Source organism: Ziziphus jujuba, chromosome 11, assembly GCF_031755915.1.
Source record: "Ziziphus jujuba cultivar Dongzao chromosome 11, ASM3175591v1".
Classification (NCBI taxonomy): Eukaryota; Viridiplantae; Streptophyta; class Magnoliopsida; order Rosales; family Rhamnaceae; genus Ziziphus; species Ziziphus jujuba.
In genome coordinates, this window is record NC_083389.1 from 807,100 (window position 1) to 879,188 (window position 72,089).

General features: G+C 34.6%; 4 pseudogenes; all 4 read left to right on the forward strand.

The window, feature by feature from the left end:
* The first annotated feature begins 4,170 nt into the window (after nt 1-4,170).
* On the forward strand, nt 4,171-10,017 carry LOC132799991 (protein Ycf2-like; annotated as a pseudogene).
* A 13,503-nt stretch (nt 10,018-23,520) lies between these two features.
* On the forward strand, nt 23,521-32,736 carry LOC132799883 (ribulose bisphosphate carboxylase large chain-like; annotated as a pseudogene).
* Nucleotides 32,737-33,534: 798 nt separating this feature from the next.
* On the forward strand, nt 33,535-35,100 carry LOC132799852 (acetyl-coenzyme A carboxylase carboxyl transferase subunit beta, chloroplastic-like; annotated as a pseudogene).
* A 5,189-nt stretch (nt 35,101-40,289) lies between these two features.
* LOC132799884 (protein Ycf2-like) overlaps nt 40,290-72,089 on the forward strand; it is a 37,330-nt pseudogene continuing 5,530 nt past the window's right edge.

Genomic DNA, 72,089 nt, shown 5'->3' on the forward strand with positions numbered 1-72,089 from the left:
ACTTGAAAATTGTAGGGAAGCCTTTTTGAATATTAAAATATGTTCTACCCAAAAACCAGATAAAACAAAGTCCATTTACCCATTCAAAAGTAATCAAACCCAAGGCAGTTTTGCCCAGTTTTCTGGGCAACAACACTGCACAAGGGTCAGATTGTTTTGGGCTTAACTAAGCCTTCCCAGCTTCAAATTGGGCCATTCTTTTTTTTGCTGCTTCCTATGCATATCTAGTTTATCATATCCAAAATTCAGGTCCAAATACCAAACCTACTTTAAACGGCATCCAAGGAAGTGGACTTATGTTGCTGGAAATACAATTCCAGCAACTAGACAAAAAAGGCCTTAAGCTAGATAATGAGCTTAAGGCATTACAAAAAGGATATTGTTCTTAAACATTACAAGATAAAATAAAATACATAAACATAAATGATTTTTGGTCTTTGATGTTGCAAAACAAAGAGTGCAAGTGTAACCGAACTACCTTGCACATTGTGGCAAGATCATCACATTTCAACAGAGAGTACTTGCTGTCTACAAAGATGAAGAGCAGATACAAAGAGAAAATATCTTCCACACTCGCTGCAAAATACAAGGTAAAATTTGTAGCATGATTATAGATAGTGGGAGTTGTACTAATGTGATAAGTAATCTTGTAGTTGATAAATTAGGCTTGAAAACAATTAAACATCCAGAACCTTGTAGATTACAATGGCTTAATGATAGTGGTGAGATGAAAGTAAACAAACAAGCCAAAGTAAAATTTAGTGTAGGAAGATATGAGGATGTAGTCTTATGTGATATTGTACCCATGATTGCTGGACATGTACTATTAGGTAGGCCATGCAAATTTGACAAAGATGCTACTCATTTTGGTCGAGAAAATAGTATTGTTTTCAGGTTTAAAGGGAAGAAGGTCAAGCTGGAACCGTTATCTCCTAAAGAGGTTTACAAAGACCAATTACAAATGCAACAAAGGAGAGAAGCCGAAAAGCTCAAGGAAAAAGCAAGTATGGCACCAACGGCTTCACCATTCTTTCAAGAAGGTAAGATTGAGGTTGTTGACCAAGGTAAGGTTTCTAAGGTTCATATTGAGTGGAAAGATCAAGGGAAAACTGAAAGAGAGGGAAAAGGAAGTGGCAAACCCTCGAGCTTGGAGAAGGAAGAGGAATTCGAAGGTTTGCGCCAATCCAAGGGAAAAAAAGAAAAAGAAAGAAAGGAAAGGTTAAGTAGCAATTTTTTATTTGAGTTTAGGGGATATAAATAAGGTTATTAAGTGTAAGAAACCTTTGCTGGTCATGTAAGAAACCAAGTTCAATGATTTCTCTTTTGAAGGAATTTGGAGATGTCTTCCCAAATGAGATTCCAAGTGGACTACCACCCATTCGAGGGATAGAACATCAAATTGACTTTGTTCCAGGGGCTGCCATACCAAATAGACCAGCTTATAGGAGCACTCCCGAAGAAACAAAGGAGCTGCAAAAACAGGTAAGTGATTTGCTTGATAAAGGATACATTCGTGAGAGTTTAAGTCCATGTGCTGTTCCTGTTTTGTTGGTACCTAAAAAGGATGGTTCTTGGAGAATGTGTGTTGATTGTAGGGCTATAAACAACATTACCATCAAATATAGAGATCCCATTCCTAGATTAGATGATATGCTTGATGAGTTGGATGGTGCTTGCATGTTTACAAAAATTGATCTTAGGAGTAGTTATCACCAAATTAGGATGAAAGAAGGTGATGAATGGAAAACCGCATTCAAAACTAAATATGGGCTGTATGAATGGTTAGTTATGCCTTTTGGATTATCCAATGCACCTAGTACTTTCATGAGGCTTATGAATCATGTAATGCGTCCATTTATTGGTAAATTTGTGGTTGTTTATTTTGATGACATTCTAATATATAGCCGAAATTCGGATGACCATGCGGATCAAATTAGGCAAGTTTTGCAAGTTCTTAGAAAGGAAAGATTGTTTGCTAACATTAAAAAATGTGAATTTTTCAAAGAAGAGCTTGTGTTTCTAGGTTTTGTAGTAAGTGCTGCAGGAATCAAAGTTGACCAAGCTAAGGTGAAAGCAATTCAATAGTGGCCGGTTCCTACTTCTATCACCCAAGTGAGGAGCTTTCATGGCTTGGCAAGCTTTTACCGAAGATTTGTCAAGGATTTTAGTACCATAGCAGCACCATTTAATGAAGTTGTCAAGAAGAATGTTGGTTTCAAATGGGGGGAAGTACAAGAAAAATCTTTTAATTTATTAAAAGAAAAATTGTGTAATGCACCTTTGTTAGTTTTGCCAAATTTTTCTAAGACTTTTGAAATTGAGTGTGATGCTTCGGGTGTAGGTATTGGAGCTGTTTTAATGCAAGAAGGAAGGCCCATAGCCTACTTTAGTGAAGAATTGAATGGAGCTGCCCTAAACTACCCGACTTATGACAAGGAGATGTATGCTTTGGTAAGGGCTTTGGAGACGTGGCAGCATTATTTCATGCCAAAGGAGTTTGTGATTCATACGGATCATGAGTCTTTGAAGCAAATTAAAGGTCAAGGAAAGCTCAAGCGAAGGCATGCTAAGTGGATTGAATTTATTGAAACATTTCCATATGTGATCCGCTACAAAAAAGGTAAGGAAAATGTGGTTGCCGATGCATTATCCCGAAGGTATGTGTTCTTTTCCACCTTAGATGCTAGATTGCTTGGATTTGAACAATTGAAAGAACTTTATGAGCATGATAGTGACTTTGGAGAAATTTTTAAAACCTGTTTGAAACATGGATTTAATAAATTTTACATATTTGAGGGATATTTGTTTAAGGAAAACAAACTTTGTGTGCCTAATTGTAGTATTAGGGAATTATTGGTTCGGGAAGGACATGGGGGTGGTTTAATGGGTCATTTTGGTGTTTTAAAAACTTTATCTTTGCTGCAAGAACATTTTTATTGGCCTAACATGATGAGAGATGTTGAGAGAATTTGTGAAAGATGTTTGAAGTGCCGAAAAACAAAATCAACAAACCGCATGGATTGTATAAGCCTTTGCCGATCCCTACCTATCCTTGGGTAGATTTGTCTATGGATTTTATTATTGGGTTGCCTAGGTCAAGGATAGGTAAGGATTCAATATTTATTGTAGTAGATAGGTTTTCTAAGATGGCACATTTTATTGCATGTAACGAAACTGATGATGCATCCAATATTGCTAATTTATTTTTCAAGGAAATTGTGAGATTGCATGGAATGCCAAGAACTATTGTGTCGGATAGGGATGCTAAGTTCTTAAGCTATTTTTGGAAAACATTGTGGGCTAAATTAGCTACTAAGCTTTTATTTTCAACTACTTGTCATCCACAAACTGATGGACAAACCAAAGTAGTAAATAGAACCTTGTCTGCATTGTTGAGAGCATTAATTAGTAGAAATTTAAGGACTTTGGAAGAATGTTTGCCACATGTTGAATTTGCATATAATAGGTCTTTACATTCAGCAACTAAATTTACTCCATTTGAAATTTTTTATGGTTTTAATCCTTTGACTCCATTAGATTTAACACCTTTGCCTTTAAGTGAGCGTGCTAATCTAGATGGAAAATAAAAACCTGATTTTGTAAAGCAGATTCATGAGAAGACACGAGCAACCATTGAGAGGAGGACTGAGCAATATGCAAGGGTGGCTAATCAAGGCCGAAAATCAATGGTGTTTGAACCTGGAGATTGGGTGTGGCTGCATTTAAGGAAAGAAAGATTCCCCGAACAAAGGAAATCAAAACTCCTGCCGAGGGGTGATGGACCTTTTCAAGTTTTGGAGAGAATAAACGACAATGCCTACAAACTTGATCTACCGGGTGAGTATAGTGTTAGTGCCACCTTTAATGTTGCTGATTTATCTCCTTTTGTTGCAGGTGATGACTTCGATTTGAGGACAAATCCTTTTCAAGAGGAGGGGAATGATGCGAATCCACCTGAGACTGTTCGCCCGACAACCCACTTGGGTGCTGACCCAATACAAATGAAGGTGGGACCGATCACTAGGGCCCAAGCCAAGAAGTTCAAGGACAATCTTACTGTCTTCATACAAGGAATAAGTCATAGTCAAGAGGGGTTAGCCACATCTAAAGAACCAAGGTCTGTTTTACTCATACAAGCAATGGAAGCTAAAACAAGGCCGGGTGCGAAACATAATCAACTTGAATTTTGGATAGCTATTCGAAATCTTAGTGAAATACTGGATTTGTTATTTCATGTTTGCTTTCATGAAAAAATACCAATTGAAGCGGAGGATTTCTTCAAACAACAAAGAGGTGGGTCAACTATTCAATCAAATGATATTAAGCATGCTTCCCCTTCTCAAGAAACAAGTGGGCTATTTCTTTGCAACATTGTGCTCAATTTCATATGTGGCAATTCCACCAAGATCTCTTCTTTAGTTAAGGGAAGATCCTGCAAGAATTGGATTTGGTTAGACAAAGTGTGGTTGGTAAACAAGGATTGGTTTTTAGCAAGGTACGGAATGTATCGTCAAATAGTCAATATGATTCCATAAGATCCAGTTTTGTTTAAGTAATAGATTCTAGCCAATTGAAATGATCTTTTGATCGATCCAGAGATCATTTTGATTCCATTAGTAAGGAGGATTTAGAATATCACACATTGATCAATCAAAGAGAGATTCAACAACTAAAAGAAAGATCGATTATTTGGGATACTTTCTTTCTTCAAATGGAACAAATAGAGATAGAATTAGACCGATTCCCTAAATGGCTTTCTAGATATTCCTCAATGTCCCGGCTATTCACGGAATGTGACAAGCAGATGGGTAATCATCTACTTCCGAAAGAAATCGAAGAATTTATTGGGAATCCTACAAGATCCATTCATTCTTTTTTCTTTGACAGATGGTCAGAACTTCATCAGGGTTCGAATCCTACTGAGAGCTCCACTAGAGATCATAAATTGTTGAAGAAATAACAAGATGTTTTTTTTGTCCTTTACAGACAATCGGAAAATAAAGAAATAGTTATTACATTCAAGATAATTACGTATTCACAAAATTCCATCTCAATTCATCCTATTTCATCAGATCCGGGATGTGAATGGCTCCGAAGGATGAACTAGATTGTTCCAATACGATTTCATTCTTAAACAAATATCCATTTTTTGATTTATTTCATCTATTCCATGACCGAAATAGGGGGGGATACACATTACACCATGATTTTGAATCAAAAGTTCAAGAAATGGCAAATCTATTCACTCTACCAATAACCAAACCGGATCTGGTGTATTATAAAGGATATGCCTTTTCCATTGATTCCTACAGATTGGATCAAAAATCATTCTTGAATGAGGTATTCAACTTTAGGCATGAATCAAAAAAGAAATCTTTATTGGTTTTACCTCCTTTTTTTATGAAGAAAATGAATCTTTTTATCGAAAGATAAAAAAAAATGAGTCTGGACTTCCTACGGGAATGATTTGGAAGATACAAAGCCAAAAATAGTGGTATTTGCTAGCAACAAAATATTGTAGGCAGTCAATCAATATAGATTGATCAGAAATCTGATTCAAATCCAATATAGCACCTACGGGTGCATAAGAAATATATTGAATCGATTCTTTCTAATGAATAGATCCAATCACAACTTCGAATATGGAATTCAAAGGGATAAAATATGAAGTGACACTTTGAATCATAGAACTATAATGAAATATACGATTAACCAATATTTAACAAATTTGAAAAAGAGTCAAAAGAAATGGTTCTTTATTTCTTGAATGGAGAGATCCATGAATCGGGATCCTAATGCATATAGATACAAATGGTCTAATGGGAGCACGAATTTATAGGAACATTCGAAACATTTCATTTATGAGCAGAAGAGCCATTTTCATTTTCAAGTAGTGTTCGATTGATTACATATTAATCAACATTCGATTGATTGGTCAGAGGTTATCGACAAAAAATATTTGTCTAAGTCACTTCCTTTATATTTGTCCAAGTTGCTTCTTTTTTTGTTCAAGTTTCTTATCTTTTTGTCTAACTTACTTCCTTTTTTTCTTTATGAGTTTTGGGAATATCCCCATTCATAGGTCCGAGATCCACATCTATGAATTGAAAGGTCCAAATGATCAACTCTACAATTAGTTGCTAGAGTCAAGAGGCCTTCAAATCGTTCATTTGAAAAAATGGAAACCCTTCTTATTGGATGATCATGATACTTCCCAAAAAGTTAAATTCTTGATCAATGGAGGAACAATATCACCATTTTTGTTCAATAAGAAACCAAAGTGGATGATTGACTCATTCCATACTAGAAATAATTGCAGGAAATCTTTTGATAACATGGATTCCTATTTCTCAATGATATCCCACGATCAAGCCAATTGTCTGAATCCCGTGAAACCATTTCATAGAAATTCATTGATATCTTCTTTTTATAAAGCAAATCGACTTCAATTCTTGAATTATCCACATCACTTCTACTTCTATTGTAACAAAGGATTCCTTTTTTATGTGGAAAAGGCCCGTATCAATAATTATGATTTTACATATTGACAATTCCTCAATATATTGTTCATTCACAACAAAGTATTTTCTTTATGCGGCGGTAAAAAGAAATATGGTTTTCTTTTAGAGAGATACTAGTTCACCAATCAAGTTATAGGTGTCTAACATATTCATACCTAACGATTTTCCATAAAATGCTGATGAAAAGTATAACTTGTACAAATCTTTCCATTTTCCAATTTGATCCAATCCATTCATTTGTAAAGCTATTTACTTGATCGTAGATATTGCTGAAACACTTCGAACAGAGGGACAAATAGTCAATTTTGAAAGAACTTATTGTCAACCTCTTTCATATATGAATCTATGTAATTCAGAAGGGAAGAAATTGCATCAGTATCTTAATTTCAATTAAACATGGGTTTGATTCACACTCCATGTTCTGGGAAATATTTATCATCCGAAAAGAGGAAAAAATGGGGTCTTTGTCTAAAGAAATGCTTTAAGAAAGGGCAGATGTATAGAACCTTTCAACGAGATAGTGTTTTTTCAACTCTCTCAAACTGGAATATATTCCAAACATATATGCCATGGTTCCATACTTCGACAGGATACAAATATCTAAATTTGATATTTTTAGATAGTTTTTCAGACCTATTGCCGATACTAAGTAGCAGCCCAAAATTTGTATCCATTTTACATGATATTATGCGTGAATCAGATATATCATGGTGAATTCTTCAGAAAAACTATGTCTTCCATAGTGGAATCTGATAAGTGAGATTTCGAGTAAGTGTTTACATATCAACACATCTGAGATCGCCAAACGTTCGAGAGTTCCTCTATTCAATCCTTTTCCTTCTTCTTGTTGCTGGATATCTCATTGGGACACACCTTCTATTTGTTTCTCGAGTCTATAGTGAGTTACAGACGAAGTCCAAAAGGGTCAAATCTTTAATGATTCCATCATACATGATTGAGTTGCAAAAACTTCTGTATATATATCCTACATCTGAACTGAATTCATTCTGGTTAAATAATCCCTTTCTAATTGCTCTGAAACAATTAAGAGATTCTTTGGAAGAAATACGCGATTCTACTTCTGGTGGCAACATGCTATGAGGTGGTGGTCCCGCCTATAGGGTCAAATTAATACGTTCTAAGAAGAAATATTTGAATATCAATCTCATCGATATTGTTAATTTCATAATTATCATACAAAATCCTATCAATCGAATCACTTTTTCAAGAAATACAAGACATCTAAGTCACACAAGTAAAGAGATCTATTCATTGATAAGAAAAAGAAAAAAATGTGAACGGTGATTGGATTGATGATAAAATAGAAGCTTAGGTCTCGAACAATGATTCGATTGATGATAAAGAAAGAGAATTCTTGGTTCAGTTCTCCACCTTAATGACAGAAAAAAGGATTGATCAAATTCTATTGAGTTTAACTCATGGTGATCACTTATCAAAGAATGACTCTGGTTATCAAATGATTGAACAACCGGAAGCAATTTACTTACGATGCGTAGTTGACATCCATAAAAAGTATCTAATGAGTTATGAGTTTAATACATCCTATTTAGCAGAAAGACGGATATTCCTTGCTCATTATTAGACAATCACTTATTCACAAACCTCATGTCGGGCTAATAGTTTTCATTTCCCATCTCATGGAAAACCTTATCCCTCTCTTTGAGTCTTTTAATGATAGGTTCTATAGGAACTGGATGATCCTATTTGGTCAAATACCTAGTATTTCTGAACAAGTTCCTGGATAAAAAAAGATTTTCTTATTAATGATAGTGACAATATTGACCGTGACCTTGATACGGAGCTGGAGCTTCTAACTATAATGAATGTGTTAACTATGGATATGATGTCAAAAATAGACCGATTTTATATCACCCTTCAATTCAAATTATCAAAAGCAATGTCTCCTGGGATAATATGGGTTCCAAACGTTCATGATCCCGATGTGAATGAGCTTAATTACTTATCCCTCTATCTAGTAGTGAACTATCTCTCAAAGGATTGTGAAAGATGTTCCACTAGAAATATTCTTGTTATTGCTTCAACTCATATTCCTTAAAATGTGGATCCCGCTCTAATAGCTTTGAATAAATTAAATACATGCATTAAGATACAAAGGCTTCTTATTCCACAACAACGAAAGCACTTTTTCACTCTTTCATATACTAGGGGATTTCACTTGGAAAAGAAAATGTTCCATACTAATGGATTCGGGTCCATAACCATGGTACGAGATCTTGTAGCACTTACCAATGAAGGCCTATCGATTAGTATTATGAAGAAGAAATCAATTATAAGTACTAATATAATTAGATATGCTCTTCATAGACAAACTTGGGATTTGCGATCCCAGGTAAGATCGATTCATGATCATGGGAACCTTTTATATCAGATAGGAAGGGCTGTTGCACAAAATGTACTTCTAAGTAGTTGCTCGATAGATCTTATATCTATCTATATAAAGAAATCATGTAACAAAGGGGATTCTTATTCGTACAAATGGTACTTCAAACTTGGAACAAGCATGGTGAAATTAACGATACTTCTTTATCTTTTGAGTTGTTCTACCGGATCGGTCACTAAAGACCTTTGGTCTCTACCCAAGCACGATGAAAAAATTAAGATCACTTATTATGGACTCGTTGAGAATGATTCTTGTATCCAGTTCGATAATGATCGAGTGACATTGCTCCTTCGGCCCAAACTAAGCAATCCCTTAGATATGATGGAAAATGGATCTTGTTCTATCATTGAGCACAGATTTATCTATGAACAATATGAGTTGAAATGTGAAGAAGGAGAAGGAGAAAGAGTCCTCGACCCACAATGGATAAAGGAGGATTTATTCAATCAAATAGTTTGGCCTCCTAGAATATGGCACCCTTGGGGCTATCTATTTGATTGTATCGAAAGGCCCAATGAATTGGGATTTCCATATTGGGCCAGGTCATTTCAGGGCAAGTTGATCATTTATGATGAAAAGGATGGACTTTAAGAGAGTGATTCAGAGTTCTTGTAGAGTGGAACCATGCGGTACCAGACACAAGATCAACATTCCAAAGAACAAGGCTTTTTTCGAATAAGCCAATTCATTTAGGACCCTACAGATCCACTTTTTTTCCTATTCAAAAATCTGCCTGTTGTCTCTATGTTTTCACATCGAGAATTCTTTACAAATGAAGAGATGTCAAAGTGGCTTCTTACTTCCCAAACAGATCTTCCTACATCTATATATAAATGTTGGTTTATCAAGAATACGCAAGAAAAGTACTTTGAATTGTTGATTGATCGCCATAGATAACTTTGAACCAATAGTTCATTATCTAAAGGATTTTTCCATTCTAATACTCCATCCGAGAGTTATCAGTATTTATCAAAGCTGTTCCTATCTAACGGAAAGCTGTTGGATCAAATGACAAAGACATTGCTGCGAAAAATATGACTTTTTCCATATGAAATGAAAATTGGATTCATGTAACAAAAGAAAGTTTTCCCATTCCTTAGCCGGAAAGATATGTGGCCATGAAAGAGGGATTAAATGGAACAGAATTGACCGGGTGGTAGAGTCATGGAAACACTTGTTTCTTCCATATTTTGGTTCCCAGCTCCATGGAACAATATACTACTGCTGAAACATGGAAGAATTGAAATCTTAGATCAAAACATTAGGGATGGATGGTATGAACTGTCTAGACAAGAATTCTTGAACAGCGAACAACCAGAGCTATTACTCATTAGATCAAAAAATTTTCATTAATGAAAGATCTAAATCCATTGAAAAATAAAAAATACGCATGTTGGATGAAAGATCTTCTGTCTCATGGTAGCCTGCTCCGGTTCCCTTATGAAACTTTCATTATTGGGTTAGCCATACACTTCACATGGCATCATTAAATGATACAAGTCTTGGATAAGAATCTACAATGCACTAGAATGTCCTTGTTGATGATCCTTTACTACGACAGCATCTAGGTTCCTCAAACAATGTGATATCTCACATCGGGTAAATCTTTAACCTTTCCACTTCTTATTAAGACTACAGAATGTTCTTGTAAATTATGGCCGTTACCAGGGATATAAGCAGTGATTTCAAATCCAGAGGTTAAGTATACTCTAGCAACTTATGTAAGGTAGAGTTTGGTTTTTTGGGGGTGATAGTGGAAATGTTGACAGATAAGTCACCTTTACTGCCACTCGATAGAACCGGACATGAGATTTTCATCTCATACGGCTCCTCATTCAATTATTTTGAAGTCATTGGATCCTTTTCCTTGTTTGAGAATCTCTTCCCTTCTTCCATGCCATTCTGAAGAGTAACTAGGACCAATTCAGTCACGTTTTCATTCATTTGGAATCCGGGCTCTTCTACTTTACTTATTTTTTTTTATTACTTTTCCCTGTCTTTTCTTTTTTTATTTCTTTTTTTATTTTATTCCTTTGCATCATTGCTTAAGTGCCATAGGTTTGATCCTGTAGAATCTGACTCATTTTCTCATTAAGCGAAAGGCATGAAATAAATTAAATTGATTTTCCGATCAAAAGTACTATGTTATGTGAAATCTTCGATTTTCTTCTCTTTCTCTGTCCTTATCTGGTAGGTACAGTGTTTGAGTCAACAAAGAACCTTTTCTTCTGTATAAATGTATTTGTATAAATTGATATTATTACATTCCAATTCCTTCCCGATACCTCCCAAGGAAAATCCCGAATCGGATCCCAAATTAATGGGTTAGTATGAGTTTATCCGTGTGGTTATGCACTCTTCGAATAGGATTCCATCTTCTGAAAGATCCTGGATTTTATGCTTTGATGGGTCTCCAAGATCCTTTTGATGACCTATGTTGTGTTGAAGGGATATCCCAATTAAGAAAAGTTTTGAATTACTAAGTACTTAGGTTACTTTTGTTTTGTTTGATCACACCCTACAAATCCCAACTATTCATTAGTTGATCATAATCATGTCTTAATTTGGATTGAAATTTTAGTAATTAATGTCTATATAATTATTTCGAAAGATAGTTTCAGATTTGCACTACTCTTTCTTTCAGATAAAGAATGAAATTTGTCCAATATCTGTACCCACATTATTTCACATCCCTAAGGATTTCATTCAATTAGGAATTGATTATAAATCATAAAAAATAAAAAATTCAGGTCGAGTCTCAATAAGGTCATGAAAAAGATTTCAATTTTTTATCTCTGTTTATTTTTTTTGTTTTTACATATAATTGATTTGCCTAGACCAATACATGATTTTCTTTTAGTCTTTATGGGATTAGGTCTTATATTACGAGGTATAGGAGTAGTATTATTTACCAACCCAATTTATTCTGCTTTTACATTGGGACTTGTTCTTGTTTGTATATCCTTATTCTATATTCTATTATACTCCTATTTTGTAGTTGCAGCACAACTCCTTATTTACGGGGGAGCCATAAATGTTTTAATCATATTTGCTGTGATGTTCATGAATGGTTCAGAATATTACAAAGATTTTAATCTTTGGACTGTTGGGGATGGGGTTACTTTGCTGGTTTATACAAGTATTTTGGTTTTACTAATGAGTACTATTATAGATACGTCATGGTACGGGATTATTTGGACTACAAGATCAAACCAAATTACAGAGCAAGATTTGATAAGTAATAATCAACAAATTGGAATTCATTTATCAACATATTTTTTTTCTTCCCTTTGAAACTTCAGTGTATGTTGTCACATCTATTTCTCTTCAATTCTAATTAAAGATTGTTTATGTTGAAAATAGAAATTCTTTTATTAGATCTATTACCAATCTATTTATTTGTTCTTCACCTTTTAGATTCTAGTAAGTTGAATCCGTTGAATTGTTGTTCATATTATATTGAAATAAATCAAAATTTAATTGATAAGGAGTTGGTCAATGATGCTCGAACATGTACTTATTTTGAGTGCCTACTTATTTTCAATTGGTACTATGGATTGATCACAAGCTGCAATATGGTTAGAGCCCTTATGTGTCTTAAACTTATACTGAATGCAGTTAATATAAATTATGTAACATTTTTTTATTTTTTTGATAGTCGCCAATTAAAAGGTAATATTTTTTCAATTTTTGTTAACTATTGCAGCTATTGAAGCAGCTATTGGACTGGCTATTGTTTCGTCAATTTATCGTAATAGAAAATCAACTCGTATTATTCAATCTAATTTGTTGAATAAGTAATATTAATCATAGAAATTAGAAGATTCACAAATTCGAATAAGCATGTGTTATACACAATGTAGGATCATGTTTGCAAAAAAGTAAGAAATCAAAGTATCTTGGCTCCTTTACATGAGTCGGTCTAGAAGTAGATTGATTAAAAAAATTCTAGTAAATCATTGATTCATCTGGTGTCTAAATATATAATTTATTTATAAATTTACTAGATCAAAAATTTAGAATATTCAAAAAATTTATAGATCCAATGTTACATTCAGTAAAGATTTATGATACATGTATAGGATGTACTCAATGTGTCCGAGCCCCCATAGATGTATTAGAAATGATACCTTAGGACGGGTGTAAAGCTAAGCAAATCAATTCTACTCCAAGAACAAAGGACTGTGTCGGTTGTAAACGATGTGAATCCGCCTGTCCAATAGATTTCTTAAGTGTTTGAGTTTATTTATGGCATGAAACAACTCGAAGTATGGGGCTAGCTTATTGATATATTTCAGAAAACCTTACTTGAATATATTTAATTTTTTTTTTACCAACAAAAAATCGAGCTCTAAATAATATATTTTATTTTATACTTTTGAGCATGGGTTTTTCTGGTCCAAGTGTATCTTGTTTTTACCATGAATGATCTTCCTTGGTTAACAATAGTTGTAGTTTTGCCAATATCCACGGGTTCTGTAATTTTCTTTCTCCCTTATAGAGGGAATAAGGTAATTAGGTGGTATACTATTTGTATATGAATAATAGAACTCCTTCTAATAACCTATACATTTTGGTATCATTTCCAATTGGACGATCCATTAATCCAACTTACAGACAATTATAAATGGATCCATTTTTTATTTATTTTTATTGGAGATTGGGAATAGATGGAATTTCTATAAGACCTACTTTACTGACAGGATTTATCACTACTTTAGCTACTTTAGTAGCCTGGCCGGTTACTAGAGATTCCTGATTATTCCATTTCTTGATGTTAGTAATGTATAGAGGTCAAATAGGACCATTTTCTTCTCAAGACCTTTTACTTTTTTTCATCCTATGGGAGTTAGAATTAATTCCAGTTTATCTACTTCTATCCATATGAGGCAAAAAGAAACATTTGTATTCAACTATAAAATTTATTTTGTACACTACAGGAGCTTCTGTTTTTTGATTAATAGGAGCTCGGGTATTGGTTTATATGGTTCTAATGAACCAACATTAAATTTTGAAACATCAGCTGATCAATTGTATCCTGTAACACTGGAAATCATTTTTTTTTATTGCTTTTATTGTCAAATCACCAATTATACACTTACATACATGGTTACCAAACACCCATGGAAAGGCACATTACAATACTTTTATGCTTCTAGCTGGAATATTATTAAAAATGGGAGCGTATGGAGTGGTTCGAATAAATATGCAATTATTACCTCACGCTCATTCTATCTTTTCTCCTTGGTTGATCATAGTAGGCATAATTCAAATAATCTACGTAGCTCCAACATCTCTAGGGCAACTTAATTTAAAAAAAAGAATAGCTTATTCCTCCATATCTCATATGGGTTTCATAATTATAGCAATTGGTTCTATAAACGATACAGGACTCAATGGAGCCATTTTACAAATAATCTCTCATGGATTTATTGGTGTTGCACTTTTTTTCTTGGAAGGAACGAGTTATGATAGAATACATCTTGTTTATCCCGAGGAAATGGGTAGGATCGCAATTCGAAAAATATTTATGACTTTCAGTATCTTATCGATGGCTTCTTTTGCATTACCGAGTATGAGCGTTTTTGTTGCAGAATTGATAGTATTTTTTGGAATACTCACTAGCCAAAAATATCTTTTAATTACAAAAATAGTAATTACTTTTGTAATGGCAAATGGAATGATATTAGCTTATATTTACTCATTATCCATGTTATGTAAGATGTTCTATGGATACAAGATTTTTAATGCTCGAAACTCTTATTTTTTCGATTATGAGCCACGGGAGCTATTTGTTTTGCTCTTTATACTGCTACCTGTAATAGATTTTGGGATTTATCCGGATTTCATTTTCTCACTATCAATTGATGAAGATGAAGCTATTCTATTTAATTTTTTTATTGATAGTTTTCCTTAGTAAACAAACCAAAACATCAAACAAAAATCCTATGATTGTGAAAACCGTTCCTTGTAAAATAAGAAAAAAATTTATTTTTTCTTCTCGTAAGTTTAACTAACTAAAATAAAAAAAAATATGAATTGTAATTCTATTTTAACCAGATATGCAAGCCATTAAGAAACCTTTGAATCATTTACATTACATGATTCAAAGGTTTCTCAATGGCTTACACGAAGTTTTCTTATATATATGCTTACATTGTCCTAGGTTTGTATTCGTCAAGCCCTTTCTTCAATTCAATTCGATATTGATGTAAATGAACCATAACTATGCAACCATATTCCTAATAATTAACTCCAAAATAGCATATCCAAATCATAGGAAATCCCATCGATGCCATAATTGTGGAATTTACACTTTTAAAATTTGTTCAAGTATGTAAGTAAATCGCAAATATGGTCCAAGTAATAAATGCCCAAGTCTCTTTAGGATCCTAATTCCAATATGATCCTCATGCTTCATTAGCCCACACCGCTCCCGAAAGGATACCTATGGTTAAAAAGATAAACTCGAGGCCAATAATACGATAGCTCCAAAGATCTGTAATAATTCCGAGAAGAAAGAAATGAAGTGGTTTGTAAAACATCGTTTCTTTCGTTGACGTATTGAATCTCACCAAAAGAAAGTGGATCATTTACGAAATTGTTGATTTTACTAAAAATCCTTATTAGTTTTCAAAATGTAATGACTAAAAGAGCTACTAATAATAACTATCCGCATAAAAGAGCTACATAGCCTAATACCATCTTACAGCTGTACATCATTAACGAATGGGATTGAAGAGCCAAGACTAATATTGTGGATTGATGCATTTCAGTTAAAAGACCCGAAGTAGCAAAGCCTTGGTTAAAAATAGCACTTGGGGCGGTTATTGCATTCAAAGTAACATAATTTTTTTGTTTTTTAAAATAGGGAACCTGATGAATAATGAAAAAACTCCATGAAAGAAAGATTAATGATTCATATAAGTTACTTAATGGTAAATGTCCCAAATAAATCCACCGGGTAACTAATAATCCTGTTATATAGAAACAAGTACCCATCATGCCCTTTTTTGATGAATCATATAGGCCTACAATTTCATCGACTAATAAGGTTAATAAATGAATTGCAATCACAATTGAAACGATCGAAAAGGATATATGAGTTAATATATGCTCTCAAGTTGAAATATCATAAATTTTAAAAATTAAAAATGGGGTACCTCAATTATAGGAATGGAAATCAAGAATTGATTTCATTATAGGACTTACTCTTTTAGAAGATGCCATGCTGCCACTTGAACTCGAACCAAGATGCTCTAGCACTGCTTCCTAAGAGCAGCGTGTCTACTGATTTCATCATAGCGGCTTGCTCGAAATCATAATAACCTATTTTTATTCAATTGTCGAGATTAAAGGAAACAATTCAATGCACTATATTTTAGGAAACATTAAAATTGATGATTAAAAAAAACTTTTTGAAAATTTCAAAATTAAGGATTTAAATGTATCATTTTCAACAAGAATCGTTATTTTTCTTAGTATATCATTATATTTAGTATTAGGGTGTAAGTTTTATTTAACTTAACACTGGGGTTTTCCTGGAGCACAAGAGCTAGGGTAAACTCGTCAGCTGGATACCTATAATACAGAGTTTAAGGGGGGAATATATATCACTTTCCAAGGGGACCGAGAAAAAAGGAAGGAGATATGGAGCCAATGAGTGGCAAATGGTTCAGTGGTGCTATAAAAAACGGCCTTCAATGTGCTATAGTACTCTAAATATATTAGAATATGAATATATATTATAAAAATAATATAAATAGAAAAGACAAATCTTTGTTATTATTGAATTATCAAATCGGTGGGGAAAATAGGAATCCCCACCTTGAAAATTATAAAACATACTTAAAGGAAAGGTGAAATCTTGTGCTTGCTTTTACTATTTTTTCAAACAAAAAAAAAAAAATACCGTTTTTAGATTTTCAAATTTCAGTTAACACAAAATTCTTATTCGACTATAAGAGCAAAACAACTTCAATTAATTTAATATTTCTATTGATCGGATCAAACCATTAAAGAATATAAATTATTCCTTTTATTACTTTAATTGTTTTAACTTTGATAAATTATCAATTTTTTTTTACTTTTATAACTTATAAAATATAAAATAAAAATCAAACTCAAAAAAAAAAAAAAAAACTAAAACTAGATTACTTTTCTAGTCAAATCAATTCAGATTTTTCCCAATTTTGGATTATTTAGTTGTTGCATAAAAAAAACTTTTTTAATTCCTCGTAGAAAGAGATTTTGCTAATGAAAAAACTTTCAATGCTACTGAATATCCCTTCCTTTTCCAAATATTTTTCCGAATGTGTTTTTTTGATATAGAGGTGCACTTTTTTGGAATTGCCATTAAAAAATTCTAATAGGTTATTCATTACCAGGGTTAGATGTCAAAGACATCTATTGTTCAAAACCAGTTGCTCTTTACCATTAATTATAATTGTCGATCTATTTATTTTCTAGATTGTACTTCCTTTATAAAAATATGGATCTAGAAAAATCATATAAAATATTACTAGCAACATAAACAATATGGTGGTTTTTAAAAACTAAATACAAAATTTTTTTATTTGTTTTTTTTTTTCTATTCCATACAATTTGATACAACATATAGAAGAAAGACTTGAATTTATTTTATTGGTACTTTTATATCTTCGTTGAAATTGATATCTTCTATATCTATAGAATCTACTATGAAATAGAACTAGAATTGATTGGAGTTGATATGAGAAAAAAAACAAATACATAGAAAAAAACCTGTGCCTTTCTATCTCTATCTAGTTATTTATTAATTTTTTTTTTTTGTCATCCAAAACTTTAGTAATTTGTTTCTATTAATTATTCATTTTATTCAATTGGTTAAGCTTGATAAATGAGTAAATCTAATTAAATTTTAAAAATTAGAATGAAACTAGTAGTTAATCTGCGAAAAGATAAAGGATAGATGGTTTTATAAAAGCTATTTTAGGAATTCCTTTTTTAAATTTTATATAAAGTCACGTGTTGGAGTCATAGTTTCTTTATCATAACCTTTTCGACAAATGTCTTTTATTGGAATAAAAGACAATCAATCGGTTCAAATTCATTACTGATTCTGAATAATCCAACTAAAACCAAAACAAATAACTTTCATTTTATAAGTTAAATTAGGGTTATTTATGCTTCATATCACAATAAAAAACTGTTTTTGGTGAAATATTTTATCCTTGCTCTATATATATAAATAATTTATTGTAATACGTAATAGTAAAAAATAAATAAATTTCAATCTTTTGTATCTTCATAAAATTTTCCTTAATAATTTAATAAAAAAATGTATTTCTTTTTCACTAGTAACGTGGTCATATCATTTGACGAACTCTAACCTCTTGATTTGAAATATTTGAGGTAGTTGAGAAAGATTCAGAATAATTAAAGCTAGAAAATTCTATTTCAGTTTTGTATATCTTAACTTTTTTATTAATTGACCCTTTTCAAAAGAAATAAAAGCCCATGAGCATAAACAATTAATTAAGATAAAAATATTGTTTTTTATGGAATACACATGTCAATATTCATGGATCATAACTTTCATTTGCCCTCCCTAGTCGTTTGGGGTTAAGAAGATGTGAAAGTGCCTCTCTCTATATAAGAACAGTTCCGAGGTGTGAAGTGGGAGAGAAGGGATTTCATAATTGGGGTTTTGAATAAGATGACCATTTCACTTTTCAATTTTGTTTTTTCATATTGAAAAAATAAAGTAATAAGAATGAGAGGTGTTAAGCTTTTTATCATCCTGGTGTTGAGCTGTTTTTCCGCAGAACCTCCCCTATAGTATCGTCACAGCAGTAGAGTTTAACCACCAAGTTCAGGATGGATTGGTGTGGTTCCTCTACACCTAAGACACCAGAATATCGAACCATGAACAAAGAAAGGCATGAGAGAAAAGCATATTGGCTAGTGATTGTGAGGCCCCAATTCTTGACTGGAGGGGACACCAAAGGCCTCTACCTTTCCATCCCTTGGATAGATAAAGAGCGAGCGTAGAGCTTTTGGTTTTTTCATGTTGTCAAAGAGTTGAACAGTGGTTTTTTTATGTTGTCAAAGAGTTGAACAATGAAAATAGATGGCGGGTACCTGATCGAATTGATCACGCCATGTAGGAACAAGGTTCAAGTCTACCGATCTATTAGGATAAACGGCTAGTCTCGCTGTGACCTTCTCTTGAATTCTCAAAACTTCTATCGCTCCAGCCCCGTAGGGGTAGAAAACCGATCGCTGTCTTGGCTGTGCTACCAGAAGCTCTAGGGAAGTCAGAATAGGAGAGCACTCATCTTGGGGTGGGCTTACTACTTAGATGCTTCCAGCAGTTATCCACTCCACACTTGGCTACCTAGCATTTACCGTGGGCATGATAACAGGTACACTAGAGGTACGTCCTTCCAGGTCCTCTCGTACTAGGGAAAGGTGATGCGAATCCGCCCAAAACCATACAACCGACAACCCGCTGAGGTGCCGATCCGTTATAGATGAAGGTGGGACCGATCACTAGAGCCCTAGCCAAGAAGTTCAAGGACAATCTTGTTGTCTTTATACAAGGAATAAGTCATAGTCAAGAGGGTTTGGCCATATATAAAGAACGAAGGCCTGTTTTACTCATACAAGTAATAGAAGCCAAAACGGGCCGGGTGGCGATTTTGGTACATTTTGGAGTCCAAGAAGCATGAAATGGTTCGAATGCTTTATGGGTTCAATACATATGCCTAAGCGGTCATGGAATCATGTTAAAGCAGCCTCAAATGCAATCAAAAAGGGCTTGTACAGACAGCATCAACAATTTGGCCGAATTTGCTATATTGCTTGCTGACTTTACTGTATTTTACTGTATTAGCCTTTTCTTATTTTTCCAAGCCTAGGTAACGTGTGGGACTTCATATTCAGCTTATTTGGCATCCTACAAAGCATCTAGAAGTTGATTTGGAGCTTAAAGATGTCAAAGATTGATCAAAGTCAACTTGATCAAAAGGCTAGCATTTTTAGTTTCCTAATTTGTTTTTACCTTTTATTTTAGGAAACTACCATTACTTTTTGGCTTTTATTTATTTATTTTCTAGACACAAAACTTTAGGAAGGTTTTTATTTTATTCTTTCCATTGTAAATTAATTAATTCCTAATTTAATATAAAGGAATTAATTAATCACACTTAGATTAGGAAAGAAAGTATAGTTTCGGCCAACTAGGTTTCTTTATGTGTGGTGGCTGGTTTTCTTTATTTTTAGGGTTTTATTTCATGGATTTGTAGCCTATTTAAGGGCTTATTTTTCAATATGAAGGGAACTTTGATTTGATTAAGAAAATACTTGTGAGATTAATTATCTCTTTGTTCTTTGAGAACACCTAAAACACCATTAGAGAATTGGTTGTTTTAGCAAGGTAAAATTAGATCCTAAACCTTCTAGAACTCATGATGTTATGTGTTTTAAGTACCAGGGAGGAGGACACATTGATAGCCAATGCCCGAATAGAAGAATCATGGTGTTAAAGAGCAATGGCGAGCTAGAATCGGAAGGTGAAGAAAGTGAGGATGAAGCCAAGCAAGAAGAGGAGGACTTGGAGGATGAACCTGAAACCTTGCAAACATCCAATGCTGAATTAAACTTGCTTTCTAGGAGAGTACTTGCTGCATTCAAAGATGAGGATGAAATTCAAAGAGAGAACATCTTCCACACCCGATGTGAAGTTCAAGGTAAGATTTGTAGTATGATTATTGATAGTAGAAGTTGTACTAATGTAATAAGTAACCTTGTAGTTGATAAATTGGGCTTAAAAACAATAAAACATCCTAAACCATAGAGATTATAATGGCTTAATGATAGTGGTGAGATGAAAGTAAACAAACAAGCCAAAGTAAAATTTAGTATAGGTAGATATGAGGATGTAGTGTTATGTGATATTGTACCCATGATTGCTGGACATATACTATTAGGTAGGCCATAGCAATTTGATAAAGATGCTACTCATTTTGGTCGAGAAAATAGTATTGTTTTCAAGTTTAAAGGGAAGAAGTTCAAGCTGGAACCATTATCTCCTAAAGAGGTTTACAAAGACCAATTACAAATGCAACAAAGGAGAAAAGCCGAAAGCTCAAGGAAAAAGCAAGTATGGCACCAACGGCTTCACCATTTTTTCAAGAAGGTAAGAATGAGGTTGCTGATCAAGGTAAGGTTTCTAAGACTCATATTGAGTGGAAAGATCAAGGAAAAACCAAAAGAGAGGGGAAAGAAAGTGGAAAAACCGAGAGATTGGAGAAGGAAGGGAAATCCAAAGGTTTGTGCCAATCCAAGGGGGAAAAAGAAAAAGAAAGAAAAGAAAGGTCAAGTAGCAACTTTTATTTGAGTTTTGGGGATATTAATAAGGTTATTTAGTGAAAGAAACCTTTGCTGGTCATGAATTATAATGAAAATTATTTTAATGAGCAAACTAACTTTGAAGAACTTGAATTACCAAGTTCAATGATTTCTCTTTTGAAGGAATTTGGAGATGTCTTCCCAAATGAAATTCCAAGTGGAATACCATTCAATCAAGAGGGAAACGGTGAGCTTGCTGTCCAAGGTAAGTCTTCTAATACTCAGGTTGTGTGGAAAAATTTTATTAAAACCAAGAGTGAGAAATTTGGTGCAAAAGCCCAGAGTGAGGAAGGTGAGATGGCCATGAGTGGGAAAGGAAAAGGAAGACAAGAATGGAAAAATATGAATTTTTATCATAGATTTGGTGATGTTAATAAAGTAATTATGAATAAGAAATCATTGCTGACCATGAATTTTAAAGATACTTATTTAAAGATGTCTTTATTGCATAGAACTTTATCTGCATTGTTGAGAGCTTTACTTAGTGGCAATTTGAAAATTTGGGAAATATTGTTTGCTAACTTTAAAAAGTGTAATTTTTACCATAATGAGCATGTATTTCTAGATTTTGTTGTAATAGTGTTTGACCCAGGAAAGTTGGTTTGGTTGCACTTACGAAAGGAAAGGTTTCCTAAACAAAGAAAGTCAAAGCTCATGCCGCCTATGGATGGACTTTTTCAAGTTTTGGAGCGGATAAACGACAATGCCTACAAACTTGATCTATTGGGTGAGTATAATGTTAGTGCTACCTTAAATGTTGCTGATTTGAGGACAAATCCTTTCCAAGAGGAGGGGATTGATGCGAATTCGCCTGAACCCATACAACTGACAACCTGCTAGGGTGCCAATCCATTATGGATGAAGGTGGGACTGATCACTAGAGCCCTAGCCAAGAAGTTCAAGGACAATCTTGCTGTATTTATACAAGGAATGAGTCATAGTCAAGAGGGGTTGGCCATATCTAAAGAACCAAGGCCTGTTTTACTCATACAAGCAATAGAAGCCAAAACGAGCCGGGTGGCAGTTTTGGTACATTTTGGAGTCCGGGAAGCATGAAATGGTTCCAATGCTTTATGGGTTCAATACATATGCCTAAGAGGTCATGGAATGAAGTTAAATGAGCCTCAAATGCAATCAAAAAGGGCTTGTACGGACAGCGTCAACAATTTGCCCCAATTTGCTATATTGCTTGCTGGCTTTACTGTATTTTACTGTATTAGCCTTTTCTTATTTTTCCAAGCATGGGTAACGTGTGGGACTTCATATTCAGCTTATTTGGCATCCTAAAAAGCATCTAGAAGCTGATTTGAAGCTCAAAGAGGTCAAAGATTGATCAAAGTCAACTTGATCAAAAGGTTAGCATTTTTGGTTTCCTAATTTGTTTTTACTTTTTGTTTTAGGAAACTACCTTTACTTTTTGGCTTTTATTTATTTATGTTCTGAAAAAATAACTTTAGGAAGGTTTTTATTTTATTCTTTCCATTGTAAATTAATTAATTCCTAATTTAATATAAAGGAATTAATTAATCAAACTTAGATTAGGAAAGGAAGTATAGTTTCGGCCAACTAGGTTTCTTTATGTGTGGTGGCCAGTTTTCTTTATTTTTAGGGTTTTATTTCGTGGCTTTGTAGCCTATTTAAAGGCTTATTTTTCAATATTAAGGGAACTTTCATTTGATTAAGAAAATACTTGTGAGATTAATTATCTCTTTGTTCTTTGAGAACACCTAAAACACCATTAGAGAATTGGTTGTTTTAGCTTGACTTATCAATAGGTTTTCCATCCCTTATTGTGGCGTCTACATTATACCAAGGTTTCTAACCATAGGTTGGTTAGGGGTTGAGGTCAATTATATTAGAACTTGAACTTAATTAAGATTTGGGCTGATATAATACCGATTTAGGAGCAGGTCGTCCTAGGTTCGTATCAAAAGGTCCTCTCAATGATGTTGTGAACCCAGGTCATGTACCGCTTTAATGGGTGAACAGCCCAACCCTTTGAACATACTACAGCCCCAAGTGGCGAAGAGCCGACATTGGGGTGCCAAACCTTCCCATCGATGTGAGCTATTGTTGAATATCAGCCTGTTATCCCTAGAATAAATTTTATCCGTTGAGCGACGGCCTTTCCACTCGACACCGTCGGATCACTAAGGCCATTCGTATTGCGAGAATCCTTAATTCATGAGTTGTATGGAGGGACTTACGTCACCACAAATAGAGACTAAAGAAGTGTTGGATTCAAAGTTGGTGTTAAAGATTATAAATTGACTTATTACACTTCTAACTATGAAACCAAAGATACTGATATCTTGGCAGTGTTTTGAGTAACTCCCCAACCTGAGGAAGCAGGGGCCGTGGTAGCTGCTGAATCTTCTACTGGTACATGGATAAATGTATGGACTGATAGGCTTATTAGTCTTGATCATTACAAAGGTCGATGCTATGACCTTGAGCCCGTTGCTGGAGAAGAAAATCAATATATTGCTTATGTAGCTTACCTCTTAGACCTTTTCGAAGAAGGTTCTGTCACTAACATGTTTACTTCCATTGTGGGTAATATTTTTAGGTTTAAGGCCCTGCACACTCTCGGTGTGGAGGATTTGTGAATCCCTCCTTCTTATACTAAAACTTTCCAAGGACCACCTCATGGCATCCAGGTTGAAAGAGATAAATTAAATAAGTATGGTCGCCCCCTATTGGGATGTACTATCAAACCTAAATTGGGGTTATTTACTAAGAATTACGATCGAGCAGTTTATGAATGTCTTTGTGGTGGACTTGATTTTACCAAAGACGGTGAGCAAGTAAATACCCAACCATTTATGCATTGGGGAGACCGTTTCTTATTTTGTACCGAAGCCATTTATAAAGCACAGGCTGAAACAGGTGAAATCAAAGGGCATTACTTGAATGCTATTGCAAGTACATGCAACGAAATGAAATAGGTAAAGTGTTACATCTGTCTAGTGGAGATCATATTCATGCTGGTATTGTAGTAGGTAAACTTGAAGGGGAAAGATACATCACTTCAGGCTTTGTTGATTTACTACACGATGATTTTATTGAAAAAGATTGAAGCCGCGGTATTTATTTCATGCAAGATTAGGTGATGCGAACCCGCCCGAGCTCACACCACCGATAACTTGCTAGGGTACTGATCCGATACGGATGAAGACTGGACCGATCACTAGGGCTCAAGCTAAGAGGTTTAAGGATAACCTTGCTGCCTTTATCCAGAAAGTAATTCATTCTCAAAAGGGCTTGTCCATACCTAAAGATAAAAGACCTGTTTTAAGCATCCAAGTGGTGGAGGCTGATACATCGGATACCCATACACCAGACATTTTATATCGGACCCTTGCCTTGGACATCGGACCCTTGCCTCGGACATCTGATCTCGGACTTCGGACATCAGATGTAACTTAGCTTGGACAGACACCAGTTAGCTCAGCCAGACACAACTTAGCTCGGACAGACATCAATTAGGTCGGCTAGACACAAGTTAGCTCGGACAGACATCAGTTAGCTCGGATAGGCCATAAGTTAGCTCGGACATCAGGCAAACATAAGTTAGCTCGGTTGAAGACATAATTCAGCCTAGATGTCAAAGTCAACTCGTTACCTAATTTGCGATTGACTTTCTTTCTTTTTGGGTTTTTTATTTATCTAGTTCTTGGACAAATAACTTTAGGAAGGTTTTTATTTTATTCTTTCCATTGTAAATTAATTAATTCCTAATTTAATATAAAGGAATTAATTAATCAAACTTAGATTAGGAAAGGAAGTATAGTTTCGGTTAACTAGGTTTCTTTATGTGTTTGGCCGGTTTTTCCTTGGGTTTTTGGGGTTTATTTTGTTTCTTTCAAAGCCTATTTAAAGGCTTATTTTTTCAATAAGAAAAAAAACTTTGATTTGATTAAGAAAATACTTGTGAGATTAATTATCTCTTTGTTCTTTGAGAACACCTAAAACACCATTAGAGAATTGGTTGTTTTAGCTTGACTTATCAATAGGTTTTCCATCCCCTATTGTGGCGTCTACATAATACCAAGATTTCTAACCATAGGTTGGTTAGGGGCTGAGGTCCATTCCATTAGAACTTGAACTTAATTGAGATCCGAGCTAATATAATACGGGTTTAAAAGCAGGTCGTCCTAGGTTTGTATCATTTGGTATCAGAGCCAAATTTTGTTCAGGTTTGATCTATCTTTATTTACTTTATTTGTTTTTGTGTTATTCTAAAATTTTAGCATTAGGTTAAGGTTGCTTCTATCATCATATACGTTCTGCATCTTAAAAAAAAAAAAAAATCATTCCTAGTTGTATTAGGATTTCCTAGTTTTATCGTATTTTTGTTTCCTAGTTTGTTGGTTGTTTTTCATCATTGTTCTTGTTAATTTTGGTTTCTATTGATTTTTCTTTGCTGTTTTAATCTTAAATATTTGCATTCATCTATTAAAAAAAAAAAAAAAAGGAGTTTGCGGCAACATTTAAAAAAAAAAAAAACTGCATATTTGTGTTTATTTGGAGGTCACGGGTTTGGTGTTTGTTTTGGAGTTGGAATTGCAATTTTGGTAATTATTCTTTCTACTGCAGTTGTTTATGTTCTGTGAGTGAAAAAAAGAAAAAAGAAAAGGTAAAGCCGAATAAAAAAAAATGAAGAAAAATATTTCGGTTTGTTGGAGTTTGATTTGTTTGTTGGAGCTGCCGGTTTTTTTGATTATTTATTCAATATTTGAGTTGTTGGGGAATTATTTTGCTGCTGGATATTTGGATTTTGGGTGCTTAAATTATTTAGATTAAAATTAGTTAAAGGAATTGATACAAAACTTGAATTACAAAGAACAACAACCAACAACTTTTCTATATTTTTGTTCTCTTTGATTCTTGGTCGTATTTGAATTTCTTTTTCTAGAATTTTATTCTTGAACTCATAATATATTACCATCTGGTCCAGTTCTTCAAAATTCCAAAGTTTTCTCATTAATTTGCTTTATGTTTTCTAGGAAAACCGAAAATAAGCATTTTCATTCTGTTCGGTATTTGTTTATTTTTGCTTACTGTTTTGTTGATAAGTTTAATTAAAACATACTAGTGATCTAATTGCTGTTTTTTGGGTGTTTTAATTAGAACTTTGAGATAAATCATTGAGTGGAAAAAGGCAAGAGTGTGTGAGCTTAAAAGAGGGTAAAAGCCAAAACAAGTGTGCAAACACAAGTGTCGAGTCCTTATTTGAGTGAAACACGTAAGGGAGTGAAATTTGTAAGGTCCTATTTTATTTATATTGCATTATTATTCTAACATGGCAGATTCTAGAATATGAAAAGGAGATTCACCCTTGAGGATCAATGAGGAAGAGTCCATAGCATTCCATGGCGATGCCCGAGCTACCAATAGTGGAGACCAAGTGGACATGAGAGCTGTTTTGGAGTCAATACAGTGGGTTAATGCTCAAGTTGAGCATATGAATGAAAGAATGGGAAGGCTAGAAGCCTCATAAGGAATGGTGAACATAAGAAATAGGCAAGAATTCCATGGAGGACGAGGCCGAGGACGAGGAGGTCGCAAGAGACCGAGAGAGGAATTTGATGAGGAGCCATTCAATGGAGACTTTGAGGAACGCATGGACGAAAATTTTGCTGTCCAAGATAGAGCTGGCCCTGGAAGATATAGGAGGGAAGATACAGATGATGATCTAGGGAATATCAAGCTAAACATTCCACCATTCATGGGTAAAAGTGATTCGGAAGCATATTTGGAGTGGGAAGAAAATATGGAGATGATTTTTTACTGCCACAACTATTCGAAAGGTAAGAAGGTAAGGTTGGCAGCAATGGAGTTTGGACATTATGCACTCCAATGGTGGACCAATGAGCAAAATACCAGAAGGAGAGTTGGTGATGATTTAATCTCGACATGGTGTCAAATGAAAGGAGCCATCAGGAAACAGTTTGTGCCAACCCATTACCATAGGAAACGGTTTGTGCCAACCCATTACCATAGGCTTTAATCTTTGTCTCAAGGAAGTAGGTCCGTGGAGGATTATTACAAAGAGATGGAGATGTTAATGATGAGGCTGAATATGAATGAGGATAGGGAGGCAACAATGGCAAGATTTCTTGGAGAGTTAAACCGTGACATTGCCAACCAACTTGAGTTACAACAATACTTGGAATTGGAGGAGATGTTGCATGTAGCAATTAAGCTAGAGAACCAATTCAAGAGGAGAGGTGTTAGTACACGGTTTGGCGGAGTCTCTAGCAGTGGAAGGACAAGTTCAAGTGGCTGGAAAAACAATTCTACTTATGAAAGCAAGCTGAAGCCGAAGCTTGGTGAAGAAGCTACGAACCGGCCAAGAAGAGAACTTAAAGCCGAATCTGTCCAAGCCATTAAAGGTGAGGTAAAATCTGAACCTAAACCTCAAAAGTCAAGAGAAATTATTTGTTTCAAGTGCCAAGGAAGAGGACATATAGCCAGCCAATGCCCGAATAGAACGATAATGGTAATTAAGGGTAATGGAGAGGTGGAATTCGAGAGTGAGGCTAATGGGGCTGAAACCGAGCAAGAGGAGGATTGCAATGAAGATGAAGCTGAACCTGTAGATACATCTAATGTCGAGTTGAGCTTGGTTTCAAGGAGAGTACTTGCTATCTACAAAGATGAAGAGCAGATACAAGGAGAAAACATCTTCCACACTCGCTGCAAAATACAAGGTAAAATTTGTAGCATGATTATAGATAGTGGGAGTTGTACCAATGTGATAAGTAATCTTGTAGTTGATAAATTAGCCTTAAAAACAATTAAAAATCTAGAACCCCTATAGGTTACAATGGTTAAATGATAGTGGTGAGATGAGGGTAAATAAACAAGGCAAAACAAAATTTCGTATAGGTAGATATGAGGATGTAGTCTTATGTGATATTGTTCCCATGATTGCTGGACATATACTACTAGGTAGGCCATGGCAATTTGATAAAGATGCTACTCATTTTGGTTGAGCAAATAGTATTATTATCAGGTTTAAAGGGAAGAAGGTCAAGCTAGAACCATTACCTCCTAAAGAGGTTTACAAAGACCAATTACAAATGCAACAAAGGAGAGAAGCCGAAAAGTTCAAGGAAAAAGCCAGTATGGCACCAACGGCTTCACCACCCTTTCAAGGAGGTAAGGTTGAGGTTGCTGACCAAGGTAAGGTTTCTAAGACTCATATTGAGTGGAAAGATCAAGGAAAAGCCAAAAGAGAGGGGAAAGAAACTGGCAAACCCGAGAGCATGGAGAAGGAAGAAAAATCCGAAGGTGTGCGCCAATCCAAGGGAAAAAAAGAAAAAGAAAGAAAAGAAAGGTTAAGTAGCAACTTTTATTTGAGTTTAGGGGATATTAATAAAGTTATTGAGTGTAAGAAACTTTTGCTGTTCATGATTTATAAAGAAAATTATTTTAGTGATCAAACTAACTTTGAAGAACCTGAATTGCCAAGTTCAATGATTTCTCTTTTGAAGGAATTTGGAGATGTCTTCCCAAATGAAATTCCAAGTGGACTACCACCTATTCGAGGAATAGAACATCAAATTGACCTTGTTCCAGGGGCTGCCATACCAAATAGACCAGCCTATAGGAGCAATCCCGAAGAAACAAAGGAGCTGCAAAAACAGGTAAGTGATTTGTACCTAAAAAGGATACAGTTGTGAGAGTTTAAGTCCATGTTCTGTTCCTGTTTTGTTGGTACCTAAAAAGGATGGTTCTTGGAGAATGTGTGTTGATTGTAGGGCTATAGATAACATCACCATTAAATATAGACATCCCATTCCTAGATTAGATGATATGCTTGATGAGTTGCATGGTGCTTGCATGTTTACAAAAATTGATCTTAGGAGTGGTTATCACCAAATTAGGATGAAAGAAGGTGATGAATGGAAAACCGCATTCAAAACTAAATATGGGCTGTATGAATGGTTAGTTATGCCTTTTGGGTTATCCAATACACCTAGTACTTTCATGAGGCTCATGAATCATGTAATGCGTCCATTTATTGGTAAATTTGTGGTTGTTTATTTTGATGACATTCTAATATATAGCCGAAATTTGGATGACCATATGGAGCAACTTAGGCAAGTTTTACAAGTTCTTAGAAAGGAAAGATTGTTTCCTAACATTAAAAAATGTGAATTTTGCAAAGATGAGCTTGTGTTTCTAGGATTTGTAGTAAGTGCTGCAGGAATCAAAGTTGACCAAGCTAAGGTGAAAGCAATTCAAGAGTGGCCGGTTCCTACTTTTATCACCCAAGTGAGGAGCTTTCATGGCTTTGCAAGCTTTTATAGAAGATTTGTCAAGGATTTTAGTACCATAGCAGCCCCATTGAATGAAGTTGTCAAGAAGAATGTCAGCTTTAAATGGGGGGAAGTACAAGAAAAATCTTTTAATTTGTTGAAAGAAAAATTGTGTAATACACCTTTGTTAGTTTTGCCAAATTTTTCTAAGACTTTTGAAATTGAGTGTGATGCTTCGAGTGTAGGTATTGGAGCTGTCTTAATGCAAGAAGAAAGACACATAGCCTACTTTAGTGAAAAATTAAATGGAGCTTCCCTAAACTACCCGACTTATGACAAGGAGATGTATGCTTTGGTGAGGGCTTTGGAGACGTGGCAGCATTATCTCATGCCAAAGGAGTTTGTGATTCATACGGATTATGAGTCTTTAAAGCATATCAAGGGCCAAGGAAAGCTCAACCGAAGGCATGCCAAGTGGATTGAATTTATTGAAACCTTTCCATATGTGATCCGCTACAAAAAAGGTAAAGAAAATGTGGTTGCCGATGCATTATCCCGAAGGTATGTACTCTTTTCTACCTTAGATGCTAGATTGCTTGGATTTGAACAATTGAAAGGACTTTATAAGCATGATAGTGACTTTGCAGAAATCTTTAGAACCTGTTTGAAACATGGATTTAATAAATTTTACATATTTGAGGGATATTTGTTTAAAGAAAACAAACTTTGTGTGCCTAATTGTAGTATTAGGGAATTATTGGTTCGGGAAGGACATGGGGGTGGTTTAATGGGTCATTTTGGTGTTTTACAAACTTTATCCTTGCTGCAAGAATATTTTTATTGGCCTAACATGAGGAGAGATGTTGAGAGAATTTGTGAAAGATGTTTGAAGTGCCGAAAAACAAAATCAACGTTGAAGCCGCATGGATTGTATAAGCCTTTGCCGATTCCTACTTATCCTTGGGTAGATTTGTCTATGGATTTTATTCTTGGGTTGCCTAGGTCAAGGACAGGTAAGGATTCAATATTTGTTGTAGTAGATAGGTTTTCTAAGATGGCACATTTTATTGCATTTAATAAAACTGATGATGCATCCAATATTGCTAATTTATTTTTCAAGGAAATTGTGAGATTGCATGGAATGCCAAGAACTATTGTTTTAGATAGGGATGCTAAGTTCTTAAGTTATTTTTGGAAAACTTTGTGGGCTAAATTAGATACTAAGCTTTTATTTTCAACTACTTGTCATCCACAAACTGATGGACAAATCGAAGTAATAAATAGAACCTTGCCTGCATTGTTAAGAGCATTAATTAGTAGAAATTTAAGAACTTAGGAAGAATGTTTGCCTCATGTTGAATTTGCATATAATAGGTCTTTACATTCAGCAACTAAATTTACTCCATTTGAAATTGTTTATGGTTTTAATCCTTTGACTCCATTAGATTTAACACCTTTACCTTTAAGTGAGCGTGCTAATCTAGATGGAAAACAAAAAGCTAATTTTGCAAAGCAGATTCATGAGAAGACACGAGCAAATATTGAGAGGAGGACAGAGCAATATGCAAAGGTGGCTAATCAAGGCTGAAAATCAACAGTGTTTGAACCTGGAGATTGGGTGTGGCTGCATTTAAGGCGATGGTCCTTTTCAAGTTTTGGAGAGGATAAACGACAATGCCTACAAACTTGATTTACCGGGTGAGTATAGTGTTAGTGCCACCTTTAATGTTGCTGATTTATCTCCTTTTGCTGTAGGTGATGACTTCGATTTGAGGACAAATCCTTTTCAAGAGGAGGGGAATGATGCAAACCCGCCCGAGCTCACACCACCGACAACTCGTTGGGGTACTGATCCGATACGGATGAAGACTGGACCTATCATTAGGGCTCAAGCTAAGAGGGTTAAGGATAACCTCGCTGCCTTTATCTAAAAAGTAATTCATTCTCAAAAGGGCTTGTCCATACCTGAAGATAAAAGACCTGTTTTAAGTATCCAAGTGGTGGAGGCTGATACATCGGATACCCATACACCGGACATTTATACCGGACCCTTGCCTCGGACATCTGATCTCAGACTTCGGACATCGGATGTAACTTAGCTCGGACAGACACCAGTTGGCTCGACCAGACACAACTTAGCTCGGACAGACATCAGTTAGCTAGGATAGGCCATAAGTTAGCTTGGACATCAGGCAGACATAAGTTAGCTCGGTTGAAGACATAATTCAGCCTAGATGTCAAAGTCAACTCGTTACCTAATTTGCGATTGACTTTATTTCTTTTTGGGTTATTTATTTATTTATTTTCTGGACAAATAACTTGAGGAAGGTTTTTATTTTATTCTTTCCATTGTAAATTAATTAATTCCTAATTTAATATAAAGGAATTAATTAATCAAACTTAGATGAGGAAAGGAAGTATAGTTTCGGCTAACTAGGTTTCTTTATGTGTGTGGCAGGTTTTTCCTAGGGTTTTTAGGGTTTATTTTGTTTCTTTCAAAGCCTATTTAAAGGCTTATTTTTTCAATAAGAAAAAAAAACCTTGATTTGATTAAGAAAATACTTGTGAGATTAATTATCTCTTTGTTATTTGAGAACACCTAAAACACCATTAGAGAATTAGTTGTTTTAGCTTGACTTATCAATAGGTTTTCCATCCCCTATTGTGGAGTCTACATTATACCAAGGTTTCTAACCACAAGTTGGTTAGGGGTTAGGGTCCATCCCATTAGAACTTGAACTTAATTGAGATCTGGGCTAATATAATATGGGTTTAGGAGCAGGTCGTCCTAGGTTCATATCATTAGGTCTCTCTGGCACGTGTTATCCCTATGGCTTCAGGCGGTATTCATGTTTGGCATATGCCCGCTCTAACCAATATCTTTAGAGATGATTCCATACTACAGTTCAGAGGAAGAACTTTAGAAAACCAGTGGGGAAATGCGCTCGGTGCCGTAACTAATCGCGTAGCTTTAGAAGCATGTGTACAAGCTCGTAATGAGGGACATGATCTTGCTCGTGAGGGTAATGAGATTATTCGTGAGGCTAGTAAATGGAGTCATGAACCAGCTGCTGCTTGTGAAGTATGGAAGGAGTTCAAATTTGAATTCAAAGCAATGGATACTTTGTAATCCACTAATTACTTGCTGTTCATTCTCTTAATTGTAATTGAAATTAAACTCAACCTAATCTTTTAGTAAAAGGATTTAGCCAAATACAAAGATTTTATCAATTTTTGATAGATACAGACCCATCTAGATATACAAGATCTTAAATACAAAATATAAGGCGAAACAACTTAAACATTTCTGTTGTTGTATTGGATCCACAATTAATCCTATGGATCCTTAGGATAGGTGCATCTTTTTATTTTTTATATTATGTATTTTAATTATCATTTTTGTAATTATATTTTTATTTTATATATTATTATATCTTGTTTATATATTATCATACTTGCCGTTTTAGAACATGGATCGAGTCGAGTATCACAATTTCTTCTACCCATCCTATATATTGTCCTTTTCATTCTATGTTGGAATAGAAACTGATCAGTAGGCCAGATTTTACAAAAAAGGGTTCTTCATATTCATACGAGAAAAAACTTTTTCTTTTTCTGATGTGAATTTGACACAACATGGAGGAACCCGCTACTTGCTATTTATAATATAAAAAAAGCATTTTTCAATTATTTTGAATTGAAAAAAGATTTCATCCTATTTTATCATATATAGAGAAGAGATATTCTGGATTCTTGCAAGGGATAATCACTTTTTTTTTCAATATCTACTTGTTACTAATTAATAATCCTACCGATTGGATTTATATGCTTATTCTGATTCTAAATTCTAATCGAAATATTCAAATGATTTTTATCAAATGACTATTCATTTATTGTATTTTCATGTAAATAGGGGCAAGAAAGCTCTATGGAAAAATGTCGTTTCGATTCGATGTTGTTTAGGAGAGGGTTAGAATATAGGTGTGGGTTAAGTAAATCAATGGATAGTTTTGATGGTCCTTTTGAAAATGAAAATACCCGTGTAAATAAAGATCCGATTATAGATCATATGAATAAAAAAATTCCTAATGGAATTAATAGTTACAGTAATGTTGATAATTTAGTGGGTGTCAGGAGGTACATTCGAAATTTCATATCTGATGAAACTTCTTTCTTTAGGGATCATAATAGGGACCATTACTCCATATATTTTGATATTGAAAATCAAAATTTTTGAGACCGACACCGATCATTCTTTTCCAAAAAGTTCTTTTTATAGTTATGCGAATTCTATATCTAAAAGTGACAATCCTCACTATTATCGTTACATGTATGATACTAAATATCGTTGGAATAATCACATTATTAATTGCATTGACAGTTATGTTTGTTCTCAAATCAGTACTGATCATTATATTTTAAGTAGTGGTGTCAATTCCATTGATAGATACATTTATATTTACATTCGTGGCGAAAGCGATAAGAGTAGTAAAAGTGGAAGTTCCAGTATACGAACCAGTACGGATGATAGTGCAAAAACTCTAAGAAAAAGAGAGTTCGTGAGAGCTCTAACAGAGATAAGAAAAAGAAAAAGGGATTTAGAGAAAGCTCTAACTCAAGTAAAAGAAAACAAATTAAAACTAAATAAAATTTTAAAAGAAAACAAATTAAAGAAAGCTCTAGCTGAAATAAGAGACAGAAAAAGTGATTTAGAGATAACTAAAAAATACAAATATTTATGGGTGCAATGCGAAAATTGTTATGGATTAAATTATAAGAAATTTTTTAAACTTCAAATGAATATTTGTGAACATTGTGGATGCCATTTGAAAATGACTAGTTCAGATAGAAAGTTCGTTGATCTAGGTACGTGGGAGCCTCTGAATGAAGACATGGTCTCTAAGGATCCCATAAAATTTCATTCGTAGGATGAACCTTATAAAGATTGTATTGATTTTAATCAAAGAACGACAGGATTAACTGATGTTGTTCAAACAGGCATAGGTCGACTAAATGGTATCCTATAGCAATCGGGGTCATGGATTTTTAGTGTATGGGGGGTAGTATGGGATTGGTAGTGGGCGAGAAAATCACATGTTTGATTAAGCATGCTACCAATAAATTTTTACCTCTTATTCTAGTGTGTGCTTCTGGAGGAGTAGGTATGCAAGAAGGAAGTTTGAGCTTGATGCAAATGGCTAAAATATCTTCTACTATATATTATTATCAATCAAATAATAAGTTATTCTATGTATCAATCCTTTCATCTCCTCCTACGGGTGGGGTGTCAGCTAGTTTTGGTATGTTGGGAGATGTCATTGTTGTTGAACCAAATGCCTACATTGCATTTGTGGGTAAAAGAGTAATTGAACAAACATTGAATAAGACAATACCCGAGGGTGCACAAACGGCTGAATATTTATTCCATAAGTGCTTATTTGATCCAATCATACAACGTAATCCTTTAAAAGGTGTTAAGAGCGAGTTATTTTAGCTACATGCTTTCTTTCCTTTGAATCAAAAAATGAAATCAAAAATAAAATTAAGGAGAGCCATATATCTTTATCCTTAATTTTATCCTTAATTTAATATTCAATAAATTATTAAATTTAATAAATTCAAAAATTTATTACTTGTTTTGTGGTAACCAAGTAGTTATTTAGTTTCTAGGAAGCAAAGTCAAATTTCCAAGAATGGATTTTTCTTTGGTAACATAATATTGAATGGGAAAAAAAATACATGCGGATACTTTTTTTTTTTATTGATAGCCCTGATTACTAGTCAGGTCAGGAAATCTCAATCAAACAAAATAAAAAGAGCAAATTCTGTCTCTTTCATCCATGAAATTGGATGAAGGGGTCCTGCATCTTTCTATATCCCTAAAAAATCCCCGATTTTTACTAAGAATCTCTTTTGTCGGATCGTATTATAATGAATTTTTTCGTGAGGGGAAAACCAAAAATGAAGAATAAAGAAAATAATAAAAAAGTGAATTATCATACATATATTGCATGTAGAAAGATGAATAACCCAATTTATTTACTTATTTTGTTTACATATTTACACTTTTGATTTACATTAATTATATTATATAAGTACTTAGTGATGTGATTTCGCCCGAGCCCGCTCAACCGATAACCTGCTGGGGTACTGACCCGACATGGATGAAGACTAGGCCAATCACAAGAGCTCAAATTAAGAGATTTAATGACAACCTGGGAGCATTTATACAGGGGGTAATCAATCTCAACAGAGCTTGTCCATACTTGAAGATACAAAGCCTATTCTAAGCATCCAAGTGGTGGAAGCCGATGCGGACCCGGGTAGCAGTTTTGGTGCAAATATGGACAACGGGCAGCATGAAATGGTTCCAACTCTTTATGGATTCAATATGTACATATGCCTAAGAGGTCATGAAATCAAGTTAAAGCAGCCTCAAATACAATCAAAAAGGGATTGTACGGACAGCATCAACAATTTGGCCGAATTTGTTGTATTGCTTGCTAGCTTTACTATATTTTACTGTATTAGCCTTTTCTTATTTTTCCAAGCATGGGCAATGTGTGGGACTTCATATTCAGCTTATTTGGCATTCTAAAAAGCATCTAGAAGCTGATTTAGAGCTGAAAGAGGTCAAAGATTGATCAAAGTCAACTTGATCAAAAGGCTAGCATTTTTAGTTTCCTAATTTGTTTTTACTTTTTGTTTTAGGAAACTACCATTACTTTTTGGCTTTTATTTATTTATTTTCTGGACAAATAAATTTAGGAAGGTTTTTATTTTATTCTTTCCATTGTAAATTAATTAATTCCTAATTTAATATAAAAGAATTAATTAATCAAACTTAGATTAGGAAAGGAAGTATAGTTTCGGCCAACTAGGTTTCTTTATGTGTGGTGGCCGGTTTTCTTTATGTTTTAGGGTTTATTTCGTGGCTATGTAGCCTATTTAAAGACTTATTTTTCAATAAGAATACAACTTTGATTTGATTGAGAAAATACTTGTGAGATTAATTATCTCTTTGTTATTTGAGAACACCTAAAACACCATTAGAGAATTGGTTGTTTTAGCTTGACTTATCGATAGGTTTTCCATCTCCTATTGTGGCGTCTACATTATACCAAGGTTTCTAACCATAGGTTGGTTAGGGGTGGAGGTCAATTCCATTAGAACTTGAACTTAATTAAGATCCAGGCTAATATAACACGGGTTTAGGAGCAGGTCGTCCTAGGTTCGTATCATTTGGTATCAGAGCCTAGTTTTGTCCAGGTTTGATCTATCTTTTTTTGCTTTATTTGTTTTTGTGTTATTCTGCAATTTTAGCATTAGGTTAAGGTTGCTTCTATCATCATACATGTTCTGCATTTAAAAATAAAATAAAATTGATTCCTAGTTGAATTAGGATTTCCTAGTTTTATCATATTTTTGTTTCCTTGTTTATTGGTTGTTTTTTTTTTTCATCATTGTTCTTGTTAATTTTGGTTTTTGTTGATTTTTCTTTGCTGTTTAAGTCTTCAATATTTGCATTCATATATTCAAAAAAAAAAAAAAGAAAAGAAAATTCCAACAGATATTAAAAAAAAAAAAAAAACTGCACTTTTGTTTTTGTTGGAGGCCACGGGTTTGGTGGATATTTGGTGAGGAATTGCAATTTTTGGTGTTGATATTTGCTGCTGCAGTTGTTTTATGGTCTGTGAGTAAAAAGAAGGAAAAAAAGAAAAAGAAAAAAAAAATAAGAAGGCTGAATATAAAAAATATATATACATATATATCGGTTTGTTGAAAATTGGTGTTGAAGTATGTTGCTGGAAATTTCTTTTAACTGCTGCCTTGTTGGTTATTTATTCCATATTTGGAGTATTTGGAGAGTTATTTTTGCTGCTGGATATTTGAGTTTGAGTGCTAAATTACTTGGATTAAAATTAGTTAAAGGATTTGATACAAAAACTTGAATTACAAAGAACAACAACCAACAACTTTTCTATATTTTTATTCAATTTGATTCTTGTTCGTATTTGAGTTTATTTTTCTAGAATTTTATTATTGAACTCATAATCTATTACCATATGGTCCAGTTCTTCAAAATTCCAAAATTTTCCCATTAATTTGCTTTATTTTGCCTAGAAAAGATGAAAACTAGGTTTTGTTGAGTTCTTTCGGTATTGCCTACTTTTTGCTACTGTTTTGTTGATAAGTTAAATTAAGACATACTTGTGATCTAATTGCTGTTTTTTGGGTTTTTTAATTAGAACTTTGAGATAATTCATGGAGAGGAAAAAGACAAGAGAGTGTGAGCTTAAAAGAGGGTAAAAGCCGAAGCTAGTGTGCAAACACGAGTATCGAGACTTTATTTGAGTGAAACACATGAGGGAGTGAATATTGTGAGGATTTATTTTATTTTTGCAGTATTTTACTAACATGGCAGATTCTAGAATAAGAAGAGGAGGCACACCACTGAGAATTAATGAAGAAGAGTCCGTAGGATTTCATGGTGATCCACGAGCTACCGGGAGTGGTGAGCAAACGGACATGAGGCCTATATTGGAGCAATTACAGTGGATAAATGCCCAATTTGAGCAGTTAAATCAAAAGATGGACAGGTTAGAAACATCCCAAGGAGTGCCCAACATAAGGTTAGATGCTCAGGGAGGTCAAGGTCTAGGAGTCCGAGGGCGACTAAGAGAGGAATTCGGGGGAAGTAACTATGGAAATGACTTGGATGAAGGGTTTGATGACATTTTTGAACCTCAAGAAAGGCTAATCCATGGGACACCAGCAAGGAATGAAGATGATGATCTTGGCAACATCAAGGTAAACATCCCACCATTCATGGGTAAAAGTGATCCGAAAGCTTATTTGGAATGGGAAGAAAGAATGGAGATGATTTTCGATTGTCATCATTATTCGGAGGCCAAGAAGGTGAAGATGGCAGCAATGGAGTTTGGTCATTACGCACTCCAATGGTGGACTAATGAGCAAAATACTCGAAGGAGAGTTGGTGATGATTTAATGAAAAGAGCCATGAGGAAACGATTTGTGCCATCCCATTACCATAGGTTGCTGCATCAAAGGCTTCTATCTTTATCTTAAGGAACTAGGTCCGTGGAGGATTATTACAAAGAGATGGAGATGCTCATGATGAGGCTGAATATGAATGAGGATAGGGAGGCAACAATGGCAAGATTTCTTGAAGGGTTAAACCGTGACATTGCCAACCAGGTTGAATTACAACAATACTTGGAATTAGAGGAGATGTTGCATGTAGCAATTAAGCTTGAGAACCAATTCAAGAGGAGGGGTGTTAGCACACGGTTTGGAGGAGTTTCTAGCAGTGGAAGGACAAGTTCAAATGGCTGGAAAAACAATTCCACTTATGAAAGCAAGCTGAAGCCGAAGCTTGGTGAAGAAGTTACCAACCGGCCGAGAAGAGAATTTAAAATCGAATCTGCCCAAGCCATTAAAGGTGAGGTAAAATTTGAACCTAAACCTCAAAAGTCAAGAGAAATTATTTGTTTCAAGTGCCAAGGAAGAGGACACATAGCCAGCCAATGCCCGAATAGAAGGATAATGGTAATTAGGTGTAATGGAGAGGTTGAATCCGAAAGTGAGGCTAGTGAGACTGAAATCGAACAAGAAGATGAAGGACTTGATGATAAGACCAAACCATTAAACACATCAAATGTTGAGCTAAATTTGGTCTAAATGAGGGTACTTGCTGTTTACAAGGATGAAGAACAAATTCAACGAGAGAGCATCTTCCACACTCGTTGTGAAATACAAGGTCAAATTTGTAACATGATTGTAGATAGTGGGAGTTGTACTAATGTAATAAGTAACCTTGTAGTTGATAAATTGGGCTTAAAAACAATAAAACATCCTGAACCATATAGATTACAATGGCTTAATGATAGTGGTGAGATGAAAGTAAACAAACAAGCCAAAATAAAATTTAATATAGGAAGATATGAGGATATAGTTTTATGTGATATTGTACCCATGATTGCTGGACATATACTATTAGGTAGGCCATGGAAATTTGATCGAGATAATAGTATTGTTTTCAGGTTTAATGGGAAGAAGGTCAAGCTGGAACCATTATCTCCTAAAGAGGTTTACAATAACCAATTACAAATGCAACAAAGGAGAGAAGCCGAAAAGCTCAAGGAAAGCATAAGTATGGCACCAACGGCTTCACCATTCTTTCAAGAAGGTAAGAATGAGGTTGCTGATCAAGGTAAGGTTTCTAAGACTCATATTGAGTGGAAAGATCAAGGAAAAACTGAAAGAGAGGGGAATGAAAGTGGCAAACCCGAGAGAAATGATGAGAAAACCGAGAGAGAGAAAGGAAAAGAAAGAAAAAGTAAAAAAATTTATTTGAGTTTTGGGGATGTTAATAAAGCTATCTTGGGTAAGAAAGCATTGCTGGTTATGAATTTTAAAAATACTTATATAAAGTTTTTTTTGTTGCTTAGAACTTTCTCTGCATTGCTGAGAACTTTACTTAGTGGAAATTTGAAAATTTGGGAAATATTGTTTGCTAACTTTAAAAAGTGTAATTTTCACCATAATGAGCATGTATTTCTAGATTTTTTTGTAATAATGTTTGACCCAGGATAATTGGTTTGGTTGCACTTACGAAAGGCAAGATTTCGCAAACAAAGAAAGTCATAGCTCATGCTGCCTATGGATGGACTTTTTCAAGTTTTGGAGCGGAATAACAAGAATGTCTACAAGCTTGATTTACCAGGTGAGTATAACATGAGTGCTGCATTTAATGTTGCTAATTTGTTCTCTTTCTCTGCAGGTGATGGTGTTGATTTGAGGACAAATCCTTTTCAAGAGGAGGGGAATGATGTGATTACGCCTGAGCCCGCTCAACCGATAACCTGCTGGGGTACTGACCCGACACGGATGGAGACTAAGCCAATCACAAGAGCTCAAATTAAGAGATTTAAGGACAACCTGGGAGTATTTATACAGGGGGTAATCAATCTTAACAGAGCTTGTCCATACTTGAAGATACAAATCCTATTCTAAGCATCCAAGTGGTGGAAGCCGATACGGACCCGGGTAGCAGTTTTGGTGCAAATTGTTGAAATGTGGTGATCTTGCCACAATGTGCAAGGTAGTTCGGTTACACTTGCACTCTTTGTTTTGCAACATCAAAGACCAAACATTATTTATGTTTATGCATTTTATTTTATCTTGTAATGTTTAAGAACAATATCCTTTTTGTAATGCCCTAAGCTCATTATCTAGCTTAAGGCCTTTTTTGTCTAGTTGCTGGAATTGTATTTCCAGCAACATAAGTCCACTTCTTTGGATGTCGTTTGAGTAGGTTTGGGATTTGGATATGAGTTTTGGATATGCAGAGGAAGAAGCAGAAAAAGAATGGCCCAATTTGGAGCTGGGAAGGCTGAGTTAAGCCCAAAACAATCTGACCCTTGTGCAGTGTTGTTGCCCAGAAAACTGGGCAAAACTGCCTCGGGTTTGATTACTTTTGAATGGGTAAATGGACTTTGTTTCATCTGGTTTTTGGTTATAACATAGTTTAATATTCAAAAAGGCTTCGCTCCAATTTTCAAATCAAATGGAGCTCATTTTCAAATTCAAATGCCTTAGACAAGCTGAACTGCCCATTAAAGAAGGTTTCTTGCATGCCCAGCACATTGATTAGAGTTAGTTGAGGTAGTTTGGCTTGGTTTGTTACTTTTAATGCTTTTGTATTTATTGCTCAATATGGCAGCATGCCTTATTGTCTTTTTGATGTATTTAAAAGTATGAAAATTGTAATGAAAAACGTTGAGAAAGAAAATATTATAAAAACAGATTTTGAAAAACAACATTTTTGGCTCAATCTCTCTCAACTACTACATTTTGTTTTCTTCTTCTTCCCAAAAGCTAACAACCTTCTCAAGAACCCTAAACCTCCATTAAAACCAGAAACAAAACCTTAAAAAACCCAAAAAAATAAAATCAAGAACCAAGAACCAACAACAATCATTCTTGAGTAATACCTTGAATGATTGTGCTATAGGGTACAGCAACATAAACCTACACCAAATTCCATCATGGTATCAGAGCATAGTGTAATTTCTTAGGACCTTGTGAGCTTTCAAAATAGACCATTTTATTTATGAGAGGATCCCCCACCTAAAGCCTTCCAACCGAAACCAAAACCTCCAAAAAAGACTAGTTGAAACTCACCAAAACACCACCACTTGAGAGCTTATTCTTGTGTCGATTTTTCAAAACTTTTCAAAAACCATTTTTTCAAATGGCCTCACAATCCTTTGCAACCCCAACACCACCTAAGTTTGAAGGCTAAAACTATTCCATTTGGAGTATAAAAATGAAAGCCTACCTTCAAGCCTTTGGTTTATGGGAAGTCATAGAAGAAGGTTATGTAGTGGAAGAGTTGAGAGCTAATGCAGCCCAAGCTCAAAGAAATGCACATGAGGCCGAAGTTGCCAAGGGGTTCAAGGCCCTCACTGCCTTGCACTCCTCCATGAGTGATTCCATTTTTACAAGGATAATGTCATGCACAAGTGCTAGAGAGGTTTGGATAAAGCTTCAAGAGGAGTTCTATGAAAATACTAGAACTATGCAAATGCAAGTTTTAAACCTAAGAATAGAGTTTGAGACTTTGAAGATGAAGGAGAATGAGCTTGTCAAGGATTTCACGGAAAGGATGCTCAAAGTGGTAAATCAAATTCGGGTCCTTGGTGAGCAATTAACCCATCAAAGGGTAGTAGAGAAAGTATTGGTGAGCTTACCCGAAAGGTTTGAAGCTAAGATTTTCTCCCTTGAAGAATCTAGAAATCTTAGTGAAATAACCTTGAGTGAGCTCATCAATGCTCTTCAAGTAACCGAACAAAGGAGAGCCATTAGAAAGGAGGAGACTATAGAGAGTGCATTCTATGGTGGCCACGGCAACAAAAAGAAGAATAAAGGAAGGAAGAGCAACAACACCAACCAAACCGGTTTTACAACCAACAACAACACAAACAACAACAAAAGTGGATGGAATCAACAACAACAACAACAAAGCCATCAAAACCGAGGAGGGCATCCACCTTGCCCTCATTGCAAGAAGCTTGGACATCCACCATCCAAGTGTTTCTTGCCAAAGTATGCAAGAAAAGGAGACAACAAGCCAATGTGGTTAATGAAGAAGCCGAGAACCTATTTATGGCCACATGCCTTAAGGCCACAAGTAGTGGTCTTGGTTGGCTTGTGGATAGTGGTTGCTCACACCACATGAGTTTCCAAAAGGATGGCTTTATGGAGCTTGACCGAAACTACAAAACCAAAGTGAAGATTGGTGATGGCCGATTCATGGAAGTAGAAGGCAAAGGAGATGTGTGTTTGAACACCAAAGAAGGTACCAAAATTATAAAAGATGTGCTATATGTTCCTAGTTTGTGTGAAAACTTGCTTAGTGTAGCACAATTGGTAGAAAGAGGCTTTACTTTAAATTTTGCAAAAGATGGATGTATTATATATGATGCTTGTGGTAATGAGCTATTCAAGGTACCATTGAAGGACCAAAGCTATAGATTAGACCTAGTTAAGAATGAACAAACCTTAAAAACCAAAGTGGAGTCCATTTCTCAACTTTGGCATAAAAGGCTTGGGCATTCTAGCTATGGTGCCATGAAAAACACCAGTGCCATTGTGAAGGACATGCCAAAGATTGAGGAGGTGAGAAGCCTATGTGATGCATGCCAACTAAGGAAATCCACACAACTTCCATTCCCTAAAGCCGGTTCATGGAGAGCTAAGGAGAATCTTGAGCTAGTCCATTCGGATGTGTGTGGACCGATGAGTTTGTCATCAATTGGAGGATGTAAATACTTCCTAACCGTCATTGATGACTACTCAAGGATGTGTTGGGTATATTTTCTAACAACCAAGTCACAAGTGCTTGAGAAGTTCATGGAATTCAAGAAGATGGTGGAAACCCAAAGTAATGCAAAGATGAAGTGCTTGAGAATCAACAATGGTGGAGAATATACAAGCTTGGTATGGAGGATTTTTGCAAAGAAAATGGAATGGTGCATCAATTCATAACACCATACACACCACAACAAAATGGTGTTTGTGAGAGGAAAAATAGGACCTTGATGGAGATGGCAAGGTGCATGATACATGAGAAGAACATGCCAAAGAAGTTTTGGGCCGAAGCCATATACACGGCTAGCTACATCCAAAACCGAGCATACACCAAAGCCAATGAGTCCAAGACACCCTACGAGATATGGTATGGAGAAAAACCATCTTTAGACAACATAAAAATCTTTGGAAGTGTTTGTTTTCTTCATGTTCATCCACACATGAGAGACAAGCTTGACAACAGGGCAAATGTGGGCATCTTGGTCAGCTTTAGTGAGGTTACCAAAGGTTTTAGGGTTTTCAACTTGGAAACCAAGAAACTTGTGGTAACAAGGGATGTGAGGATTGATGAAGATGCTGTTTGGGATTGGACAAAGGAGGTGCTTCTTGTCCATGAAGATAATGCTCGGTTGGATGATGTAGAAGAAGAAATCAATGACAATGACAATGAAGAAAATGAAGATGATGAGGAGGATGCACTTAAGACCATTGGAGCTGAATTCGAGATTGTAGATGGTGTTAAAGGAGAAAGGCCATTGTCTGAAATACATGAAAGGTGCAATGTTGCCTTGAGTGATCCTACCAATGCTCAAGAAGCTATGCAAACGAAAGAGTGGATGGAGGCCATGCAAACCGAAATGGATATGATAGAAAATAATGAAACTTGGTCTTTGGTTTCTAAACCTAAAAACAAGAAACCAATTGGGGTAAAGTGGATCTTTAGGACCAAGTTCAACCCAGATGGAACAATATGCAAGCATAAGGCAAGGCTTGTGGCAAAAGGCTATGCACAACAAGCGGGTGTAGATTATGGAGAGACGTTTGCACCGGTTGCAAGAATGGAGACCATAAGGCTCATCCTATCCATCTCGGCCTCAATGTCATGGAAGGTATACCACCTTGATGTAAAGTCGGCTTTCTTGAATGGTGTGCTTCAAGAGGAGGTTTATGTCAAGCAACCCGAGGGCTTCATTGTTCAAGGACACGAGGACAAAGTCTACCATCTACACAAGGCACTTTACGGGTTAAAGCAAGCACCTAAGGCTTGGTATGGCAAGATTGATGGTTACTTGACCTACCAAGGTTTTAGGAGGAGTCCAAATGAGCCAACACTATACATAAAGAATGAAGAAGGCATGATTGTTATCTCACTCTATGTGGATGATTTGTTGGTCATGGGTGAAAATGAAAAGAATGTGGAAGTTTTGAAAAATGAACTTGAAAAGGAGTTTGACATGTCAAGCCTTGGTGAAATTAATTACTTCCTTGGAGTGGAAGTGATGGAATGCTCTAGGGGTATTTTCATATCTCAAGAGAAATACATCAAAGATCTTTTGAAAAAGTTCAACCTTGATGAATGCAAGCCAATGTCAACACCAATGAGCCAAGGAGACAAATACAAGAAGGAGGATGGCACACCAAAGGTAAACCCGACCCTATATAGAAGCACGATAGGAAGTTTGCTCTATGTATGTTCATCAAGACCAGATATTATGCATGCCACATGTGTTTTGTCTAGATATATGCAAGCACCATCCCAAAACCATTTTGTAGGTGCCAAAAGAATTCTTAGATACTTAAAAGGAACACAAGACTTTGGAGTTTGGTATGATAGGCAAGATGTGATGAGATTAATGGCCTACTCGGATAGTGATTGGGCTGGATGCTTGGATGATATGAAGAGCACTTTGGGGTATCTTTTCTCACTTGGTAGTGGACCATTCTCATGGAATGCAAAGAAGCAAGCAACAACCGCTCAAAGCACCGCCGAAGCTGAGTACATTGCTTGCTCTTCATGTACAAATCAATGCATTTGGCTTAGGAAATTATTGGAGGACCTTGGTTATCCTCAAGAGGGTTCAACCATCATCAAATGTGACAACACTTCAGCCATATCAATAGCCAAGAACCCCGTTAAAGATGGAAGGACAAAACACATATCGGTGAAGTATCACTCTTCTTCACCAAGCCACTTCCAAAAGCAAGATTTGAGACCTTGAGGAAGCTTCAAAATATTTCAAGCAAGAACACCAAGGAAGAGTGTTGAAATTTGGTGATCTTGCCACAATGTGCAAGGTAGTTCGGTTACACTTGCACTCTTTGTTTTGCAACATCAAAGACCAAACATTATTTATGTTTATGCATTTTATTTTATCTTCTAATGTTTAAGAACAATATCCTTTTTGTAATTCCCTAAGATTGTTATATAGCTTAAGGCCTTTTTGTCTAGTTGCTGGAATTGTATTTCCAGCAACATAAGTCCACTTCCTTGGATGCCGTTTGAAATAGGTTTTGGATTTGGATCTAAATTTTGGATATGATAAAGTAGATATGGAGATGAAGCAGTAGAAAAATGAATGGCCCACTTTGGAGCTAGGAAGGCTCAGTTAAGCCCAAAACAATCTGACCCTTGTGCAGTTTTGTTGCCCAGGAAACTGGGCAAAACTGCCTCGGGTTTGATTACTTTTGAATGGGTAAATGGACTTTGGTCTATCTTATTTTAGGCTAGAACATATTTTAATATTCAAAAAGGCTTCCCTCCAATTTTCAAGTCAAATGGAGCTGGGTTTCAAATTCAAATACCTTAGACAAGCTGAACTGCCCATTAAAGAACGTTTTTTGCATGGCCAGCACATTGATCAGAGTTAGTTGAGGTAGTTTGGCCTGGTTAGTTACTTTTAATGCTTTTGTATTTATTGCTCAATATGGAAGCATGCGTTATTGTCTTTTTGATGTATTTAAAAGTATGAAAATTGTAATGAAAAACGTTGAGAAAGAAAATATTAAAAAAACAGATTTTGAAAAACAACATTTTTGGCTCTCCCTCTCTCAACTACTACATTTTGTTTTCTTCTTTTTCCCAAAAGCTAACAACCTTCTCAAGAACCCGAAACCTCCATTAAAACCAGAAAAAAAACTTAACAAACCCAAAAAAATAAAATCAAGAACCAAGAACCAACAACAATCATTCTTGACTAACACCTTGAATGATTGTGCTCTAGGGTACAACAACATAAACCTACACCAAATTCCATCACAAATATGGACAACGGTCAGCATGAAATGGTTCCAACTCTTTATGGATTCAATGCATATGCCTAAGAGGTCATGGAATCAAGTTAAATCAGCCTCAAATGCAATCAAAAAGGGATTTTATGGACAGCATCAACAATTTGGCCGAATTTGCTGTATTGCTTGCTGACTTTACTGTATTTTACTGTATTAGCTTTTCTTATTTTTCCAAGCATGGGCAACGTGTGGGACTTCATATTCAGCTTATTTGGCATCCTAAAAAGCATCTAGAATCTGATTTGGAGCTCAAAGAAGTCAAAGATTGATCAAAGTCAACTTGATCAAAAGGCTAGCATTTTTAGTTTCCTAATTTGTTTTTACTTTTTGTTTTAGGAAACTACCATGATTTTTTGGCTTTTATTTATTTATTTTCTGGAAAAATAACTTTAGGAAGGTTTTTATTTTATTCTTTCCATTGTAAAATAATTAATTCCTAATTTAATATAAAGGAATTAATTAATCAAACTTAGATTAGGAAAGGAAGTATAGTTTCGGCCAACTAGGTTTCTTTATGTGTGGTGGCCGGTTTTCTTTATGTTTTAGGGTTTTATTTCGTGGCTTTGTAACCTATTTAACAGCTTATTTTTCATTAAGAATACAACTTTGATTTGATTAAGAAAACACTTGTGAGATTAATTATATCTTCGTTCTTTGAGAACACCTAAAACACCATTAGAGAATTGGCTGTTTTAGCTTGACTTATCAATAGGTTTTCCATCCCCTATTGTGGAGTCTACATTATACCAAGGTTTCTAACCACAAGTTGGTTAGAGGTTAAGGTCCATTCCATTAGAACTTGAACTTAATTAAGATCCGGGCTAATATAATACGGGTTTAGGAGCAGGTCGTCCTAGGTTCGTATCAATTTATACAGGGGGTAATCAATCTCAACGGAGCCTGTCCATACATGAAGATACAAAGCCTATTCTAAGCATCCAAGTGATGGAAGCCGATACGGACCCAAGTAGCAGTTTTGGTGCAAATATGGACAACGGGCAGCATGAAATGGTTCCAACTCTTTATGGATTCAATACATATGTCTAAGAGGATATGGAATCAAGTCAATCCAGCTTCAAAGGAATTCAAAAAGGAATTCAAGTCAATCCATCACATTATCATAGGTTACTGCATCAAAGGCTTCAATCCCTATCTCAAGGAAGTATGTCCGTGGAGGATTATTACAAGGAGATGGAGATGCTTATGATGAGGTTCAACATGAATGAGGATAGAGACGCAACCATGGCAAGATTTCTTGGTGGCTTGAATCTTGAGATAGCCAACCAACTAGAATTGCAACAATATGTGGAATTGGAGGTGATGTTGCATGTGGCTATTAAATTGGAGCATCAATTCAAGAGGACGGGTGTAGGCTCATGGTTAGGAGGAGTTTCCAACAGTGGAAGATCGATTCCAAGTGGCTGGAGAAACAATCCTACCTTTGAAAACAACCCAAAGCCAAAAGTGCGAGAAGAAAGTTCAAATCGGCGAAGGAAAGAGACTAGAACCGAGTCTGTCCAAGCACACAAAAGTGAAGGTAAATATGACCCTAAGCCTTCTAACACTCATGAAATTGTACGTTTTAAGTGCCAGGGACAATGACACATCACTAGCCAATGCCTGAATAGGAGGATTATGGTGTTGGAAGGTAATGGCGAACTAGAATCCAAAAGTGAAGAGAGTGATGCTGAAACTGAAATTGAAGATTGAGAAGTCAAAGATGATGAGCATGAGGAACCTGAAACACTCAAACCTTCAAGGGATGGCTTGAGCTTGGTTACAAGGAGGGTCCTTACTATATACAAAGATGAGGAACAAATTCGAAGAGAAAACATCTTCCACACCCGATGTGAAATTCAAGGTAACATATGTAGTATGATTATAGATAGTGGAAGTTGTGCAAATGTAATTAGTAGCATGGTAGTTGATAAATTAGGATTAACAACTATTAAACATCCAGAACCATATAGATTACAATGGCTAAATGATAGTGGTTAGATAAAGTAAATAAACAAGCCAAAGTAAAATTCAGCATTGATACATATGTGGATGTTGTATTGTGTGATGTTGTTCCTATGCATGTGGGTCATATTTTGCTAGGTAGGCCATGGAAATTTGATAGAGATGCTATCCATTATGGTAGAGAGAATAGCATTGTATTTAAATTTGAAGGGAAAAAGTTTAAGCTGGAGCCATTAACTCTAAAGGAAGTATTTAGCGATCAACTTCAAATGCAACAAATGAGGGAAGCCGAGAGGCTCAAGGAGAAGGCTAGTGTGGTACCAACGGCTCCACCATCCATTCAAAAGGAGAAAGGTGAGCTTGCTGTCCAAGGTAAGTCCTATAAAACCCAGGTGGAGTGGAAAAAATTAAACAAATCCGAGAGTAAGAAAATTGGAGCAAAAGCTGAGAGAGATGCAAAATTCAATGAATCCATGAGTGAGAAAGGAAAAGAAAGAAAAAAGATGAAAAATATACATTTTTATGTCAGCTTTGGTGATGTTAATAAAATGATTATGAAAAAGAAATCATTGCTGGTCATGAATTTTAAAGATACTTATATAAAAATGTTTTTGTTGCATAGAACTTTCTCTGCATTGTTGAGAGCTTTACTTAGTGAAAATTTGAAAATTTGGGAAATATTGTTTGGTAACTTTAAAAAGTGTAATTTTTACCCTAATGAGCATGTATTTCTAGATTTTTTTATAATAGTGTTTGACCTAGGAGAATTGGTTTGGTTGCACTTACAAAAGGAAAGGTTTCCTAAACAAAGAAAGTCAAAGCTCATGCTGCCTATGGATGGACTTTTTCAAGTTTTGGAGCGGATTAACGAGAATACCTATAAACTTAATTTAATAGGTGAGTATAGTGTTAGTACTGCATTTCATGTTGCTGATTTAACTCCTTTTGCTACAGGTGATGATATTGATTTGGGGACAAATCCTTTTCAAGAGGAGGGCAATGATGTGATTCTGCCTGAGCCCGCTCAACCGATAACCCGCTGGGGTGTTGACCCGACACGTATGAAGACTAGGCCAAGCACAAGAGCTCAAATTAAGAGATTTAAGGACAACCTGGGAGCATTTATACAGGAGGTAATCAATCTCAATGGAGCTTTTCCATACTTGAAGATACAAAGCCTATTCTAAGCATCCAAGTGGTGGAAGCCGATACGGACCTGGGTAGCAGTTTTGGTGCAAATATGGACAACGGGCAGCATGGAATGGTTCTAACTCTTTATGGATTCAATACATATGTCTAAGAAGATATGGAATCAGGTAAATCCAGCTTCAAAGGCATTCAAAAGGGATTGTACAGACAGCTTCAAATTTGGCCTGTTTTTTACTGTATTTTATGCTGACTTTACTATATTTTGCTGAGTTAGCTTTTTCTTCCTCTTCCAAGCATGGGCAACGTGTGGGACTTCATATTCAGCTTATTTTGCATCCTAGAAAGCATATTGAAGCTGATTTGGACCTCAATTTGGTCAAAGATTGGTCAAAGTCAACATAGTCAAAAAGCTAGTATTATAGTTTCCTAATTTGATTCTACATTTTGTTTTAGGAAATTACCATTACTTTTTAGTTTTTTCTATTTATTTTCCGGAACAATAAGTTTAGGAAAGTTAATATTTTATTATTTTCATTGTAAATTAATTAATTCCTAATTCAAAATAAAGGAATTAATTAATCCAAATTAAATTAGTAAAGGAGTTAGAATTTCGGCCACCATAAGAAACTAGTTTGTATAGCCGATTTTCCCTTTGTTTTTAGGGTTTTATTTCATGGATTTCTAGCCTATTTAAAGGCTTATTCTTCAATAAAAAAAAAGCTTGAATTTTATACAGAAAATTATTTGTGAGATTGAATTCTCTTTTTTCTTTTGAACACCTAAAACACCATTTGTGAATGAGTGTTTTGGTTTTGACTTATCAATAGAATTTCCATCACCTATTGTGGCGTCTTCATTATATACCAAGGTTTCTAATCACAGGTTGGTTAGGGGTTAAGGTGACCATTAGAACTTGGACATAATTAGATCCGGGCTAATATAATATGGGTTTAGGAGCAGACCGATCACTAAGGCTCAAACAAAGAAGTTTAAGGAAAATATTGCTGCTTTTATCCAGGGAATAATTCATACTCAAAAGGGCTTGTCCATATCCGAAGAGCCAAGACCTATCCTAAGCATCCAAGTGGTGGAAGCCGATACGGACCTAGGTAGCGATTTTGGTGCAAATATGGACACCGAGCAACATGAAATGGTTCCAAATCTTTATGGATTCAATACATATGTGTAGTAGGATATGGAATCAAGTCAATTCAGCTTCAAAGGCATTCAAAAAGGGGTTGTACGGACAGCTTCAAATTTGGCCTGTTTTTTACTGTATTTTGTGCAGGCTTTACTGTATTTTGCTGAGTTGGCTTTTTCTCTTTCTTCCAAGCAAAGGAAACGTGTGGGACTTCATGGTCAGCTTATTTGGTATCCTACAAAGCATATTGAAGTTGATTTGAAGCTCAAATTGGTCAAAGAATGGTCAAGTAAACTTAGTCAAAAAGCTAGTATTTTAGTTTCCTAATTTGATTTTGACTTTTTGTTTAAGGAAATTAGTCTTTTAATTGGATTTTGTTTTATTTATTTGTTGAAAAAATAAGTTTAGGAAAGTTATCATTTTAGTATTTCAATTGTAAATTAATTAATTCCTAATTCAAAATAAAGGAATTAATTAATCCAAATTAGTTTAGGAAACTAGGAAAAATTAGGCACTTTCCTTTTCTCTGCTTTTGTTTTCTCCACACTTTGAGTCCGGTTTTGAGTTAAATTTTTTTAGGGTTTTTGCTTTGTAATCTTCGCCTATTTAAAGGCTTATTTTGAAAGAGAAATCAAGCTTGAATTTTATACATAGAATTAATTGTGAGAGTGAATTCTCTTTGTTCTCTTTGAACACCTAAACACCATTAGTGAATGAGTGTTTTAGTTTGACTTATAAATAGGACATCCATGACCTATTGTGGCATCTTCATTATATACAAAGATTTCTAATCATAGGCTGGTTAGGGGTTGAGGTGACCATTAGAACTTGAACATAATTAGATCCGGACTAACATAATACGGGTTTAGGAGCGGGTCGTCCTAGGTTCGTATCGTTTGGTATCAGAGCCAAATTTTGTTCAAGTTTCATCTATCTTTATTTGCTTTATTTATTTTTATGTTATTCTACAATTTTAGCATTAGGTTAAGGTTTCATCCATCCTATACACGTTCTGCATCTTTTAAAAAAAAAATAAATAAATTTCATTCCTAGTTGAATTAGGATTTCCTAGTTTTAACGTATTTTTTGTTCCTAGTTTGTTGGTTGTCTTTCATCATTGTTCTTTTAATTTGGTTATTGTTAATTTTTCTTTGCTATTTTAGTCTTGAATATTTTCATTCATCTATTAAAAAAAAAAAAAAACAAATCGCACATTTGAATTTTTTATTGGGAGGTCATGGGTTTGGTGTTTGTTTTGGAGTTGGAATTGCAATTTTGGTGATTTTTCTTGCTACTTCAGTTGTTTATGTTCTGTGAGTGAAAAAGAAAAAAAAAAAAAAAAGAAGAGGTAAAGCAGAATAAAAAAAACATTTCGGGTTTGTTGAATTGGGTGTTGAAATTTGAGTTTGGGAACTTGTTTGATTTGGAGATTTGATTTGTGATATTTTGATTTTATGGAGAATTATTTTGTTGGATATTTGAATTTTGGGTGCTTAAATTATCTGGATTAAAATTAGTTAAAGGATTTGATACAAAACTTGAATTACAAGAACAACAACCAACACTTTTCTATATTTTTGTTCTCTTTCATTCTTGTTCGTATTTGAATTTATTTTTCTAGAATTTTATTCTTGAACTCATAGTCTATTATCATCTGGTTCAGATCTTCAAAATTCCAAAGTTTTCTCATTAATTTGCTTTATTTCACCTAGAAAAGCCGAAAACTAGGTTTTGTTGAATTCTTCGGTATTGCCTACTTTTTGCTACTGTTTTGTTATTAAGTTTAATTAAAACATACTTGTGATCTAATTGCTGTTTTTTGGGTGTTTTAATTAGAACTTTGAGATAAGTCATTGAGAGGAAAAAGGCAAGAGAGTGTGAGCACAAAAGAAGGTTAAAAGCCAAAATTAGTGTGCAAACACGAGTGTCGAGTTCTTATATCTAGTGAAACACATGAGCGAGTGAACCTGGTGAGAATTTATTTTATTTATGTATTATTCATACTAACATGGCAGATTCAAGGGTGAGAAGAGGAGATCCACCTTTGAGAATTAATGAAGAGGAGTCCGTAGGATTTCAAGGTGATTTCCGAGCTACAAGGAGTGGTGAGCAAACGGACATGAGGGCTATATTGGAGCAATTACAGCGGAATGCCCGATTTGACCATTTAAATTAAAAGATGGACAGGGGGAAGTAACTATGGAGATGACTTGGATGAGGGGTTTGATGAAAATTTTGAACTTCAAGAAAGGCTAATCCATGGGAGACCAGCAAGGAATGAAGATGATGATCTTGGCAACATCAAGGTAAACATCCCACCATTCATGGGTAAAAGTGATCCGGAAGCATATTTGGAATGGGAAGAAAAAATGGAGATGATCTTTGATTGTCATAATTATTCGGAGGCTAAGAAGGGGAAATGGGCAGCAATGGAGTTTGGCCATTATGCATTCCAATGGTGGACCAATGAGCAAAATACCCGAAGGAGAGTTGGTGATGACTTTATCACTACATGGCACCAAATGAAAGGAGCCATGAGGAAGTGATTTGTACCATCACATTATCATAGGTTACTGCATCAAAGGCTTCAATCCCTATCTCAAGGGAGTATGTCCATGGAGGATTATTACAAGGAGATGGAGATGCTTATGATGAGGTTAAACATGAATGAGGATAGAGACGCAACCATGGCAAGATTTCTTGGTGGCTTAAATCCTGAGATAGCCAACCAACTAGAATTGCAACAATATGTGGAATTGGACGAGATGTTGCATGTGGCTATTAAATTGGACCATCAATTCAAGAGGAGGGGTGTAGGCTCACGGTTAGGAGGAGTTTCCAACAGTGGAAGATCAATTCCAAGTGGCTGGAGAAACAATCCTACCTTTGAAAACAACCCAAAGCCAAAAGTGGGAGAAGAAAGTTCAAATCGGCCAAGTAGAGAAACTAGAACCGAATCTGTCCAAGCACACAAAAGTGAACGTAAATATCATCCTAAGCCTTCTAAAAATTATGAAATTGTGTGTTTTAAGCGCCAGGGACAATGACACATCACTAGCCAATGCCTGAATAGGAGGATTATGGTGTTGAAAGGTAATGGCGAACTAGAATCCAAAAGTGAAGAGAGTGATGCTGAAACTGAAATTGAAGATTGAGAAGTCAAAGATGATGAGCATGAGGAACCCGAAACACTCCAACCTTCAAGGGATGACTTGAGCTTGGTTGCAAGGAGGTTCCTTACCATATACAAAGATGAGGAACAAATTCAAAGAAAAAACATCTTCCAAACCCGATGCGAAATTCAAGGTAACATATGTAGTATGATTATAGATAGTGGAAGTTATGCAAATGTAATTAGTAGCATGGTAGTTGATAAATTAGGCTTAACAACTATTCAAAATCCAGAACCATATAGATTACAATGGCTAAATGATAGTGGTGAGATAAATGTAAATAAACAAGCCAAACTAAAATTCAGCATTGATACATATGTGGATGTTGTATTGTGTGATGTTGTTCCTATGCATGTGGGTCATATTTTGTTGGGTAGGCCATGGCAATTTGATAGAGATGCTATCCATTATGGTAGAGAGAATAGCATTGTATTTAAATTTGAAGGGAAAAAGTTTAAGCTGGAGCCATTAAATCCAAAGGAAGTATTTAGCGATCAACTTCGAATGCAACAAATGAGGGAAGCCAAGAGGCTCAAGGAGAAGGCTAGTATGGCACCAACGGTTCCACCATCCATTCAAGAGAAGATAGATGAGTTTGCTGTCCAAGGTAAGTCCTCTAAAACCCAGGTTGAGTGGAAATATTTTAACAAACCCGAGAGAGAGAAAGTGAGAGAAAAAACCGAGTGTGAGAGAAAACAAATGCAAACCGTGAGTGGGAAAGAAAAAGAAAGGAAAGAAAAGAAAAATAAATTTTTTTATCTTAGCTTTGGTGATGTTAATAAAGTAATTATGAATAATAAATCATTGCTGGTCATGAATTTTAAAGATACTTATATAAAGATGTTTTTGTTGCATGGAACTTTCTCTGCATTGTTGAGAGCTTTACTTAGTGGAAATTAGAAAATTTGGGAAATATTGTTTGCTAACTTTAAAAAGTGTAATTTTTACCACAATGAGCATGTATTTCTAGATTTTGTTGTAATGGTGTTTGACCCAAGAGAATTGGTTTGGTTGCACTTACGAAAGGAAAGGTTTCCTAAACAAAGAAAGTCAAAGCTCATGCCGCCTATGGATGGACTTTTTCAAGTTTTGGAGCGAACTAATGAGAATACCTAGAAACTTAATTTAATAGGTCATTATAGTGTTAGTGCCACATTTAATGTTGCCGTTTTATCTCCTGTTGTTGCAGGTGATGATCTATTTTTGAGGACAAATTATTTTCTAGAGGAACGAAATGGTGTGATTCCGCGTGAACCTGCACAACCAACAACCGCTGGGTTGCTGACCCGATACAGAGGAAGACCAGGCTGATGCGAACCCGTTCGAGTTTACACCACCGACAACTCGCTGGGGTACTGATCTGATACAGCTGAAGACTGGACCGATCACTAGGGCTCAAGCTAAGAGGTTTAAGGACAACCTTGCTGCCTTTATCTAGAAAGTATTTCATTCTCAAAAGGGCTTGTCCATACTTGAAGATAAAAGACCTGTTTTAAGTATTCAAGTGGTGGAGGCTGATACATCAGACACCCATACATCGGATATTTTATATCGGACACCCATATCTAGGACATCTGATATTGGACGAGTCTTGCCTCGGACATCTGATCTCGGGCGAGTCTGACCTCAGACATCTGATCTCGGCCAGACATAACTTAGCTCGGCCAGACATAACTTAGCTCAGACAGACATCCGTTAGCTTGGCCAGACACAACTTAGTTTGGACAGACATCAGTTAGCTCGGCCAAACACAAGTTAACTCGGACAGACATCAGTTAGCTCGGACATCAGGCAGTCATAAGTTAGCTCGGTTGAAGACATAATTCAGCCTAGATGTCAAAGTCAACTCGTTACCTAATTTACGATTGACTTTATTTCTTTTTGGGATTTTATTTATTTATTTTCTGGACAAATAACTTTAGGAAGGTTTTTATTTTATTGTAAATTAATTAATTCCTAATTTAATATAAACGAATTACTTAATCAAACTTAGATTAGGAAAGGAAGTATAGTTGCGGCCAACTAGGTTTCCTTATGTGTGTGGCCGATTTTTCCTAAGGTTTTTAGGGTTTATTTTGTTTATTTCAAAGCCGATTTAAAGGCTTATTTTTCAGTTAGAAAAAAACTTTGATTTGATTAAGAAAATACTTGCGAGATTAATTATCTCTTTGTTCTTTGAGAACACCTAAAACACCCTTAGAGAATTGGTTGTTTTAGCTTGACTTATCAATAGGTTTTCCATCCCCTTTTGTGGCATCTACATTATACCAAGGTTTTTAACCACAGGTTGGTTAGGGGTTGTGGTCAATTCCATTAGAACTTGAACTTAATTAAGATCCGGGCTAATATAATACGGGTTTAGGAGCAGGTCGTCCTAGGTTCGTATCACAGGCCGATCAAGGTTCAAACTAAGAAGTTTAAGGAAACATTGCTGCTTTTATCCAGGGAATAATTCATACTCAAAAGGGCTTGTCCATATCCGAAGAGCCAAGACCTATCCTAAGCATCTAAGTGGTGGAAGCCGATACGGACCCGGGTAGCGATTTTGGTGCAAATATGCAACTATTGATGGATTCAATACATACGTCTAATATGATGTGGAATCAAGTCAATGAGGCTTCAAAGGCATTCAAAAAGGGGTTGTAAGGACAGCTTCAAGTTAATTACTTCCTAATTAAAAATAAAGAAATTAATTAATCAAACTTAGATTAGGAAAGGAAGTATAGTTGCGGCCAACTAGGTTTCCTTATGTGTGTGGCCAATTTTTCCTATGGTTTTTAGGTTTATTTTGTTTCTTTCAAAGCCTATTTAAAGGATTATTTTTCAGTTAGAAAAAAACTTTGATTTGATTAAGAAAATACTTGTGAGATTAATTATCTCTTTGTTCATTGAGAACACCTAAAACATGATACGAACCTAGGACGACCTGCTCCTAAACCTGTATTATATTAGCCCGGATCTCAATTAAGTTCAAGTTCTAATGGAATGGACCTCAACCCCTAACCAACCTGTGGTTAGAAACCTTGGTATAATGTAGACGCCACAATAGGGGATGGAAAACCGATTGATAAGTCAAGCTAAAACAACCAATTTTCTAATGGTGTTTTAGGTGTTCTCAAAGAACAAAGAGATAATTAATCTCACAAGTATTTTCTCAATCAAATCAAAGTTGCCCATGCTTGGAAAAATAAGAAAAGGCTAATACAGTAAAATATAGTAAAGCCAGCAAGCAATACAACAAATTCGGCCAAATTGTTGATGCTGTCCGTACAAGCCCTTTTTGATTGCATTTGAGGCTGATTTAAATTGATTCCATGACCTCTTAGGCATATGTATTGAACCCATAAAGCATTGGAACCATTTCATGCTTCCCGGACTCCAAAAATGTACCAAAACCGTCACCCGGGTCCGTATCGGCTTCCACCACTTGGATGCTTAGAATAGGCTTTGTATCTTCAAGGATGGACAAGCTCTATTGAGATTGATTACCCCCTGTATAAATACTCCCAGGTTGTCCTTAAATCTCTTAATTTGAGCTCTTGTGATTGGCCTAGTCTTCATCTGTGTCGAGTCAGCACCCCAGCAGGTTATCGGTTGAGAGGCCTCGGGCGGAATCACATCATTCCCCTCCTCTTGAAAAGGATTTGTCCTCAAATCAAGATCATCACCTGCAGCAAAAGGAGTTAAATCAGAAACATTAAATGCAGCACTCATGTTATACTCACCTGGTAAATCAAGCTTGTAGGCATTCTTGTTATTCGGCTCAAAAACTTTAAAAAGTCCATCCATAGGTGGCATGAGCTTTGCCTTTCTTTGTTTAGGAAACCTTTCCTTTCGTAAGTGCAACCAAACCAATTCTCCTGGGTCAAACACTATTACAACAAAATCTAGAAATACATGCTCATTATGGTAAAAATTACGCTTTTTAAAGTTAGCAAACAATATTTTCCAAATTTTCAAATTGCCACTAAGTAAAGCTCTGAACAATGCAGATAAAGTTCTATGCAATAAAGACATCTTTAAATAAGAATCTTTAAAATTCATGGTCAGCAATGATTTCTTATTCATAATTACTTTATTAACATCACCAAAGCTAAGATAAAAATTTATATTCTTCCTTTCTTGTCTTCCTTTTCCTTTCTCACTCAATGCCATCTCACCTTCCTCACTCTCGGCTTTTGCACCAAATTTTTCACTCTTGGTTTTATTAAAATCTTTCCACACAACCTGAGTATTAGAAGACTTCCCTTGGATAGCAAGCTCACCTTTTCCCTCTTGATTGGATGGTAGTCCACTTGGAATTTCATTTGGGAAGACATCTCCAAATTCCTTCAAAAGAGAAATCATTTAACTTGGCAATTCAAGTTCTTCAAAGTTAGTTTGATCATTAAAATAATTTTCTTTATAAATGATGATCAGCAAAGGTTTCTTACACTCAATAACCTTATTAATATCCCCTAAACTCAAATAAAAGTTGCTACTTAACCTTTCATTTCTTTCTTTTTCTTTTTTCCCCTTGGATTGGCGCAAACCTTCAGATTTCTCTTCCTTCTCCAAGCTTTCAGGTTTGCCACTTTCTTTCCCCTCTCTTTCAGTTTTTCCTTGATCTTTCCACTCAATATGAGTCTTAGAAACCTTACCTTGATCAGTAACCTCATTCTTACCTTATTGAAAAAATGGTGAAGCCGTTGGTGCCATACTTGATTTTTCCTTGAGCTTTTTGGCTTCTCTCTTTTGTTGCATTTGTAATTGGTCTTTGTAAACCTCTTTAGGAGATAATGGTTCCAGCTTGACCTTCTTCCCCTTAAACCCGAAAAAAAATACTATTTTCTCGACCAAAATGAGTAGCATCTTTATCAAATTGCCATGGCCTACCTAATAGTATATGTCCGGCAATCATGGGTACAATATCACATAAAACTACATCCTCATATCTACCTATATTAAATTTTACTTTGGCTTGTTTATTCACTTTTATTTCACCACCATCATTAAACCATTGTAATCTATAAGGTTCTGGATGTTTAATAGTTATTAAGCCTAATTTATCAACTACAATGTTACTAATTACATTTGTACAACTTTCACTATCAATAATCATACTACAAATCTTACCTTGAATTTCACATCGGGTGTGGAAGATGTTCTCTCTTTGAATTTCATCCTCATCTTTGTATGCAGCAAGTACTCTCCTAGAAAGCAAGTTTAATTCAGCATTGGATGCTTGCAAGGTTTCGGGTTCATCCTTCAAGTCCTCCTTCTCTTGCTTGGCTTCATCCTCACTTTCTTCACTTTCCGATTCTAGCTCGTCATTGCCCTTTAACACCATGATTCTTCTATTCGGGCATTGACTAGTGATGTGTCCTCCTCCCTGGCACTTAAAACACACAACATCATGAGTTCTAAAAGGTTTAGGATCTAATTTTACCTCATTCTTTGGTGCTTGGACAGATTTGATTCTAGTCTCCTTCCTTGGCCAGTTTGAACTTTCTTCTTTGACTTTCGACTTTGGCTTGATTTCAAAGATGGGATTGTTCCTCCAGCCACTTGAATTGGACCTTCCACTGTTGGAAACACCTCCAAACCATGATCTTACACCCCTCCTCTTGAATTGGTTCTCAAGCTTAATGGCTACAAGCAACATCTCCTCCAATTCCAAGTATTGTTGTAATTCAAGTTGGTTGGCAATGTCACGGTTCAAACCACCAAGAAATCTCGCCATTGTTGCCTCTCTATCCTCATTCATATTCAGGCTCATCATTAACATCTCCATCTCTTTGTAATAATCCTCCACGGACCTACTTCCTTGAGACAAAGATTGAAGCCTTTGATGCAGCAACCTATGGTAATGAGATGGCACAAACCGCTTTCTCATGGCTCCTTTCATTTGACGCCATGTTGAAATCAAGTCATCACCAACCCTCCTTTGGGTGCTTTGCTCATTTGTCCACCATTGGAGTGTATAATGGCCAAACTCCATTGCTGCCAACTTCACCTTCTTACCTTCCGAATAGTTGTGGCAGTCAAAAATCATCTCCATTTTTTATTCCCACTCCAAATAAGCTTCGGGATCACTTTTACCCATAAAAGGTGGGATGTTAACCTTGATATTTCCCAAATCATCATCTGTATCTTCCCTCCTATATCTCCCATAGCCAGCTCTATCTTGGACAGCAAAAGTTTCATCCATACCTTCCTCAAAGTCTCTCGCGACCTCCTCGTCCTCGGCCTCGTCCTCCATGGAATTCGGCATTCCTTGTGAGGCTTCTAGTCTTCCCACTCTTTGATTCGCATGCTCAACTTGAGCACTAACCCGCTGTATATACCAAGGTTTCTAATCATAGGTTGGTTAGGAGTTAAGGTGACCATTAGAACTTTAACATAATTAGATCCAGGCTAATATAATACGTGTTTAAATGCAGGTTGTCCTAGGTTCGTATCACTTCCGAAGGCCTTTCTGCATCATTATTTTTTCTATGTTTTAATTTATATGTCTATTACAACGTATCCAAAAATCATAACCTCATTCTAAAAGCTCAGAGAATACCAGCCCCAAAAATGGATCTATGTGGCTAGAAACACTGTTTCCAGCACATGGCCATTTTGCAAAATAAAATCAATACCCAAAAAAAAGACAATTCCTAAGCTAAATACAATAAAACATAGGCATTTAAAAGACATTAAAAGGAACATAAAATATAGACATAAATATTGTATTAGGGCATTCAATAATATATTTCTTTTAAAGAAAGAAAGAGAGTGTAAACCTTGGTGGATTTGGGTTTGCACAAGTTGGCAAGATTACCACATTTTCAACATTATTTTGGCACAAATATTTTTGGTTCTTAAGAAAAAATAGTTTGAGAAGGTTCAATTGTCCGAAATGAATTTCTAGATCTGCAGATTTATCCACACGAAGCTCTAAAAGGAATCCATCTTTTGTCGCTAATTATGTTATGTAATTAAAGATGATCAAAAAAGTTTTGAAAACCTTCTTTTTTTATATTTTTTCTACCCGAGTTTGGGAATTGAATTACTTGGACCACACCCCTAGTATATATACTGTGAAGAAGACTATTTAAGGTTACTCCCCTCTTCCTTATTTCTTTGTTTTTTGAATCTAAATTGAAGCAGTATGATTATGTCAATATTGTCAGATTTCAATGTCATATAATGAATTTATAGTTTTCTATTCAATTGGATACCAAAAATTAAAAGATAAATAAGCATGGAATGGAAAGCAAAGTACAAAAGAAATGAGAGAAACATAAGTAGTGATAGTGGACAAACAAAAAATATAGGAAACTTTATTGAGCAAATAGAACTTCTTCAATGAACTTAGAAAGTGTATTAAAAAAAAAAAAGATGTAATTGTGGTTGTGTCGTCCAAAAAGAGGAAATAGAGTGATTCCTTCATGACTTTTGAAAGTATCACCGGATACTATTGGGGAACAGATGTTTTGAATCAAGTAATGAAGTGAGTTTTCCAAAAACATCATAAAAAAAATGAAACGGAGTTTTTTGAAACATCAGAAAAAGTGATCCATTTTTTTTTTTACCATTTAGACGAATAAACTATTATAATTATTCATAACTCAACGAGCCTACCCCCTCTTTCTTTGTTTGATTCGAGGGGGCACCGTTGAGTTCTTACGCTTTCATGACATGTCTATAACTCGATTCATTCGATTACTAAAGGGATGAACCTAATCCAAAATATGAAGCATAAAAGAAAATGCCAATTAAACCGATCACAAGAATACCAGTTACAGTACCTATTAAGCAAAGAGGAATCCTTCCAGTAGTATCGGCCATTTTTTCTACTTTTCTTCACATTTCATCAGGGGGTCATGCTAGAGACATAAACAGCCATAGATAATTATAACATTATATCCTTTCGGACAAGATAACAGAATTCCTACTATATTTCTACTATTCTCTTTTCTTCTTTTAATTGAAGAAATAATTGGAAAATAAAACAGCAAGTACAAAAATGAGTAATAACCCCAGTAGAGACTGGTACGATTCAATTTAACATTTTGTTCATTCAGGTTTGATTGCTTCATAGCTCTATGATTCAGATTATATTTATCATTGGATGAACTGCATTATTGATATTGACCCTAAAAAAGGAATCGTAGGTATAGCTAGTCCATTAATAGCTAACCATCGCACTGTAAAATTGGATAGGTTCTAACTATAGTCATTGGGGCCTCTTAAAAAGATTTACTAAATTTATCAAGTTGTTCCAAAGGATCAAAACGCCAATTATTAATGGAATTCCTTGTTGTCTCTTTGTAAAATACTCGTTTAGATGAGAGCTTCCAAATACCTCGTAAGCTAAACCAGTGTTGACGAATAGCCAACCTGCAATGAATAGGAAACATATAGTAATGCTATGAATGATCCAATATCAAATACTAGTAATAATATTAGCAAAAGAATATTCTCTTATGCTTCCAGAAATGTTAAGCTCCTCATATTATTGTACAGTCAAAGGGGGATCGATTCCCTAAAAGTTGAAATCGGTAAATTTCGATTAACTAAAGTTGAATCTTTTCTTTGTGAGATTGTCAATATTGTACCAAAGGTGTCTTTAGAGTATATTGAATCAGTATAGCTATCTTTCTTCCGACACAGCAACGAAATTTCACAATCCGTATGGAAATGAAGTGTTAAATAGTTTCTTTCCTCTTTTCTTGTTGCTTGTCCATGTAGAATTATCTACTATTCAATAGAAAATACCTCAAATTCCTGTAGTACCCGTAGTAGTACTTGTAATATAAGGGTTTTCTCTATTATTGGCTTTAGGCTCAAAACTGAGGATCAGGTAAAATGTGAATCTGATGGTTTATTGGTTTCCAATAATTTATGAAGGAGATTATTATATTCTCAAGATTCAATTAAATGTTCCATTTAAAAAAAAATACTTTTTTGGTTGGAGAAATTTTTTTTTGTAGGATTTTTTTTTTCATTTTAAGGAATTGGTCAGTCGTCCAGTAACAAGTAACAAAAGTAAATATATTCAATGAAAGAACAAAGAAAAATAAAAACAAATGCTCTTGATATACACATTGGTGTTGTATTAAACCCCAAAGAAGGGGTCGTTCTTGATCTAATTACAAGGATGGGGCTATGTAATATGGAAAGACAAAACGTCAAACCCCATTTTGAGTGATTTGATCATACCAGACTATTTTTTTTTTCATTTGAGAGGTTATGTGAATGAGCCTACTACTAAATCTAATAAGTTCAATTTCAATTTAAAATAAATATAAATAAAAGGCATTTTCGTTGTAAGATAAGGTCACTTATCATTCTAAAAAAAATGGATTCATCGATACAATAAAAAAAGATCAAACTAGAAATTATTTTCTCATTTTTTTTTCCATAGTCATTCAAAGAAAGTTTCATTTTTTGAATGAAGTTCTAAAACAAAGTTTATTAGTTTAATATTAATAATATTAGTAATATTTATAATAATAATTAATATTCTATATCTATATACTGTAGACATATAATGGTTATTAGTATTCTAATTACTATTCTATTAGTTACTAGTTTACTTGACTCAAGAGTTGCTTAAGGAATATATTGATTCCAGCTTTCAGGGAGGGTAGATGTCCCAGATGATGAATTGATTTCTTACCTATGTTACTCTATTTTCGTCAGTACTGTCTATAATTATAATAATTGCTGAATAAAAAACTTGCAATTGAGCTTATCCTTTTAATTTGTATTTTTTTCTTATCCTCGTATCTTTCAAAAATGGAAACTTAGGGAAGTGCTTTATAAACATATGTATTAAAAAAAAAAAACATATTGTATTTAAATTTATCCTTTTCATGCTTACTATAACTAGTTGTTTCGATTTTCTACTAGCAGCTTTGACTATAACCTCAGCTCTATTTATCGGTCTAAACAAGATACGAATTATATGAAATTAATTGCATGAACCATTCCTAAAAAAACCCTTCTATGGTAGTTCATATATTTTATAGTTCCTTACCCGGTCACTTTCCAATTCTTGGTAATTGGGATTCATGGGTAATACGGATTAATATTTAAGGATAAAATATATATATTACCTCTCCTTTTCTCCATTCAAAGAAATTGAAATGATTGAAGTTTTTCTATTTGGAATTTTCTTCATAATGAAATTGACATGGATGGATTATTCATAATTGCATATTTACAATACAAACGTGGTGATCAATTGGACCTTTGATTAATTAGCATCTCTTTTTTTTTTTATTGACCTCCTACGTTCTTTTTCTTTAATCTACAGGAGGTCAAATTAAGATTGTTGTTCAAATATTTAGTATAATTTTCAACTGAACAAATAACAAGAATGGAATCACGCTCTATAGGATTTGAACCTACAACATCGGGTTTTGGAGACCCACATTCTACCAAATTGAACTAAGAGTGCTTTATTGTCACAAAAATAATTTTGTGACCCAATTTATCTTGCATGTATATACTATCATAAAAAATATAATAAAATTAAAGATTGATTTTGTATATCCAATATTAATCAATTTCAACTGATCCCTCATTACTGCCCATAAGTAATAGGTAAGGATGACATGATTTGAACCCATGACATTTTGTACCCAAAATAAACACACTATCAAGCTGTGCTACATTCCTTTCAATTGGCCTACAGTGTCATTGTAGAGAATCTCTGTCTTGTTTTCTACATCTTTATTTCATCCATTAATATACATAAACTATCTTGCTATTTCTTCTTTTTTGTCTCATATATCATATATCATATAATAATAAAAGACTTATATTATATACGTATTAAATAACGATAAAATCCGGCATAAAGTAAAAAAACAAGAAATGAATATTTTTTGGGAATTCTCAGGTAGATGTAAAAAGGCTTTTTTTTTTTCGTTTTAAGAAAAGGAATATTGACTATCTATTGTACTGAATCCTTGTACATTTCAAGTCAAGTTGTACATTTCAATTTGAATTAGGGATTCTACGTACAAATCTAAGTGGCCAATCGTTAACTAAATATACACATTGGGTCATATATGTATTACCATTATGTAATACATTTTAGAATAAAATTACATTAGCGAATAAAGAAGAAGGATTTTCAATGCGAGATCTATAAACATACCTCTCTGTGGCACCGATAGCAAGTACTCTATGGTTCAGGTCTTTAGCGGGTTTATTGATAAAGATCAATCATTTATTTTTGGATTTGTTGATATTTCCTTTTTTTTTTTTCATTATAGTCAGTGAGATTGGGGGGTTGGGGGGGGGGGTGTGAAGAAGATTAGAGATACAATCAAATATATGTGACTAATCCCTCTCCTCTTCTTTTTTTTTTTTTTCAATAAAAAGAAATGTGATCGCTATAGCAACAATATCATACAAGATACTTAAATGAAATACTGTACATCGGTTTGTATTTATTATAAAGTGTAAATTAAATATTGTTAGAAATCATTATATTTCTTATGATTATTATAGTAATTATTGATTGATTGAAATTGAAAGGAAATCTTTCATAATTTTATTTCGAGTTAGCAACTTCTATTTCATTTTTTTTTTTCGTTCCTTTCTTCTTCCCTTCAGATTGGAAAATAGAAAAATGAAGTCAGTCAAAAACCCAAAGGAGGTTCATGGCCAAGGGTAAGGATGTATGAGTAATGGTTATTTTGGAATGTACCGTTTGTGTTTGAAATCATGTTAATAAAAAATCAATGGCCATTTCCAGATATATTACTCAAAAGAATCGACATAATATGCCTGGTCGATTGGAATTGAGAAAATTCTATACCTTTTGTTACAAACACAAGATTCACAGTGAAATAAAGAACTAGATTGAACTAATTGCCTTCGTGCCAGCCTTCCAATCCAAGGAAGGTGAAAAATGACATACTATATGTAACATAACCATTTCTATAACATATATTAAATATAAACAAATCCTAATTATTAATTAATTCTAAATCATATTTAATAGTTTTTGTTTTGATTCGATTGAAATAGGAGTAGGATTTTCGGGATAACGAATAAACAAACCATGGGTAAATCCAAGCGATTCTTTCTTAAATCCATGCGATCGTTTCATTGGCATTTGTCCTGGATCCAATCGGGGGATCGAATTGATTATCAAAACACGGGTTTAATAAGTCGATTTATTAGTGAACAAGGAAAAATATTATCTATACGAGTGAATAAGTTGACTTTAAAACAACAACGATTAATTACCATTGCTATAAAACAAGCTCGTATTTTATCTTCGTTACCTTTTCTTAATAATGAGAAACAATTTGAAAGAAGCAAGTCGATCACTCGAACTGCTGGTCTGAGAACTAAAAATAAATTACTCTCCAATTGAATCAAAACAAAATTCCAATGTGAACTCAAACGTGAATTTCATTTTTTCGAAATCTTTGAGAATTGAGGTTTGGTTATCGTGTCGTAAGAAAAAAATAATTGGGAAAGAAGAATAAATCTTTTTTAATTGAATGTGTTTGTTCATTTTGACAAGTTTCTCATAGGATGATATTTTATCATACTAATTTCTACTCTACCTTCCCGGAGTTCATTCTCTAGGGAACTCCATTTAAAACATTCTACTCGATTCCTTCCAATCTCCTTAATTTATGATCTTATTAGAAATCATCTAAAAACAATTCCTATCTAATATAGCTATTTGTGTAAGTATTTTATGATTAAGAAGCAACTACCCCTTGTCCATATTGTGTATTAGTCTACTATAACTATAGTATACATTATTGTCTCGACTTACTGCATTTATCCGTGTGATCTACTAACGTCGAAAAATCTCTCTTTTGCCTATCTCTATCCCAATGAGCTGAAACTAAAGCTCTTATTTTTTGTTGAGTAATAGTCCGAGTAAGTCTTGAATGAGCCCCTCGAAAGTTTGAGGCATTGAATAAATGAAGCTTTGATGAATAACTAATTGATTTCTTTTCTTTTAGTTATTTTCTTCCCCTTTCCTAGTCTATTAATAACAAAACAGATTCTTCCAATGTATAAAACAAAATTCCAATGGCTTTTGCTACTATAACCTTCCCGACCATGATATTTTTTTTTTATAGGCTTTCACCTCGAAATAATAATTTTTTTTTTATACCTAGTATTAAAAAAAAATAGTAAATCAAAAAGTAGTAAATATAAATGGGTATAATGGGTTCCATTATTTCTATGGTTTCTTCGTAAACAATGAGGTCCTCTCTATACACTGGAGCCCCTTCTTTCATTTAACTAATGTTATTGTTAACTTGTATAGTTCACACTGTATGCCTCTACCATAATTATCTAGTAATAGGTATTTCACAATGAAACCCACCGATACAGCAATGGTATTTAATTATGAAGATTAGCTAAGTAGCTGACCCAGTTAGTCCGTTCTTGCAAGAGTCAAGAATAAGGGTATAACCTCTCCGCCTTTCAAATCGAATTTCCCTGCTTAATGGATACCATTTTCTACAATGGGGAATTATTTTTCGTCATAAATTAAAAATTGAAATGATTGGGTTTGGTACCAATGAAAACCATAAATTTGATAACACAATAGAAAGATATGATAGATCTTTTTTATTTTTAGATTTACCTTTTTTAGTTTTAGATAGTAAATGGGCTTCTTTCATTCTATCCTATTCATTGGTCCTGATCACTCATACTGGATCAATTGTTTTCTTTCTTTTGGTCTAGCACATTATCTAAACAAGTCACACATACACCCTAGTACATGTTCCTCGTCGCTGAGGACATCCCTGAAGAGCAACGATTTCGTGACATTTCTAATTGACTGTCTTGCGTTTCTAATAAGTTGTTTAATAGTTGGCATGTTGAATCATATATATAATGAGCTGGTTTAGATTTATCCTAAACGGATGATTATGAATCATATACATATTAATGGATTAATTTATATATATTAATAGATTAATTATTAATTAATAGAATATTAAACCCTGTAAGACGATAAAATCGCAAATTGCGGATGTACGTGAAACCTCTGTTCTGTTAGTTTTAGTTTTTGTTATTTTTTTAACCGGTACATGATCAACAATTCCATGGGCTTGGGCTTCTATTGCTGAGATAAAAATATCTCTTTCCATGTCTTCGGAAACAACCCATAAAGGTTTTCCTGTTCTTTGTACATAAACCCTTGTGATGGGCTCATGCAGCTTCAGTAGTTCTTCCATTTTCAGGATAAATTCTTCCGTCTGCGCCTCATAAAAAGCACTAGCAGGTTGATGCATCATTACCCTGATAATATAACATAATAGCTAGTTCCTCTATCTTGCATGATGAAAGTCGAAGAGATAAAGAATAATAAAATAAATAGTACGAAAAAAAAAAGTTAGAATTGAACAACCATAGAGGCATCTTTTGCTCATTGCATACGGCTCTACAATGGAATTCACTTTTACCTTTTCTTACCTTACATCGAGGAAATAGAAAAGAAAAACAGAAAATATACATATATATAGAGTTTGTCAGATTCACATAGGTAAATGATCCACTAACCACCCTTCCTTTTGGAGTAGTTAAAAAATAGTATGATGGCTTCGTTGCTTTATTATTCCGTCTGTTATTTAGCAATCCCAAGGTTCTTTTTTTTTTTTCAATACAAATAAATAAGTTTTTTTTTTTCTTATTGATTTTTTTTGTTTTTTTTTTTTGTATTCTTTCATAAAATAAATATTGTTATCTTCGGTGTGAAAATAAAAAAAGTTTGTGATGCTAAAATAGGTTTCCCAATAGATCAGATAAAATTGGAAATACCTTTTATTTATCTCATACTACTCTTTCGATACATAATGTAAGTATTTTGAAAATTTTTTCTTTTTATATGGAATTCGAAGTGCCAAGCTATTATTACTCAATATTCATATTTTCTATAGTGCGAAGGCATAGTCTTCATTATTTCTCTCAAATCCAATAACAAACTCATTGGCACCAAGCATGAGGGAATGCTAGATGTTTGGTAATTTCTCCTCTGACCATAATAAAAGATGTGAGCCCCATATTCAGCTAACCACCATGTGAGCCCCATACAGAGACATTGGCTAGTTCGTTTGAAGAGAATCTTTTCTATAATCAGACTCGGTCAAGTCATGTACGAATAGGCTCCGTGAGATCCAGTAGAAAGAATAAGTGAAGTGATGTGACATAATTCCAGAGTATGTTCTATGTATTTCACTTACTTAATAGTATGGAAATGTATTCATTTCCTCTGCATTGACCCGGTTTATTATACTATTGTAGTGAAACAAGGGATCTGGAGAAGAATAAGAAGAGTAAGGTCTAAACTAGATTAGTAACAAGTAAATCCTTTGTATGTAAATTGTTTTGATATTCTTGGGGATAAAGTCCAATTGCAAGGTCTAAGACGGCTCAGAAAGCACTTGATCATGATTTGTAAGCCTACTTGAGTATTGAGCATTTATTTGTAAGAATTGAATTCCTTACAATGGATGGTTGTTGATACTCCGAAAAAGGAAATTTGGTAAATTTTTTCTTACTTTTACATAGAAGCATTCATATAGGTGTGGATACCATATCAAATTTTTTTTTTTATATGGATCTATTTGGTTCGCTTGATTCATGCTCGAGCTGGATGATGGATGGATCTAGAATAATTCACCTATCCTAATAACAAAAAAACTTGACTTGAACGATCCTGTATTATGGAGAGCCCACATGGCCCAACGATCTTTTATATATTTTTGCGGTGGTAATTTCAGGTCCTATTGCATGTAACATAGGTTTAGTGGTTCTAGAACCATCAATGATTGGCAAACCCGTAGATCCATTTGCAACTCCTTTGGAGATATTACCTAAATGGTATTTCTTTCTTGTATTTCAAATTCTTCGTATAGTGCCCAATAAATTATTGGGCGTTCTTTTAATGGTTTCTGTAACCACGGGGCTATTAACAGTACCCTTTTTGGAGAATGTTAATAAATTCCAAAACTCGTTTCGTGTCCAGTAGAGACAACCATCTTTTTGATTGGTACCGCAGTAGCCCTATTGATAAATCCCTAAGTTTAGGTCTTTTTAAAATTGATTCAATTGTGAAATAAATAAAAAATACGATGTGTGTATCTAGGGAATAGTCACTTCAAAGTGATTTCTCCCTAGATACACTTATTTATTCAATTCAATTTTGGATCTATTCAGACTATATGGAAGGTGCTAAAGATTCAAAACTCATTTTAATCCATTTTTTTTAAATAAAAAAAATAATCCATTAAAATTTATGCAAAATGCTTTTCTATTTCTATAATGTCCAATATATGTTTTATATATTCTATGCGAAAATGTTTCATTTTCAAAAGGTCTTCTTCACTGTTATTCAAAGGTCTAATAATGTATGTATATCGAACCTTTTAAGGCAATTATAGAGCCTGGGGTGCAGTTCTAATTGGTCAATAAAAATTGATTTCGATGCTATTTCTTTTTTATTTTTATGTGGTTTAGCCAATCTATCATGAAAAGTAAAAAAAGGTAAAGTAACTTTGTCTTGGTTTTTTTTCTAAATGGAAATTTTATTCTTCTGCATGTAAAAAGGGAATAAATAAATCAATTAAATTCCGGGAAGCCTCCTAAATGCTTCTTATGGAGTTAAACTTCCATTTGTCCATATTTCGAGAAAAAGTATCTCTTGTTTTTCATTCCCATTCGCATAAGAATGAATATTATGATTGGCATTTCGACAAGCATGAATATAGCATCTATAGGATAACTTCCATCTTGAAAGTTAATTGGCCTTTTTATACGATACCCATGATGCCTTTCAGGTTCTAATTCAATACACAAATTAATTGGTTCCATTAGGTTCGCTATAGGCTATGTATTATCAACGATTTCCATCGAAGGTGGTAAGATGATGTCTTGAGTAGTATCAGGGACCTTTTACACAAATAGACGCATCACGAGTTCTATAAAGATTACTTCTCAATACAATTTCTTTCAAATTCATTAAAATTTCACATATAGATTCTTGAATACCTGCTATGGTAGAATATTCATGTGGTATTTTATGAAATTTTGTGCGTGTGATACATGTTTCTTCTATTTCTCTAAGCAAAGCTCTTCACATTGCAATGCCTATTGTATCAGCTTGGCCTTTCATAAGTGGAGTCAGCATAAAGCATCCATAATAAAGATGCTTACTATCTACGCATGATTTAACACATTTCTACAAATAGCTTTTAATGCCACATCTCTTCCGAGACCGAGGCCTTTTATCATGACTTTTACCCTTGCATACGTTGATCCACTACTGGCAGAATGCCATTTCCCACTGCGGTTTGGGTGGCAAATGGCATCCCTCATCTTGTACCTTTGAATTCACACTATGGGTTGGTACTTCTTTCTTTTTTTTGAATCTTAGTCCTAAAAAAACCAACAAGTTACACACTAAGCATACTAATTATATCAAATGATTAATCGAATTTTTATTCAACCTTATAAAATTGTTCATTTTTTTTTTAGTTAAGAGAAAAAGAATGAAAGAATTTGTCATTTTTTGTTCTATTACTGGATGGATAAAATAGAACTAAAAATAACTCAAGTAAAGGCCTATTATTGTAATATTAGGGTTTCCATAAGGGTTTTCAATTATTGTAATAGCAATGTTGAGTTTTTGGTAAACACAGTTAAGTTCTTTTTGTACAATCATCTATAATTCTTTGATTCTTCTAGGTTCTATTAATAACTTTGGGAATCCTATATAGATTATGACTTGAATCAAATTGATTCATTTTTGACTTTCCATACATGAAATTCCCTTGACACTAGAAGATATTTTCATATTTTTTTGTACATAATTCTTGATACAGCTTCTTACTTTTTGATCTTCTT